The sequence below is a fragment of the Symphalangus syndactylus genome, chromosome 2 (genome assembly GCF_028878055.3).
Source record: "Symphalangus syndactylus isolate Jambi chromosome 2, NHGRI_mSymSyn1-v2.1_pri, whole genome shotgun sequence".
Classification (NCBI taxonomy): Eukaryota; Metazoa; Chordata; class Mammalia; order Primates; family Hylobatidae; genus Symphalangus; species Symphalangus syndactylus.
The window spans coordinates 81,607,235-81,679,323 of record NC_072424.2 but is presented as its reverse complement, the minus strand read 5'-3'; positions in this window follow the sequence as shown (position 1 = coordinate 81,679,323).

The following is a 72,089-nucleotide window of genomic DNA, read 5'->3' as shown; positions in this document are numbered from 1 at the left end:
TATCTGAAAAACACTTGATTCACAAGTGTTTATTTTTGTTCCTTGGTTAATGTTGTAGAATTAGAAGCTTTTAAAATAAAGTGATGGCATGAAGACAGGGGACTCAGGAGTACCTTGATTATGCTTTCTGGAGGAACATCTTCTCCTCCCACACTTCTCATGGGAAAGTTATAAACTGGGAGCAAGTAGCAATTTATTGTTAACTGGGGTTATGATCTGAATCAGTTCTGAATTTCAGAATTTGCCGTGACAAAGAACTAACCACCAGCAAACAAAAACAAAACACCTGCATGGGGAAAATTGTACGAAAGAAATGATAGCAAGATGCCTTAGCAACTCCAGGCAACTTTACTACCTTTATACTACCTTACGGCTTGCTTCCAGATCCCAGCTATGACCACCTCAACTTCTGTTCAACTACTTGCTCCCATGGGCCACACTCCAGCTCCTCTGATCAATTGAAATGACTTCTCCACCAAAGTAGTGCATTCACAGAACTGCTCTCTGAAGACAACCTCCTCTAGTTTCCATGGTTTCCCTGTTTCACTCTGTACACTTGGCTTTCAATGTCAATCTTCCGGTGCTTAAATCTTCCCTTTTCTCCTGACTTTAGCTGTCTTCTATCTTCATTTTCTTCATTCAGATCCAATATCACCATCTATCACTTCAGACCTTTGGCGATTATCTTCAGCTTCCTCAAACTTTCTCATATCCAATGATGTGACTTTCTCATGTAAACAATTTTATGACTCTTCTTGCCTTAAGATGAAGTTTCAACCCCTATACAGGTTTCAGAAGGCCCTTCTGATCTGGTCCTTTCTACTTCCCTCCTCTTCTCTTAATATTCCCTTTGTCACACAAACTCTTCCAGCCAAAATGACCCCATTTTATCCCCATATCCTCTATAGTGTCCTTCCCAGGAGGTAAGAACCTCTCGGCTTTTTTTTGTTTGTTTTTTGAGATGGAGTCTCGCTCTGTCACCCAGGCTGGAGTGCAGTGGTGCGATCTCGGCTCACTGCAAGCTCCGTCTCCCGGGTTCACACCATTCTCCTGCCTCAGCCTCCTGAGTAGCTGGGACTACAGGCGCCCGCCACCACACCTGGCTAATTTTTTTGTATTTTTAGTAGAGACAGGGTTTCACCGTGTTAGCCAGGATGGTCTCGATCTCCTGAACTCGTGATCCGCCAGCCTCAGCCTCCCAAAGTGCTGGGATTATAGACATGAGCCACCGCGCCTGGCTTGAACCTCTTGGCTTTTATGAAAGTTCTTCCTCTGCCAACATTATTGTTGGTTTCTGTCCTTCCCTCATGTATCTAACTTCTACATACCACCTGTTCAGTTCTAGGAGGCATTTCCTGACTTCCACCTCTCCAGTACAGTTAGGTGCTTTCCTACAGTACCCATTATTTATCTTATACTGGTATTTAGTAAGCTACATTGTAATTGACTCTTATGTTGACTGTCTCCCTCAATAACAGTAAACACTGTGGTACACCACTGTGTTCTCTGAGCTTAGCACCATGGCCTACACATAGTGGGCACCCAATAAATATAGTTGAATATATCAATACATTTCAGATCTCAACAGGTTATGTAATTGGTCCAACATCATTCTTCTATACTGGACTGACACACACTTTTTAAATTTAGTCCTCAAGTCAACCCTTGGAAACCATCATTATTCTTTGGTTATAGCTGACGCAAACAGACATTTTCAAAAACCAACTAAATTACACAGTGTTCTAACTCCAGTTCTTCTGAATACCAAAGTACAATCTTACATTTCATAACACTTTATATTAATTGTATTATATAAAAATCAAATTTCTCCATAATTAAAAGAAATACAACGTGAAGAAGATAAACTATTTATTCATGGGGATATAAGGATTTTTTGCCCTCTGTATAAAACAGAAAGATGAAAATGCAGTGTTTCCTTTTTATAATGCTACTTTGAGGAAATCACATGATACAATTAATCTGAAACAGCAGAAGAGCATGAGGCTTGTACTGACACTTCTAGGAGACTTACCAAACTTGTTTGGTACTTTCAAGGTCAGAAAATATGACTTATTTTGTGTTTGCCTCCTACACAGAAGAGACAGTTTGCTTCATTAATTTTAATGAAGGGGAAATGAGCATAAATGCCACAGATTAACAATAGTCTGTAAATTTGCTCTGATGAACAGTGTATTTACTATACAATATAATTTCCATATATTTTTATTTTTCCACTTGCCTTAAATATGTTGAAGAAGTATGTGACTACTTTTCCTTATGAAAACTTTCACGGTAACATTTCAGTAATTACAGGTACTGGGCCTGTTAAACGACTCTAGGAAAGTCAAGCCTTTCCCTTTATGTTTGTAGTATTTTGAGACCTAAGTGTTCCAAGTAAAATAATTCCAACTAACAAAAGCCTGTATTTCTATTAGATTGTTTACAAGATATTTTCCATATATATATATATTTCCCTATATATAGACAAATATATATTTTTTATTTATCATATATATTCTTATATATATTTATATCTTATTTATATATATTTATTCATACACATATACTCATATATTTATATATTATTTATATATATATATTATTACATATATATTTATTTTACCCACTACCTTGCATTATAGCTATGCTTCCAAACAGATACATGTAAGTCTAGTCACAGGAATGAATTGCTTAAGTTCAGGTAGAAGTTTCTGCAGTTGGTGAAAAATATTGGTACCTAAGCCATTTGCAGAAATTTTCAGTGCTTTATCAAAGTGTTATGCAATAACAACTATATCTTTGTCTTCCTCTATGTCTATATCTGTATCTACATTTGTACGTATACCATCTATCTCTCTATCTCTATGTTTCTTTCGACATCTTTATCCTGCTAAGAGTGGCAGATCTGCTAAAAGCATGCCTTCATATGGGGGAATGTGATCTTGTTTGTTCTGATGATACCACTATGTGTTTTTTGAGCCCTCTCTTCCTCTAGACACCAATGCCTTTCTAGTCAGTGGATCTTATAAATAAGTCTCCCAATTCAACCTCCAAAATGTTTCTTGATCCATCTTTCACCTTAATCCCTCTAAACTTAGGTGAGACTTATCTTTTACCATGATTACTACAAAAGCCTTTAAACTAAAGTCCCTTTTCTGAATAGCACACGTAAATAATAACGTTCCACATTCCTCTGGGAGTTATTTTTCTAAAACATAGGTATGATGGTATTATTCCTGTCTTTTAGAACCTTTAATGCCTTCTCCTTGCCTCAGGAATGTGAAATCATCACCCTACTAGGGACTTGAACAAGTTGGCTTCAGTCCAACTATTTAGCATTAAGTGCAGCCAGCATTTCTTTAATGAGTATGCACTTTCCATGATTGTAACTGTATTTATACAATTACCTCCACTTTAAGCCCTAGAGCAAATTTAACCTCCTCAGTGATGTCTTCTTCAGTCTCTCAAAGTAGAATTCGGCATTCTCTTTTCTACTTTGTGATTGCGTTGTGTTCAAAGTTTATTTATAGTATTCATTCTGTTGTACTATGCTTGTTAGTTTGCCTATATTTTGTATCCACTTGTCCTCACAATTCGATTGCAATTTCCTTTTCATCTTTCCAATTTCTAGAACAGAGCCTATTTTTCATATACTATGTGAGGGCTGAATTGAACATAATAAAATATCGTGTATTTTTGTCTAACATTTTTCTGCATTATGTATTATCTTAAAAAGAATTACAATGAAAAAATAAATCCCTTAAGAAATTATTATAACCTCTGCCTTATTTTAAAAAGAAACAAATCATGAACCAGAAGCAATAGAGTGACAGTAAGGGAGAGGGACGTCATAATCACATAGGGTTATCAAGCAGCTTATGCACATGTGCTTGGAGAAGCTTGGGAAACAGGAGGACGCAGAAGTGGAAGCATTTGGAAGTAGGTGTATTAGGGGTGTTCTTATTATTTCAAGTAAGAGAAACTGGCTTATTTAAGGTAAATGTTATAGGTGTTACATGAAAACCAAGAGCAAGAATACACCCAGATCTCAGAAAAAATTAGTGAGAAATAAAAATAAAATCTGAAGTTTCCTAACTGACTGCACAAACCCTCTCTTGGCCAAGGGACCCCAGAGAAACCTGAAGACTGAGTTCCCAGCCTCACAGGTCGAGAGGTTAACACACCTCATCATACTCTGTCCCTTGCTCACCACCATCAGGCTTTCTTGCCTAAGGGTTAAAAACACAGTCCTTTTGAAATACTCACGCTACCGCTGATTTCAGCCAACTGCCAGATTGCTGCACCCCATTTTTGTCTCCATAGAGCAACTGACCAGCGTTCCTGACAAGAGACCGCGAACGACAGAGTGCTTCTGGCCAGTCTGTAGAGGATGCACAGTTGCGCACTGAGGGTTTTCATGTCCTCTGCTTCACCTTTCAACATTAGTGTGCCCCAAACTCTGCCCTTAGATTATGCTAACGCTGCCATTTTTTGAACATGCCACCCATGAAAAGGCATGAATCTCAGTTGTACGTGTGCATGTTTCTCCTTTTATAAATATTCATGATTTCTCCTATAACCTATTAAATATGTATATTTGGCCACCATGCTCAGCATAAGTTCTCATTCCCTTTACCCCTTCCTTCAGGTGTTTAATCTCAGCTTCTGCCAGATGCTATGATTCCCAGCCTATGAAATGGCCAGGCCGCAGGTTGCAACCCTTTATGAGAAACAAAGCTTTCCATTTCAAATTGATGAACCTTGTGATTCTTCATTTGACATTAGATAAATATCTGGAATGCCTTCTCCATCTACTCATCTCTGTGTCTACTTTATTCTTTCTCAACACAGATCAAATTTTCCTGCTGTAATATGGTGACTAACACCTCCCTTTGAAGATTAGAACCAGATTAAGTCTGACATCAAGTTTTAATTTTCAGTTTTTATGGGGAGCAAACTTCATCCAGCTTGAAGAAGACACCAACCCTTGAACCGATTATGTCCAAGAGTGAAGAATGGGTCATGTTTGGCTTAGTGATGGCTAAGGCTCCCTCTCTAATATGTGGCATTGCTGGGTGGCTACAAACTGAGCTTAAGAGAGGTTATGGACAAAAGACTGGCTCATTAAGATTAAAATAAAGCCTTACTTTTTTTCAAAACAGGTTAATAAGCCCCATGTCTTTGTTTTAGGGTTAAATCAATTAACAAAATATATGAGTCACTAAAATGTAATCAAACCAAGGGGACTAATTGCTGCTCTGGTTTAAAAATACACACATCCCTCTAACCCTCTCTTGCTTCTTAAGAAGTGTTAGGGCTGGGCGCAGTGATGCACTCCTATAATCCCAGCACTTTGGGAGGCCGAGGCAGGTGGATCTCGAGGTCAAGAGATCGAGACCAGCCTGGCCAACATGGTGAAACCCCATCTCTATTAAAAGTACACAAATTAGCTGGGCATGGTGGCAGGCGCCTGTAGTCCCATCTACCAAGGAAGCTGAGGCAGAAGCATCCCTTGAACCCAGGAGGCAGAGGTTGCAGTGAGCCAAGATTGTGCCACTACACTCCAGCCTGGGCAACAGAGTGAGGCTCCAAAAAAAAAAAAAAAAAAAGACGTGTTAGAACTCTTCTACTCTTTCGTCCTATTTCCATGAAAGAATTTTCACTAACCTTTCCAGGAGAGAAGGGGATATTGAGAAAGTAATCTGACTTCTTTACTCTTCTCTTGGGCAAATGAATAATTTGCTCATTTAATTGATATTGAGAGAAAGGCACTGCTCTCCCATTTATCCACATGTACAAGGCAGTAACCTTCTTTTGCTCCTGTTCTGATGGGCTGTAATCAGTGACCCTAGGGGAATGTTCCAGGGCCATGTAGAGGCAGAGTAGGAGCGTAGCTTTTTTTTTTGTTCCAGCTCTTGATGCTCAACAGATATGAGGAAGATTCTGCCTCCAGTGGATTTGGGAAGAGGTGTGTGTGTGTGTTAGAAATCCTATTTTCCCTATTAATCTAGGTTGCATTTTCTATTCCGGCTTTGTCATATCAGTATTAAAAATTATTGTTTCCCATTTGATTTCAAATCATATATCTGAATAGAGGTCTGATTTATTAGCATCTATAAAACCCAGAAGAAGGTGCATGAGCTAGATAGCCTTTTGAAATGGACCCAAGCATTCACTTAGCAACTAAACTAAAAAGTTTAATGCATTTGATTTAGATCAACTTTTTCCAGTTACAGAAGTGGAAGCCATTGTTCACTGGTGATGGATTTATTTTTCGTTCAGCACAGGCCTGTGTGCCATGAATGGGGCTTTGCTGCTGACTGAAGGAAGCAGCATGGCACATATACACCATGGAATACTATGCAGCCATAAAAAATGATGAGTTCGTGTCCTTTGTAGGGACATGGATGAAACTGGAAACCATCATTCTCAGTAAACTATCTCAAGGACAAAAATCAAACACCGCATGTTCTCACTCATAGGTGGGAATTGAACAAGGAGAACTCATGGACACAGGAAGGGGAACATCACGCTCCGGGGACTGTTGTGGGGTGGGGGGAGGGGGGAGGGACAGCATTAGGAGATACACCTAATGCTAAATGACGAGTTAATGGGTGCAGGAAATCAACATGGCACATGGATACATATGTAACAAACCTGCACATTGTGCACATGTACCCTAAAACCCTAAAGTATAATAAAAAAAAAAAAAAAAAAAAAGAAAGGGAAAGCTCTTAGTTCCAGTAAAGCCTCGTGTCACTAAAAGCATAGCTTCTGCTTTTGTTTGTTTTGCTTTAAAAGAAAGGCTCTCAAGTTTTGTTAGGTAAACCATTTTGGCTCCCTCTAATGCAGTATTTCTGGTGTGGTTCCCAGCCCAAAATGTCACCATCCTCACGGGACTTGTTCAAAATGCAAATTTTGTGGCTCAGTCCTCAGAGGTTTCAATTCAGTAGGTCTAAAGCGATGGGGCTCACGAATTTGGGGAAAATTGTGTCTTTTTTTATTTTTATTTTTATTTTTTGAGACTGAGTCTCATTCTGTTGCCCAGGCTGAAGTGCAGTGGTATGATCTCAACTCACTGCAACCTCCGCCTCCCAGGTTCAAACAATTCTCCTGCCTCAGCCTCTCCAGTAGCTGCAATTACAGGCACCTGCCTCCACACCCGCCTAATTTTCATATTTTTAGTAGTGACGGGATTTCACCATGTTGGCCAGGCTGGTCTCGAACTCCTGACCTCAGGTGATCTGACTTCCTCGGCCTCCCAAAGTGCTGGGATTACAGGCATGAGCCACCATGCCTGGCTGGAAGTTCCTTTATCTTTAATGTTAACTTTGTAATTCAGAATTTACTTTGATCTTTATGAGGAAAAGTGAGTTAATCTTTGGATTTTAATTTTTCCCTAAAAATTAAAGGATGGAAGTTAATATTGAAATTTGGGACATATTGCTATTACTATTATTGTATTTGTGGATATTATTACTATTGTATCTTTATGATAATATATAGACTCAATACATTACCTTGGGTGAGCTGTGTTTGCAAAGTGGCTGAGTCTAATTTAAGACGAAGAATGAGTTGGGGAGGAGGCTGAGCCTCTCACACGGTTGGACCTATTTGATTTGTGAACTGCTCTGGTCTGGTTCCAGAAGCATGTTGAGGCAAAGGGCAATGCTCACCAGCAGTGCCAGAGTATATAACAGGGCAGTAGGTTGGTGCTGGAGGCGGCCCTCAAGGTGCCTATCTCACTGTTTGCGTCCTCCCCTGAAAGACCAGTAACATCAGTGAATTGTTGGACCCGTCAGTCCAGAACCCTGTTCTCCTAAGCCTTATATTTCTAAATTGTTTCCATTTCACTCCCCAAGTGGTAACAGTATTGGGAAGATAAGTTCTGCCCCTCTCCCAAGCCCTGTTGACCTGTTCATTTGCAGAGCAGAAGTGAAGCATGTATTCAGTAGAGGATATTTTGTTGAGCATGTGTGGTTCTACCTTGTCCCTAGCTCTCTTGGGCCTGCCCACAATCTATATAAAAGGTTTGCTGGGCTCCCACTGCTAGGGAAGAAGCATGACTCTATATGAAATGTGATTTGTCTTCCTCGTTAATATAGTGGTGAGTATCCCCACCTGTCAAAACACAGTTGGTGGATGAGCGTCAATATTATCATCTGTAAGTTTCTTAGAAATCAGAATATCAGGGCGCTGGGCATAGTGGCTCATGCCTGCAATCCCAAACAACTGAGGAGACTGAGGCAGAAGGATCACTTGAGCTCACGAGTTTGAGACCAGCCTGTGCAACATATTGTGACTGCAATTACAGGAAAAGAAGAAATCAGAATATCAGGGCTAATCCTAGACCTATTGAATCAGGACCTGCTTTTTAACAAAACCCTGAGGTGGTTCATATACCATTAACATTTCAGAAGCATCAATTTATTCTTTCCAAACTCCCAAGATAATAACAATGATCTGGAGTGATTTTTAAAATGCAGATTTTCAAGACCCATCTGGCTGTTTCAGAATCTCCAAGGAAGAGTCCTGAGAATATTTGGGAAACACTGGAAGCCCATCTCTCACCATCTGGAGCAGCACTTCTCACACTTCAATGTATATTCGTATCCCCCATGGAATTTGCTGACACACAGGCTCTGATTCAGTAGGTCTTGGTTGGGGTCAGAAGTTGATGTTCATGCTGCTTAATGACAGGCAACATTTAGTAGCAAGGCTACAATATCAGGGCTAGTGGTGATGAAGCATTGAATAATTTTGCAAATGTATCTTATCTATCTATCTTTTGAACTCTCTTGGATATGGTGTCCTAAGGTCTAGATTTATAGACAGCATGTTAGTAAGTCTGTTTTTGAACACAGCTATGATGTTCTCCAACTCAGCTTTATAAATAATAAAGCTGCTATTTTGATCTCCATATGTTTGACTCCTATGTCTATTCCTGATAGAGATTGTGTGTGTGTGTGTGTGTGTGTTGGTGTGTTCTGTGTGTGTCTGTGTCTGTGTCAGTTTAAGCCCAAGCAAGGTGTAATAGTCACAATGTTTCTGTATGAGAATAGTTTCAAAATCTCATCCCCTACTCCAACATCTCTTCCCAATTCAGGGTTTAAAAATAAAGATATAGCCGGGCGCGGTGGCTCACGCCTGTAATCCCAGCACTTTGGGAGGCTGAGGTGGGCGGATCACGAGGTCAGGAGATCGAGACCACGGTGAAACCCCGTCTCTACTAAAAATACAAAAAAACATTAGCCGGGCATGGTGGCGGGCGCCTGTAGTCCCAGCTACTCGGAGAGGCTGAGGCATGAGAATGGCGTGAACCCGGGAGGCGGAGCTTGCAGTGAGCTGAGATTGCACCACTGCACTCCAGCCTGGGGGACAGAGCAAGACTCCGTCTCAAAAAAAAAAAAATAAAAATAAAAATAAAAATAAAAATAAAAATAAAGATATATCCACAGAAGCTAATATTTGTGCTAGATGCTTCTGAGGCCAGCTTTAATGTCATCAATGTCTTTCTCTGCTTGAATCAGAGGAGATAAACGTTTGATAAAATTTTATAATTCCTTTAAGGTATGAGAGGTTTCATCAAAAGAGAAATTGTGTAGCACTTAGAAGGGGAGGCATGTGTGTTACTAAGCCATGGATTTCCAGGGCTCAATTCATCTGTGCTAGTGGCACAGACTGGGGGAATCCTAATATACAAGGAAAAACCAGAGAACTTTGGTGAGATTTTTGTTTATAAGAATTTGCTGGGCACTGGCATGGTCTGTACCTGAATGCTCAAGGAAAGTAGATACTTTGGAGGAAAGCAGACTTTTTTTTTTTTTTTTTTTTTTTTTTTTGGAACAAAGAGAAAGTGTATTCTCTCCCTTTTTCAGAGAGGAACTTATTTGAAATAAACATTTGGATGAAGGGTAGAGCTTTCTACAATTATCTCCACCTTTCAGAAAATTCTATGAGAGGAAAGGTCTTAGAGACAAATTGAGTCATGACCTATGGGGATTTAAATTGTACAATACAGTCTTTTTTTAAAAAGCAACATTTATATTTGGGAGGACTTATCAAGGATAAATATTCCTCCGTTGCCTTCCAAAATAATTTTTATTGTTTTTGTCTTTGTTTTATTCAGGTGTCTTTTTGTCTTGACAGTTAGGAGACGTATAGAGACTGAAACTCAAAAACAATTACTAAAGTATGACCTTTGCAGAAAACAAATAATTCAAATAAAACATAGGAAAGAGAAGATTCAATAGTAACAGGAGGGTTACAGAGTATTTAAGCAGTTGGTAATAGAGCAAGGTAGAGAATTAAGTGACTAAGAAAGCAAAAATGAGTGTAACCAAGAGTTGAGAAACTTTCTGAGCTAGGTCCTTGCATGAAATAAAGTCAGTATTCATACTCTTAGACTTGGGCTAAGTTTCATAAAAGTTGTTTTACATTTTGCATCTAGAAATTTTTATTTTTTACTAAACAAAAATGTGAGTGTCATGTCATATATGTTAAAATCCAATGTTATCAAAATTATTAAATGCATGATTCTTATGAAGTCACAAAAGGAGATATAGAAAACAAATATTTGTTGGGCATTGCTAAGGCGATTTGACATTTTTTAGTTGTGCAGAATCCATTATCTCTTCCTGAATGTATTGAGAGGTGAAGCCAGCTAGACTTCCTGGGTCAAGTGGGGACTTGAAGAACTTTTATGTCTAGCTAGAGGATTGTAAATGCAGCAATCAATGCTCTGTGTATAGCTAAAGGATTGTAAATGCACCAATCAGCATTCTGTAAAAATGTACCAATCAGCGTTCTGTGTCTAGCTAAAGGATTGTAAACGCAACAATCAGCGCTCTGTAAAATGGACCAATCAGCAGGACATGCATGGGGCCAAATAAGGGAATAAAAGCCGGCCACCCAAGCCAGCAGCAGCAACCCGCTTGGGTCCCCTTCCATGCTGTGGAAGATTTGTTCTTTCGCTCTTCATAATAAATCTTGCTGCTGCTCACTCTTTGGGTCCACACCACCTTTAAGAGCTGTAACAGTAACTGTGAGGTCCGCGGCTTCATTCTTGAAGTCAGCAAGACCAAGAACCCACCAGAAGGAATAAATTCCGGACACAGTATCTCATTTCCTAGTGGGTAATTAACTATTCCTTACTGTGTGTAGACTTTCTAGGATGGTAATTCGACAGGCGGTCTTCCATCATGGAAGATTAATCTGGAGCTCTTTTCCAGGTATTTGGATCTCAAGCAGTTGCTGCAAGTCTGAGAATGATTGGTTGGCAATTGTCCCCCTCCCCTTCCTCCAAATTCCCCTCTAGGCTTTCAGACAGGGAGGCACTGCTGGGATTCTTAATGCCTATATGTGTCTTAGATGCCCAGTCCTGCTTAGTTCCAAGCCTGATCCTCCAGTTTTCTGGCAATTCAGTGTCTTGTCTCTAGAACCTCTCTGCCCCAAATATTTTTCCAACAAATTCCCGTTTGCATAAATTATCCAGTTTATACTGCTTGTTAATAAGAACTTGTTTTGTATAACACAAGATGAAATAAAACCCTCCTTTTATCATATCCATAAAAAATGCATTTTAGATCCCCAAAGATTAAATAAATCATGTTCTACAGAAATTGTATAGTAAATCATTTTGGAACATTAAGTATGATTTATATGTTTGCAATATATTTATTGTGCTTCACATTATCTCCTAATAGAAAAAACTCGAAAGTAAAGAATCAACTGAAATTTATGAAAGATGAGTCACAAGATAATAATGGTATTTAGCTCAGTGCAAATGTGAGATATCAGATAACTCATGCTCTTTCCTGTACATATATATATAATTACTTACCATTTCATAATGTGTGTGTATTATTCATATAACCAGAAAAATAAGCTATTTTGTTGAAAAAAGTGTAAATTATCAAAAGTAATTTTACTAATATACAAGTTAGATATTAGTTTCCTGATGTAAAATTATGTATCTGCCAAGATTTACTCTACATTGTTATACAGAGATTATAATTCTTACCTCTATTTTTCATTAGTTCTCACCTCTATTCCTTGTTCTCTCAGTTTGTTTAAAGCATACTACAATAAACTATTGGGTTGTGATAACTACAATTATTAGAAAACAAATGCCAATAAAACTGTTACGCAGAAGATTGAAACTGGCCTTCTTCCTTACATAATACACAAAAATTAAGTCAAGACGGAGAAAGACAAAATATAAGACATAAAGCTATAAAAAGTCTAGAAGAAAACCTAGGAAATACCATTCTGGATATTGGCCTTGGTAAATAACTTATGTAAGTCCCTGAAAGCAATTGAAACAAAAACAAAAATTTATAAATGTGACTTAATTAAACTGAAGAGCTTCTACACAGCAAAAGAAACTATTAAAAGAGTAAATAGGCAACCTATAGAATGGGAAAAATTTTGCAAACTATGTATCTCACAAAGATCTAATATCTGCAATCTATAGGGAACTTTCATAGTTCAACAAAGAAGAAAACAACCCTATTAAAAAATGGGCAAACGACATGAACAGACACTTCTCAAAAGACATATATATGGCCAACAAATGTATGAAAAAATGCTCAACATTGCAAATCATTAGATAAATGCAAATCAAAGCCACAATAAGATATTGTTGCAGAATTTTACTCCTTAGTTCAGCTAAAACCTAGGTTCTTGTCACATGACCAGGAAAACTTAGGCACATCGACATATTGAAGGGTGAGTAGAGCAGGGTTTTAATGGGTGAACAGATAGAAAAACTCTCAGTAAAGCAAGAAGGTTTCCTGCTAACAGGCCCCCAACCTCACATATTGAATCCCAGGCCGCCACACAGGAACAGAAGAGAGCAGGTGACTCTCCTGCATAAGGTGCAAATTCCCCATGGCTACACCCACTTCCCCCAGTGCACAAGTCAGGCTCCAGTCTGCTGTGGGCATGACCAGACGAGCCCTGGGCAGCTTCCCTCACCTGCACAAAAGCATCTGATGTAAACACTTGTGGGGTGGGTCAGAGATTCTCCAGGTACCCCTTTTTATCTGCCTAGGCATTTGGCCATCTCATTCGCAGCTCTAAAGAAGTACATCTTACTGCTGTTGATAAGGATAAGGATAAGGATAAGGATAAGGATAAGGATAAGGATAAGGACAAGGACAAAGACCAATCTTAACTGCTTCCTGCTGACAGGGGGCACTGTTTTGGGAAAATGGAAGTCAGATCTTCTTCAAGGGCCTAAGTGACCCCAGCAAAAGGTGCCATGGTCTGAGGCTCCGGTTGCATGAGCATTTAGAGTTTGATGGTCTGAAGGCAAGAAGAGACAACGCAGGTTATTAGAAGTCATGTATTAAAATGAAACAAGCAGGGAAAAGGACAGCTCAAAAATCCTGAGGCCTTTTACCAGTTTGCACAGGGAGAAGGAGGCCAAAAGCATGACTGGTAAAAAAAACTTTTACTCTTTTGCCGGCGTGCCGGTCTTCTGGCTTCCCTTCCCCTGAGCCCAATCCTAAGCCAACTAGTCTAAGGTTTGGGAAATTAACTTTTCCCAGTTTGGAGAATGCATCCAAGGGGAGTGTCCTGTAGTATGGAGACATGATTACCTATCAGTGAAGTGAGGAAAGTGGAGGAAAAAAGAAAAAAGAAGGCATTTTTTCAGAGGAATCCCAGGGGTTCAGAATACATTCTTAAGGGGTACAGGCTGAAGATGAATGGCTACTGATCTAGAAAGAGGGAAGCAGGTGCCCCTGGTTCCTTTCTCTTCCTAGCAAACACCCAGGGTAAGTAAGGGAGAGAAAGTGAGGCATTGCTCTATCTTCTGTCCTTGCATCCCCTAGTCCTGGTGACTGCGACAGAGTGCCACCCATGGGTGTCAAAGTGGTTTTCACCTGTGTTAACAGGGGGCCTAGAGGGTGGGAGTATCTGCTCTTACCCATGTACACCATATCTCCCCTGCTTTCAGTAGCCTTTGAATTCCCTAGACCTCATTTATTGCCATGGATACCAGTGTGATGTTTATCCATGAAATGGGAAGCTTGGCTTAATCAGCAGGAATTAGTTATGCTCACCTGCGCTGTGCCTTTTAATTTCCGTTATCATCTGCCTCTGGATCCCTCAGATCCAGTTTTCTTTCCTAAGGCTTTGACCTGAAGCTTGGAATTGAGTTTGGGACAAAACTGTGTCTTGCAGGGGTATTGTATGGACTCCTTATCATAAGCCAAATGCTAAGGCGAAGCTGTGGGATTGATTTGTCCTCCAAAAAGGCAGAGGAAAAGATGTCCTGTGACACACCCAAGACATCCTTGGTGGCATAACTTGGTAGCTATAGTTATGCTTGCTAAGATTTTGGTGATGAGGCTTGGCTCCATTGGTCTTACTTTCCCAAAGAGGAAACCTCCAGGTAATGGGCACCCTATTTATTCCCATCACCTGGCAGGATTTTCAGGATTTCAGGATTTCACTTCCCCCCAGTGCACATGTCTGGCACCAGTTTGCTCAGAACTAGAATACTGATCCAGATTTTTACATCACACATCCACTTTTATTCCTTCTGAGCTGCAGTTGGAGATTGCTGGTTGGTTCACAGGAACAAGCAGGGATAGTCTAAAATGTAGGCAAAAACTTAAAAACAACTAATGAGTGTAGATTCTAATGATGATAAGTTTTGAAACATAATTTCTGTCTAGTCCTCATTTCTGTTAAAAACAATTCATGATACGACTATATTTTTTGCAAAATAGACTTTATTCTTATACTTGGCCTGATTATTTGCATAAAGTGCAGCAAGAATAATTATTTTGATATAAGCCTTTTAGATCGGCATTGATGGAACTCTATTCCACAAAGAATCTCAAATAAGACCTTTTAAAGCTGAGCCCACCCAGAGATGCCAAAATATTGCAGAATTTTGCTCCTTAGTTTAGCTAAAACCTAGGTCCTTATCACACAACCAGGGAAATTTAGGCACACAGATACGTTGAAGGGTGAGTAGAGCAGCGTTTCATTGTGCAAAAAGGGGGGAAAAAAAGGAAAAACTCTCAGCAAAGTGAGAGGCTAACAGGCCTCCAACCTCACAGGTTGAATCCGAGGCCACCATACAGGAACAGAAGAGAGCAGGCGCCTCTCTTGCATAAAGTGTGAGTTCCCTGTGGCTGCACCCGTTTCCCCCAGTGCACATGTCTGGCACCAGTCTGCTGTGGGAATGGCTAGCTCTGGGCAGGTTCCCTCGTCTGCACAAAGCATCTGATTTAAACACTTGTGGGGTGTGTTGGAGATTCTCTGGGGACCCCTTTTTATCTGCCTAGGCATTTGGCTGTCTCATTACCATCTCAAACCAGTCAAAATAGATATTATTAAAAAGTCAAAAAATAACAGATATTGTTGAGGTTGCAGAGAAAGGGGAACACTGACATACTTCTGATGAGAATGTAAATTAGCTCAACCACTGTGGAAAACTGTACAGATTTTCAACGATCCTGAAACGGAACTACCATTCAACTCAGCAATCCCACTACTGGATATATACCCAAAGGAAAATAAAATGTTCTACCAAAAAGATACATGCACCTGTATGTTCATCGCAGCACTATTCACAATAGCAAAGACATGGAAACAACCTAGATACACATCAATGGTGAACTAGATAAAGAAAATGTGGTACATATACACCATGGAATACTACACAGCCATAAAAATGAATGAAATCATATCGTTTGCAGCAACATGGGTGCAGCTAGAGGCAATTATCCTAAGGGAATTAACACAGAAAGAGAAAACCAAATACCACATGTTCTAACTTACAAGGAGGAGCTAAATACTGAGTACATGGGGACACAAAGATGGCAACAGTGGACACTGGGACTACTTGACATGGGAGGGTGGGAGGCAGGGATGGGTTGAAAAACTACCTATCAGCTATTATGCTGATTACCTGGGTGACAAAATTATCTGTACACCAACCCCCATGACATGTAATTTACCCATGTAACAAACCTGCACATGTACCCCCTGAACCTAAAATAAGTTGGAAAAAAACCTTACTGTTGAAAAAAGATAATATTTACAGCTACAGATGTTAATGTAAGTTGAGAGTTCCTACTCTTTTAAGGATTTGCTACATTTAGAGTAGAATCATATGTATTATAAAAGCAAATGCAAATTTAAAATAAAAGGCTTAATTATCCCCAATAAAAATAAGGGAAGAGACCCTCACCACCTGCCCCAGCTTTTTCTTAAGGTATTTACTTCGGAATACTTGTAAACTCCTTCTTGTCACTTTGAAGTGCTTTTTGTATGTGTTTGAATGTCTTATAATGCTCTTTTGATAGCTAAATAAACCTCTTGCAAACTTTGAGATACAGGAATGTCTTTCTTAAGAACCTGGGAATCATCTCTTTGAAACATAATCTTCAAGGAGGATCGTGCCCCCATCTACCAGCTTCTGTGGGAGGGCAGGAGACTAACTTATGTGAGTGCCTTGCTCCAAGTTGCTAAATTACCTCCTGTCATAAAGACACAAGAAGACAAGAAGTTTCTTTTTCCTTTGGATAAAGCTATTTAGCTAACACAGATGATCATCCCAGCTACTGTAGGGATGAAGAGGAAAAGCTTTCCTTTCCCCCTCTAAAGGGTTCCTGAAAATGAACTTACAAAAGGCAGAATTAGTGGGAGAAAAAAGTATACAATTTTTTTTTTGTTTTTTTTTTTTTTTTTTTGAGACGGAGTCTTGCTCTGTCACCCAGGCTGGAGTGCAGTGGCGCGATCTCGGCTCACTGCAAGCTCCGCCTCCCGGGTTCACGCCATTCTCCTGCCTCAGCCTCTCCGAGTAGCTGGGACTACAGGCGCCCGCCACCACGCCCGGCTAATTTTTTTTTTGTATTTTTGGTAGAGACGGGGTTTCACCATGGTCTCGATCTCCTGACCTCGTGATCCGCCCGCCTCGGCCTCCCAAAGTGCTGGGATTACAAGCGTGAGCCACCGCGCCCGGCCAAAAAGTATACAGTTTTAAAAAATGTGTATAAGTGCAGGAGAATGATTATCCAATAACCCAATGAGGCCTAGATTTGTCTGTGCCCTTCTTCACAGGGGAAAGGGTGCTGGGGGTTGTAGGAGTAGCTGGTTTTCGGGGAAATGAGTGAGCCCAAAGAACAATGGCCTGTGGCAAAGTTCCTGTGAGCTCTGGTGAAGGGAAGCTGAGAGGTAGAACTTAACTATGAACAAAGTTTGTCTTATTATGCAGATAAAACCTATTTTGGAGCTGGCCTCAGAAGAATAAAGGAAACTCTCTGAGTATGGTGATAATTCTCCCAGTCTCTTCTCATCTCAGGTGGTTGATCTTTTCTGTTTTTTTGTTTTGTTTTGTTTTGTTTTGTTTTTACTTTTTTTCAGAGTCAGGTTGTGCTTTGTTGCCCAGGCTGAAGTACAGTGATATGATCATAGCTCACTGCAGACTTGAATTCCTGGCTCAAGAAATCCTTTGATTTTTTTCTAGAGACAGGATTTTATTATATGGTCCCTGCTGGTCTTGAGCTCCTGGCCTCAAAGGATCCTCCTCCTCAGCCTCCCAAAGTGCTGGAATTAAAGGTGTCAGTCACCATGCTGATTTCCCAGTTATTTTATGAGATTCCTAGGGAGAGGGTCTTAAGACCATTGCATTTGTTCTGGAAAGAAACTCTTAGTCAGATAAGGATATTTGGTGCTTCAGAAAAGAAACAGAATCCGAGAGACCGGGGGCCAAGGAAAGATAAGAGAGAGATCTTGGTTCTGAGGCTAATATCGGAGTCCATTCAATTTTCCTTAATTCAAAATGTTACTGGAAGGGGGTCCCAAGAGTGGATTCTTGGATCTCATGGAAGAAAGAATTCGGGACGAGTCCATAGAATAAAGCAAAAGCAAGTTTATTAGGAAAGCAAAAGGAATAAAGAACGGCTACTCCATAAGCAGAGCAGCAGTGTGGGCTGCTCAACTAATTATACTTATAGTTATTTCTTGATTATACACTAGACAAAAGGTGAATTATTCATGATTTTTCTGGGAAAGGGTGGGCAATTCCCAGAACTGAAAGTTCCTCCCCATTTTAGACCATGTAGGGTAACTTCCTGATGTTGCCATGGCCTTTGTAAACTGGCATGGCACTGGTGGGAGTGTCTTTTAGTATGCTAATGCCTTATAATTAGTGTATAAAAAGCATTGAGGATGACCAGAGGAGACCATCTTGGTTTTGTTGGGCTTTGGCCAGCTTCTTTACCGCATGCTGTTTTATAAGCAAGGTCTTTGTGACCTGTATCTTGTGCCAACCTCCTATCTCATCCTGTGACTTAGAATGCCTAGCCTCCTGAGGTTGCAGCCCAGTAGGTCCCAGCCTCATTTTCCCAACGCCTGTTCAAGATAGAGTCACTCTGGTTTGAGTGTCTCTGACAAAAACACTCAGTATGCCAAAATGACCTATTTTTGGCTATCATTTTCTGTGCCCCAGCCCTACTAAGTAAATTTAGGATGAACTATGTATGACAAATGGTGCTGTCAGGTCCTCTTACTTGAGGACTAGCAATTGCTTAATCTTGAAAACATATATGTTATGGATTGTATCTGCTTGGCTATTTAAAAGGGTGAGCTTTTTTTTTTTCTGTCTTTGCAAATCTCTTAGCAGATTGCTTGTGATACACATTAGGTTCTGGTTTAATATTTATTGAGTAACAAAATTACTTTCTTTTCTGTCTTTGTGGATAGGTTTTCTGTGTTGGGAGGTAATTTTTCTTTTAATTATATTTCTCCAACTATGTGAAATAGACAATCATATTTCTAAAGATTCAGGATATTGTTAATTCTATGGGATGTATTAAAAGAAAAAGAAATCCAAGAGGTTTCAAGATCATTTAAAAAAATTTCTTACCCAGGAGGCAGAGGTTGCAGTGAGCCGAGATCATGCCACCGCACTCCAGCCTAGCGACAGAGTGAGACTCTGTCTAAAAAAATAAAAGTTAACAGCTCCTTTTTAAAAATGAAATAATTTTGCTATAATGTATATTGTGTGTGTGTGTGTGTGTGTGTGTTCTGGTATGTACTATTAATTGCATGATCTCTGAGAAGAGGATCTGTGCTTAGACTTTAATAAATAGAGCTAGTACCTACAAGCTTGTTTATTCCACTTGGTACCCGAAAGCCTTCTTTGTGCATTGGGTATTTATAATCTAATAAATTCCAAGAACCATTTTCAGAATAGTCTAATTATTTTGGTGTTTATTGTTCGCTTACATACCTTGTTTGTATTTTTCTGGAGTAAATTTATGCTAAAAATAATCTTTAGAGTATATGCTGTAATTTAGCTCCAGGAACAGATGTGGTTTCTAAATTTGGGATGCAGCGTTCCTCAGGCTATCCCTCTGTGTGGTCTTTGAGACTTTAGTAGTAGCAATAATCATAGTTCATCTGACTCTGATAGATTTTGTGTTTTTATATAGTCCCAAATGTACATTACATGACCTATTTGATGGCAGGAATGTTTTCTACTTACTAATATGAATATGAAACAATGACAAAAAAAATTAACAGGAAATAAAAATTAAATAGTGGTAAGTTAACTTACTGAGGTTTTGTATTTATTCTTATTCTGAAAGAATGCAACTGTTTTTTCTCTAAAATAAATATAAATAAATCAAATCTCTTTGGCTTGATATTGTTACTATGGGGAAGCATTGATTAAGACTGGAATAATTTGAAATAAACTGTTCTGAAATTTATATTCAGGGACAACAGAAGTCAACAAAGGGAAGATAATGTGCAAGTACATGTATATATATGGGATCCAAATTAAATATAATAACTGTTCTCTATGAGACCATTAACTAATATTTAGTCCTTATAGTAAACAACAGTGAATATTATATTTACAAGGTAAAAATAAATAACAGTGAATTAATAAATTTAAACAAAATTAAAGGAAGCAACTTATTTTAATGTATTGTAGAGGTGAGCTCCTTGATTTGTCTGGATTAATTTCTGAAGTTTTAGTGGCCTCTGTACTGTCCAGGGGGTTGTAATGATTTCCTTCCTCAGGCAAAATTTCATAAAAACAAAGGCATTTCTAACCAGCTGCCTGATTTTGGACTGCTGCTGACCAATATTAGGAAAGAGCTGTTGTTCCTAATCAGAACAGACATTGGTCTCTTTCTCATGCAAATTTTTACTTCTAACAGCACTTTGAGTCATAATTCAGCCAAGTATTGGTCCCGATTGTATGGGGTTGCTAGGAAACACCCTTCTGTGAATGTAGGTTTAAAGATACTTTTTCACAGTGCAATTTTTTTTTACAATGATGGATATTAAATTTAAGATGATGTGTGAATTAAACAGTTTCATAAAATTGAAGATAAAACATTTTGGTTCCTCAGAAAATATAGTTATATAAATAATTTCTGGCTTAATTTTTAATCTAAAATTTCTACACTTCAGTATTGAAGAAATGAAATTTCCTCTATATGGCAGTGTTTTGCTGTGTATCCACAAGCATGAAAGGATATTAATTAGCATGTTGTTAGAGTGTAAGGGACTTTAATAGCCTAACTGGAAGGGCGCCCACATGTCCCTGGAAAATTGCAAGCTGCAACTCACAAACTATAACTGATAACCAGATGGATAAGTATGGAGTTAATGTTATTTCTTCTGGGACCAGAATGTCAAAGTGAGTATCTAATTAGTCTACTGAATAACTTTAGGAACACACAACAAAAATAAATCAAGGAGCAGTTTTAAGAACAATAAGAATAGGCTAAAGCTATCTTAATATTAAAATAAAAATCAAAGTAGTGAAGCTTTGGAATTATTGAATATAGAGCAAATATAATATTGACTACTATACTTATTTAAATAGATTAGGTGAAATTTATTTAACTCTCATTCGATTTTTAAAGCTGATTTATAAATTGGTGAAATAGCATGGCCACAAATTATATAAAGATAGAAGTATCTTTAGAGAAGCTAGAACAATTGGCTAAGCAGAAAGTCATTTTTGTTTTAGAAAAATATACTTTTGATGTTTCTTTGAATTCTATAAAGAAAAGCATTTATTTGAAATTATATCAATAAATATTTATTACTTGCTGTAGGGATAGAGGTGAACAAACTCTCTCTGTGCTCTAAAATCATAAAAAGTATTGTTGATAGTTGGAGTAAATTGTAGAATTAATGTCTAGAGGCCTCTAATTTTGTACGATAATTTTAGGAATTTCAAGTGCATGTGTGTGTATGTTCATAAAATAAGCATATTATTGTTTTTTAAGAGATTTATTTTTTATTCACTTCTTGATTTTAATTGTCTTTGAGGCTAAAGATAAAATTGGTCAATAACGCAAATGTCTGTTACCAGTTATAACTAACCAATTGAAGAATCTCAAGACAACAAACAAGTATGTTTTCTCATTTCAATGCACAATTTATACCATCATTTCTTGTTTAATGGAGAGCTTCTGGTACAGACACACAAATATACACCTAGATAGGTAGATGTTTTTTAAATGGATAATAATCTCCAAAAAGGAATTTTTCAGATGAGAAAGAGGATAATGAGATTTTACTTGAGACTTCCAAATGAGATAGTCTGAACATTTGGTTGAAAGCCAGTACACTATTGTGGCTAATGGCTTGGACTTTAGAATTATTCAAAACTGGGTTTAAATCCATCATCCACTAATTAATGTTGTTACGCCTTTGTGAAAATACTTATCTCTCAAATAATCAGTTTCCTCATCAGCAAATTGGGTAAATAGTATCTCTGCCATAGAGATCCCATAAAAGTTAAATGAAAAATGAACATAAATTACTTAGGAAATTGTTTATTTCCTGGTAAGCATGCCATGACTGCCAATTATTATGATCTGGCTTACATAAGTATGAGCTAAAGCTGAAAATATCCAGGAAGTTGGGTAATCTGCATTGCTGCCATGGCATGCTTTCTTCAAAGCATTATTGTTTCCTTACTCTTTATAATCTGTACTTTGGTTCTTTTTACTTCTGTTGTCTTTCTGTCAGTTTCTTGTTCATATCCTTAAATATTAAGTTGGCCTTACTGTGGAAAATAACTAGCTGCAAAAACTGAGCATTGCTGCTTTGAAAGCCATATCTGAAGCAAGCTAGAATCCAGGTGGGTGGGAAGAGCTTCAGAGAGAGATGCTGTTCTCAGAGGGGCTCAGCCAAGCTGAAGAGAAATTCCAAGAAAAGTTTATGTTAGAGGAGGTTCACATTGGGTTGGCTGGGAATGGCCCGATTCTGAAAGCACTGCCATGCTCAGTTGTCCTCTAACAGCAACCCAGAGGAAGTGTGGCCTGACAAAACCTGAGAGTTGAAGGCTCTCAGCAGCAGGTGAAGGGTGATCTGAGTCTTGGTAAACCACTATGAGAAGCCTTCTACTTAAAGTCTTCCCAGCTTTCATCGCAGAATACCAATAACAAACCAATAATATATACTTCAGCATTCCTGACCAGTTTCGATAGGGAAGCAAAACTTCAAACTCACCACAAGTCATTTTTATACCAAGACTCCAAGTGATAGGAATTTTCTCAAGTATTTGCAGTTGATCCCTTTCTCTGGATCAATATTTAAAAAGCATACATGGCTTTATGCCAGAACTCTCCCTTTATGGCTGATATAGTAAATGATCATTTCTTTTTCTTTTTGGTAAATCTAGATATGACTCTTGAGTTCTTCTCAATATAGGACATCCGTTAGATTAGATTACCAGTTGGATCTGTTGTATGAGACGAAACCTATCAGCTATTGTCACACAAGATACTCTAAAATACATTCCTTAAATCAAACAAGTGGAGAGCTGTACACCTGACCCTTACACTTTTATTGATAGATTGCTGCATGAATGGGTGGGTGGATTGATGGATGGATAGATGAATTTATATATTGATGATAAAAATTTGTACGAATATAGTAACTCACAGTTTAGCAGAGAATAAAGACTAGCAAACTGGTCAGGGCAATACAGGGTGAAAGATACCATACTATGCCAGTAAAACAGAATCTGTAAATATATAAAAGAGGCAACTAACTCAAATTGTGGCACCTGGGGAGATTTCCAGGAGAAAAATGACATCTAAAATAAATATTAAAGTGAAGTTTAGTCAGACAAAGCTATAGGTGGGGTCAGGGATATTTCAAGCAGAAGAAACTTCAAGTGTGAGTGACTAAAGTGAAAATGAGTAAGACAGACTACTGCTTGTTTATTGGAAGGAAATATTTTTGAAAGCCTTATTATACTCTGTGTTAACAGATATCATGCATAATTGAATCATTACCACAAGAAAAACATCATATAGCAAAAAGTACAGAAATTTTTTTATTCAAATATTTTAAAATTCATAGAATGACTGATAAAATGGCAAAAACTGCAGTAGTGGAGTTAGAGTCCTCTGTGGAACTCCGTTTTAATATAAGAGAGCAAGAGTTGAGGTTAAAAACCTAGACTTGGGCTGGGCATGGTAGCTCACGCCTATAATCCCAGCACTTTGGGAGGCCAAGCTGGGTGGATCACTTGAGGTCAGGAGTTGGAGACCAGCCTGACCAATATAGTGGAATGAAACCCTGTCTCTACTAAAAATACAAAATTCAGCCAGGTGTGGTGGCATGCACCTGTAGTCCCAACTATTTGGGAGGCTGAGACAGGAGAATTGCTTGAACCCAGGAGGTGGAAGTTGCAGTGAACCAAGATTGCGCCACTGTACTCCAACCTGGGCGGAAACCAACCAACCAACCAACCAACCAACTTACCAACCTAGATTTGCCTCTCAGCTCTGCTGCTTATTGAGTACCAGATCACTCAGTCTCTCTGAACCTCTGCTTTCTCACTGATTATCTCACCCTGTTACTAAGAAACATAAGAAAACCCCATAGGGGAAAGCCTGTCACCTTGAAGGCAGGCAGGAGGGAGCCAGGAACCAGCTTGTGCCCAGAAAGGGTTAAGCTGCTGTCCCTGAAGGGACAGCCAGCCATGCAGCTGTGCAGGGGAGCGGCTGGAGCGAGCAGCCAAGACAGAGCAAACAGTGTGAGAGAGCTGCTGATGAGAGAGCTGCTGAATAAAACCATATTCACCTGCCTATGGCCCAATGAGTGTTCTTTCAGCTATCCATCGCCTATCCACCCACTCCCCTCAGACCACAGCTGGGGCTCAAACCTGACCCTGGGTATGACATTTGGTGTAGTGGTGAACCTGACAATAGCCATGGAGTAAAATTTATAAATCTTAGAGAAGGTGAGATGTTATATAACTAAAGAAGCATGCTGAAGCTAAAAGACTTTAACACCGATTAATAGTATTGAGACTGATATGGTTCGGTTCTGTGTCCCCAACCAAATCTCATTTTGAATTGTAATCCCCACCTGTTGAGGGAGGGACCTATAATCCCCCACCATGTGTGGAGGGAGGGAGGTGATTGGATCATGGGGTAGTTCCCCCCATGCTATTCTTGTGACAGTGAGTGAGTTCTCACAAGATCTGATGGTTTTATGTGTTTGAAAGATACTACTTCACACACTCTCTCTCCAGCTGCCTTGTGAAGAAAGTGCCTGCTTCCCCTTCTGCCATGATTGTAAGTTTCCTGAGGCCTCTCTAGGCATGTGGAACTATGAGTCAATTAAGCCTTTTTCCTTTATAAATTACACAGTCTCAGATGTGTCTTTATAGCAGTGTGAAAACAGACTAATACAGAGACTTTGGCTCAAAGGCTCCTTTTATTTCCCTGTTCACATCTAGAATATATTCTATTGAAGTACCCTTCCAGGCTTGGCAAATATGCATTACATTAACAGTTAGCATTGTTAATTAACGCTCTTCAGCTGAGTTCTCCTTGGATTCAGCATACACTATCTTTACCCCATCTGATCTAACTCCGTATATCTCAGGTATTGGCTTACCTAAGTTTAGTTTTCCTAAATACTGTCATAATTCACTTGGCACAGGGAGACTTAGTATTTATTTCATTACCCATAGAAAAGACTTGGAGGTAACCAAGTTCTGAGCAAATGCCTTTTCCATTTGGGCAACTATGGTGAAGAAAGTGGTGGTCCCATTGCAGAGGCTGCACAGACCCACGGATATTTCCATGACAGCAAGAGCCGAAGTGAGATCTCCTCATCTAGGGAACCACACTGAATGCTCACCAGGCTGAGGCTGAGCACAAGCCACACCAGCAAGATTGGCAGTGCCTAGGAAGACAAAGGATATTGCAGTGGATACCAGAAGAACCAAACATCATATGTTCTCACTCATAAGTGGGAGCTAAGTTATGAAGATGCAAAGCCATAAGAATGATACAGTGGACTTTGGGGACTCAGGGGAAAGGGTGGCAGAGGAGTGAGGGATAAAAGACTACAAATTTGATTCAGTTTATACTGTTCGGGTGATGAGTGCACCAAAATCTCACAAATCACCATTAAAGAACTTACTTGTAACCAGATAGCACTTGTTTCTCAAAAACCTATAGAAATAATTTTTTTAAAGAAGAATCTTTCATATGTCAACATCCTTGTTCATAGAGACACTATGTTGAGAAAGAAAAGAATAGAAGGGAAAATATTTTAGATCTTAAGAATTATAGCAGCAATATTGTTTGAATTTTGGAATCAGTTACTGGGTTAGGCTAAGTCTGTTTTTCTTTTTCCCTCTCCTGTTTCTATACTGTGATGGAGGCTGAGAAGCAGATCAGAGCAGTTTTGATGAATACAGAAAGTACATTTTCTCAAATGACATTTGACTTCATTTTCATTATGAATAATTTCACAGTCTTTCCATACTAATCTGAAAAAGCTTATACTGTGGTGGCTAAGAATGGTGTACTCATTTTTTTTTTTTTTTTTTAAGATGGAGGAGTCTTACTCTGTCGCCCAGGCTGGAGTGCAGTGGCGCGATCTCTCGGCTCACTGCAAGCTCCGCCTCACGGATTCACGCCATTCTCCTGCCTCAGTCTCCCAAGTAGCTGGGACTACAGGCGCCCGCCACCACGCCCGGCTAATTTTTTTGTATTTTTAGTAGAGACGGGGTTTCACCATGTTAGCGAGGATGGTCTTGATCTCCTGACCTCGTTATCCACCCGCCTTAGCCTCCCAAAGTGCTGGGATTAGAGGCGTGAGCCACTGCGCCCAGCCGGTGTACTCACTTTTGAAACCTGATAGTCATAAAGTTAGAATGTACTTGAAGTCTAGACTTATATTGTAATTTAAGAAATCATCATGTGAAGAGCAGAGCAGAAAACTATACTCTCTAATTCTCTATTTAAAGGACTCACTATCTTCTGTATAATTCTGAGGATATTATAGTTTTTTTAAGAATTTCATTTTCTTCAAAGAAAGAAAAAACATAGATATCAGTCATTGTTAAAATGACAGCCATTAAAAATCTTAAAAACAGATTATATACATTAAAATTTAGGGTTATATTAACAAATTGGAATATATAACAATTATAGAAGCATTAGAACAGAAAACATTGTTACATAATTAAGATCTTTCCTTCTCATACAAAGAAAAGATAAACTCTAATCAATTAAAGAAGAAAAAAGACTGTTAGGTCAAAATTAAGCTAAAAAATTACAAAGTAACTAAAATATTTGAATAGAAAATTACTGGCAAAAATACATCTGAAAAAAATGCAAATAACTACAAAGGCTGATTTATAATCATGCAGACAAGAGTTAACAGGCCTGACTACTGCCTTCTGCAAGGGCTGCTTAACAAGTTTGGTCCTTGGCTGGCATTTGGAAGTTGGATTTTAAGAGGGCTCCTGCCGTTCCCGATAAATTGTCTCATTATAACTAAACTGTTTGTACAAACAATGTGGTTTATGCTGAATACCTGTTTTCCTTTTGGGAGTCTGAGTTTTGGTCCATGCCAGGCAGAGAGTGAACTCTGGACTCTGGACCAGAAGACCCTGAACTCTGAGTCTCTAATGAGCTTCCCTGGTTGGCAACATTTCACATCTGTTGTCCCAATTTGTTGCTGGGGGAATGAAGTGTGTCTTGTGTGACTCTGTAAGCTTGCTTGTGCCTGGTTTTCCCTAGACTTTGTCCTATGTGCCTTTTCCCTTTGATGATTTTACTTTGTACCCTTATTCTATAATAAAGAATGGCTGTGAATATGACTGAGTTCTCTGAGTCCTCCTAGCAAGTTGTTGAACCCTGGGTATGGTCTTCAGGACCTCTGCCTCAATAGTAATATATGAAATTTAATACATTTGTTCACATAAGAAAAACATGGATATATGAAAAAAGATGGCATCTAAAATATTGTGTGCCAAATAATGTAGCCTTAATATATAAAAAAGATATAAATATATAAAAATATATAATATATTAAAAATAAGGTAATAGGTGAGAAAATTAATACAAAAGAATATAAAAGAAGGCAAATAAAATATGCTATTTTTATTGTAATAGTTAATATTCTTATTGTTAGAATTTTTTTATGTATTTTGGATTCAATGCTTTGTGATTTCTTTACGTTGCAAATATCTTATTTTTTATATATTTTATAAAAAATACGTAAAAAAGATATAAAGCAGAAACTGTAGGACCCACAAAAAGACATAAATAAAATATAACTCTAAAGGATGATTTTAATTAATCTCTTTCAGGTCATGAAATCAAGCAAATTAAAAGGAAATATATAAAAGATTTAATTAATAAGAATAAAAGAAATTGCAGATTTCAAAGTTTTATCATATTCCAAACTATTTTATATACATAGTTTGTCTCTGTTATACAGAGTTTGTCATATATACATCAGTTTGTCTATCCTTGTGCGGTTATCACACTTTTTAAATTACTATGAACTTTATAATCTTTTCATGTTACATTTTTCTTCTTACAATGATCTTTGTTATTTTTGACTGTGTGCTCTTCTGTATTAATTGAGAATCACTTTGCCAGTTTCCATGAAAATTCTGGTTGGTTGTTTTATCAGAATATAATAAAAAGTATAAATTAAGTTTGACATCTTTATGATATGAAAACTTTCTCTCTGTGAACATGGTTTATATCTCTGTGTATTTAGATGTAAATTATGCCTTTAAAATTTTTTTAAAAACAATATTGATTTTTGTAGGCTGATCTTTTAAAAAATTAATTTAGAAATACACTGCACAAGCAGAAAAATGCTAAAAATTAAGTGACTTGACAGGTAAATGATTTATTATAAATCAAGTACCCACTGAACCTAAAACCAGGTCAAGAAATAGAACATTAGCATACCCCACAAGCTCCACTGTGCCAACTCCCAATTACTTCCCAAATGAAACCACCCTCCTTATTTTTACAGCAATCATTCCCTTGCTTTTCCTTATAAAATAACCACTAAAGCATACATCATTAATCACTATATTTTAGTCTTGAAAGGATATGCTGTTTTTTATTGTAATAGTCATTATTTTTCTTACTTATTGTTAGAAATTTTTTATGTATTTTGGATTCAATGCTTTGCAATTTCTTTACATTGCAAATATCTTATTCTGTCATTTATCTTTTCTCTCATTCAGTGTGAAGGCTTTAATAAACCCATGGTAATAATTTTAATTTAATCCAAGTTATAAATTTATTCTTTTAAATTTAGTGCTATTATATCCCATTTAACGAGTATTTCCCTACTCAGAGGTCATGAAGCTATTCTCTGATACTGTCTTCTAGAAGCATTATTATTTTTATTTATCCAGCTAGATTATCTCTTTATTTGAAAGAAACATTAGTCCATTACACTTAATGTGTATTGCTAATATATTTGGGTTTAAATCTGCTATGTTTCTAAGTGTTTTTTATTTGGCCTCCTTTTGATATTACTTTATCTCTTTTTGCCTTCTTTTATATTGCTTCTTTTGTATTAATTTTCCCACCTATTACCTTAGAAATTATTCAGTATTTTATTACCCTTATTGTTGTTACACTTGACCAATGAATGATTAAACATGCATTCTTGACATTAAAAGAGCTAATGTTAATTGGACCTTTTACACCTTTCCAGACAGTGGAAGGCATTTGATATTGCTCACAACACAATACACAGGTTCCAGATATTTTCAGTCTCTATTAATAGACAAAAGGCACTGCTGTGAGGTGGGTGTTTTCACTCAGTAAGCCATGCTCTGATACCATGTTCTCATTACACTCCTGGCTAGAAACTGTTTCCCGTCACAACCAAGAACTTGTGGTTTTTGAAATATTTGAATATATATTTGAAATCTATTTTATATATACATATATTTATGTATGTATTCTAAGTGAAGTAATGATAGGGAGTGCTTATAGAAATTCTATTTGAGTTAACCCACCATCTTGCCCAGAATCCCAGGGAATTTATTCTTGATTTTTTGTTATCTGAGGTAATTCTTCAAAATATCAAGTTTTATAACCCAAAATCATATAGTGTTTGGAAAAGTAATTACTTAGTTACATAACATGAAGCTTAAAAAATTCAAGAAATGACTGACATATAGAATTGCATTTTAAGAAGCTTAGGCTAATTTAATAAGAAAATAATAGCGAGAAAATGTAAAAAATGCCTTTTATAAAACAGTAAATATTTGAAACTATAGCAGACAATATGGAACTATACTTTCGACGATGAATACTTCTGGGGTTTGTGCATTTTATATGTGACATATTTACACATATTTCATTATGTGCTGTTCTTTATTCTGAGAGGGAGACCATTAATAGTATTGAACACAACATTATTTCAAGCTCCAATTAAAAAATATTGCATTCTTTGCCATCAAAAGTGTAATATTAACTTTATGAATAAAATATTACTATTTTTATAAGAACCAAACTAGCTATTTTATTTCTCTGCCTTTCATTTATTTTTAAATGATCATTTCTTGGAAGAAAGTGAATTTTTTTACACTAAATCTTTTATTCAACCGTTGATGAACAAAAAAGATGCAGCTTTAAATAGAACATTTAGCCATTTATCAGAACTTTTTAAAAATCAGCTGCCATTTATGGGTTATAGCTTATAACTCATAAACAATAGCCTCTTTTACTTCATAGTTTACCTCTCTTATTCTTTGGTCTTTAATTTCATGTTTCATTTTGGTTAGATTAACTTGGTATTTTTTCCTAAGTTCATATTGTTGTAAACAAAAGACATGACTGGAGTAAATCTTGGTTCTTCTTCTGAGAGCCAATTTTCAGAGATGCTGCTCTCCAAATGCTGTTGATTTGGCTGTCACAATTGTACACCAAAAAAGAATTGCTAAGATATGTGTTTGATCCGTTGTATTATTCTGCACAGTGATCAATTGCCTGTCCAACTTGCGCTTATTATTTTCATGGAAATTTATTTCTTGGCTATTTTTGGGTATGCTCTACTTCCTTTTGCCTCCACCTATCCATACTTTGTATGCATTTTAAGAGTTTAATAAATTAAACTCCAACACACACATTAGCTACTGAAAACATTAATATACTAACAGTCACAATCAAAACCATTCCTGTAAACCCTATTAGGAAATGCTGATTGCAGGGAACTTAATGGAAGTGTCCTACTTTCTGGAGTCATTTGTTTTGATGAGAGCCTGAGTGTAAATCCTGCGCAAAACACAGACAGCTATTATGCAGTTAATTATGCACAAAGTAAACATGTACAACTGCAAACGGCAAAATGCCACCTAATAATGGATAACTCCAGATTTATGGTATGCATGCCCAATCTGTAAAGGCTTCTACTCATGAATCTAAAATGAATGGAACATTACCTAAATGATCCAGAATGAAGGATTTAATACATTGGTATACCCTTATTGCTACTTATTTCTTGTCAGCAGATTTTTCGTTTTGACTTAATTTATTGTACATAAATACTATGCAAATGTTTGGGTCATATTTAAAAACATATGGCTTGTTCTTATGATTACTAGTTAGGCATTTTATTACAGATTACTTGTTAGGCAAATCATTTTCTTAATTATACAGGTCAACATGTAATCACTGTTCCCACATGCACTTGTTATACAAAGCTCCACTAAGTAAACATACTGTGCATAATTTAGGGAATATGCTTATGTATTGTCCCTAACATGTGTGTCATTGCCTTCTGATTATTTTTATCAATGCAAATCCATTTCTTTTATAATGAGCACTTTAAATTTTGTATTTCTGTTAGTAATGAGATTTTTTTTCTGGAGTTTCATACTAAATAAAATGTACCACTTGATAGTTTTATCTGTTCCCCAAATGAAAATGATAATTGAAGAGCTACTAGGTAAATTCAAATATAATTAGATTTTTATCAATTTATATAATTCATTTGTTTTTATACCCTTTGGTTCCAAAAATTTAAAATGACTTAAAAAAATACCAAAAATGCAGCAGTTTAAGGATGAAGTAAAGGAATATCTCAGGGCAGAACAAAAAAAGGTGGGAGAAATAAGATGTAGCAGGAATGAAGTTAATTTACAAAATATATGCTGAGAAACTTTTCAGATCTGGACAACTTAGCTTCAAATATTTTATTAGTCAAAACAGACACAGAAAAATAAATGGTTAATGATATGCTATGGCAATCCAATCCACTGCTTCAGAGAAGCACATTTATTCTTAGTTCTGAAATTACAGAAATCTATCCTGTACATCCTTTCAGATAGAATGCTCTTTTAAAAAAATTCCAGTGTATCAATATAGATTGACTTATTGTAACAAATGTATCTCTCTGGTACAGGATGCTCATTAATGGGGAGGTTATGGGTGTGTGGAACAGGGTATACTTAGAAGTCTGTATTTTCTCTTCAATTTGGCTTCAAACCTAAAACTTCTCTAAAATACATTTGTTTATTAATGTTAAAAATCCCCAATAATCTCATAATTAGTTCTCATAACAGGTTGTGGGCTGTTCCACGTTCAATTCTTCTATATAAAAGGATAGCATAATATCAGGCACAATTGAGTAAAAGCTGTCTCCTGATAGTGATAGGGAAGGTGATGGGTATATAGTGGTTCAAAACAATGCAGTTTTGTTATGAAGCATTAGAGAATGCCTCTTTTAAATGATTTCAGTAAATTGATATATATTCCAGATTTGAGGTACCCTTGTGGAGTATTGACCTGTGTCTTCACTCAGACCACCCATACATAAAGAATGATTTTACAATAGAAAAAATGGCTTGAGAATCTTTCTTTGAGAGTAACTTGTAGGTAAAGCATGCACAGATAGATGAGATAAAAAGAAATAACACAGTAAGCAATGATGGGGGAGGGGCCCGTTTGATGACAGAAAACAGACTGCTTTACTTGGCTAGCATACATTCTTGTGCACAGGGCATTTGTGGAACTGCAGTAAACCCAGGGCTAAGTGCTTCATTTACTTTTGAGAAAAATATTTAGGCACTTGGAAATTTCAGCTCACTATGTTTTAGAACAAATTATTTAAGCTGTAGCTGTATATCACCTTTATTTCTTTTTAAAAAGTTCACATGATCATTTTGCAAGGAGGAAAAAAATCTAAGCATATCTAAGTTCCTGTTTAAATTACTATTGTCATTTTTGTTTTGTTATTTTGTGTTATGAAACTGGAATAGATGGAATGCCAATGCATGGGAGGTCAAAATATGAAATCAATTCCCACATTTGTGTAGTTCCAATTTCTATGCAAAGCATGTGGCTTTCCCCTTTTTCTTGCTTAGATAATTACTCCCTTGCCATTTCCCTGTGCTATTACTATCAGCTTTCTCTTCATACCATTCTCTTTTGTGGGATGCAGAGGGATGTCATATTATCTACTATTAAAATATTCTTCTGGCTGGATTGCACTGCATATCTGCTTATTTTAAAAATCAATAAGTGTTTTCCAAAAGGGAGTGTGATCACAGAGTGAAAAATATGAGAAATGTGCCAGAAACTTAACACAAAGATGACTACACGCTCTATTTACTGTATTCAATTAAACAAAAAAGAATCTCACTATTGGTTAAAATTGCAGGATTTTCAGTATAGAAAAAAGGAAGAAAGTGATTAAAATTATAAAACTTTTAATAGCTGAAAAATTCAAAAGAATAAATCAAGATTATCTCTCCAGATTATTTACATTGTAGAAAAACATCAAATTTTCTGTGGTGATCATGTAAATACTTTCATAGGAGTTATCTCTTATAAAAATTTGCAATTCATAGTATGTTCTTTGAATATAAACCATGGCGTATGCCTTCATAGGGGTGATCTAAACTTGACAGTGCTCATTTATGAAAAAGTGATCCTGTATATCTTTGTGTAGAATATGCAGTTGCAATAAAAATTTGGTTATATTGTTCTAATAGGAAATTCCACTTTCCATTCAATATGATTATTTTCATATTCCTAAATGCATTTTAATTACATTTTATCTGATTTTAATTCACAGGAGACATGACTTTAGTGTCATAAAAATATGTAGGTAACTTTCTAAAATTACAGAGGGATGTGGGTATATTAATCATCATAGTTCTCCACCTGGTAAAGTAATTCTAATAACAGCTAGTAAAGCAGTTAAAGAAGTACCTTTCAGGATCTTTCCTCTCCTTAGTACAAATCAATAGAAAGCAACATTCAGAAAAAAAAATTATTGAAATTAATAGAGACAGAAGAAAATAATGCAAATAATAAATCAGAATATTGATGACATAATGAACTTCTCAAGACCCTAAGAAACAGAAAAGCAAATGGATGATAAAGGAGGCAAGAAAAATTTGAAGGTTATTAGAAAGGTTATTACTAGCTGCTGAATGAAGAAATTCAAATACAATAAAGAAGAATTTCAATAGTGTGAAAAACATCTGACTTATTTACCCACATATAAACCATTTTTTTGGTAATGTTATATGCATTCTATTGCTGGTGCTCTGCAGTTCTTTTTTTAGATACATATTTCCATCTGAGATTTTCTTCTGCCTGAAGGACTTCCTTAAGTATTTTTTGTAGTGTGCATGTACCGGTGACGAAAACTTTCAGCTCTTTTATGTCTGAAAAAGTTGTAATTTAGCTTTGGTTTTGCAAGATATTTTTATTAGAAATAGAATTCTAGGTTGACACATTTTTTTTTCTTCCAGTACTTTAAGACATTGATTCCACTGTCTTCTAGTTTACGTTGCTGTTGCTGAGAGCCCCATTGTCATTTTTACTTTTGTCTTTCTGGATGTCACATGCTTTTCTATCTGTTTTTGATATTTTCTCTTTATTATTAATTTTGATGTGTGTAAGTGCCTTTTGTTTTCATGTTATTTATGGTTAGAGAACCTCAAATTTGAATTCAATTTCACTAATCTTTTCTTTTTCAATATTTAATTTGCCATTACCCTCACTAAATATATTTCCTTCTTAGAAATTATAATTTTCATCTCTAGCAGTTTCATTTGGTCTTTATGTAACTTCAATGTCTCAACTTTGGAACATATAGAGTACAGCTATAATAACTGTTTTAGGGTCCTTACCTGCTCATTTCAACATCTGTATCAGTTCATGGTTAGTTTTGATTGATTGATTTTTCTCCACATATGGGTTATTATTATCATGCCTCTTTCCATATCTGGTAATTTTTTACTGATGCCAGACAACGTGATTTTATCTTGTTCTGTGCTGTCTATCTCCATAAATATTCTTGACCTTTCTCATGGCATACAGTATGCAACTGAAAAATAGTTTGATACTTTCATGTCTTGCTTTTTAAGATTTGTTAGATGAGCAGGACCCTTCTAGGTACTGCACCCCTTGCTTTATGAATTTTGAATTTGTCCAGTTTTGCTGAATTGAACAGGTTCCATTCCATGCCCTAAGAGGGTAAACTACCATCCCTCTAATGCTTTCGGGTGATTCTTTCCTTAGGAAGTTTCCTTAATGTGTGTGCTCACCAGATTCTGCTAAAGTTCTGATTATTATTCTGAATAGTAGAAAAAGATTGTCCACAGATACCTGGGCTTCTCTGTGCAGCTCTCTCCTCTCTAATATTCGGTCTGCAAATTCTAGCTGCCATGGCATCCATGGATACTCAGCTTTATTATCTTGATTTAAGGACTGTATCTGGATTCTAGCTTCTTGCAATATGGCCTGGGCATTTTCTCAAGGCAGTAAGCTGCTGGGGGAGGTGGGGGGGATCATTGATTTAATCCTGTTTTGTTTTTCTATTCTCTCAGGAAACACTATATTTTGTTAGGTCCAATGCCTTGAAGATGATTGTTTCATGGTTTTTTTTTCTGCCTTTTTCCTTTTTTGGATGTTTGTCTAGTGGTGAGAAAATAAATGAAATTAAATCGGTCCCTGTTACTTCAAACATGTCAGGGAAGAAATAAATATATGCAGTTTTATTTTTATATGATAGGTACTCAAAATGGTTTGAAGGATAAATGTATTTTTTGTTTTCATAAATATTGGCATATTTTGTCTAAAAATGTAGCAAATTACACTTTTATAAACATATATGACAGTACATTTTTCTGTATTACCTCAAAAAAATGTTATTTTTAAATGTTTCCAGTCTGGTGAAAAGTTATCAGTCATTTTCAATTTAAAAATTTGAATTTCCTATTACTGAATTTAAGCATAATTTTATATGCCTATTTGTCTTCTGAACTTGCTCTTCTGGGCATTGCTGAGTTGCATATTTTTATAACTTTTTTCTTTTGTGCTGCTGTACATTCACTTATCAATTTGTAAAAGCATACTGCGTCTTTGAAAAAATAAATCTTGTATGTCATCTATTGTTAATATTTTCCTCAAATATTATGTGTATTTTCTGATTAATATTTGCCTATTGGTTTCATCTTATATTTGATTTTTAATTTTTAACATTTCCATTTTAATTAATTGATTTAAAATAGCAGTGTTTGTTTTAAGACATCAATGTTGTATAGTATCTTGGTTAAGGACATTCTTTTTCTTGGATTGCACAAGTAGTGTTCTGGTATTCCTCGAAAGGGCCCAGGGTCACCTGGGTAGTAGACAAAGGAACTGAAACCAGAATATCTATTCCCATACCTTTTCCATTTTATTATATTTCTATTACTTTAATAATTATAAGCTAATAATTAAAATAGACTTTCAGTTGTCAAGGAATAAAGGAAGAGAGACACTGGAGAGATGGAAACAAAATAAAGAACTTTATTTTATTTTATTTTATTTTTGAGACAGAGTCTCACTCTGTTGCCCAGGCTGGAGTGCAGTGGCGTGATCTCGGCTCACTGCAACCTCCCCCTTCTGGGTTCAAGCTATTCTCCTGCCTCAGCCTCCTGAGTAGCTGGGATCATAGGTGCCCACTACCACACTCCACTAATTTTTGTATTTTTAGTAGAGACAGTTTCACCATGTTGGGCAGGCTGGTCTCAAACTCCTGACCTGAGGTGATCCACTTGCTTCAGCATCCCAAAGTACTGGGATTACAGGTGTGAGCCACTGCACCCAGCCTAGAAAATAGAGAACATTAAAACATGAACTTTTTAAAAAATTAAAAATATATGTATCTGCTACATCTAGATTATCTTGAGAAACAAGTCATGTTGTTATCCCTCATGAGCAGACCCATCAAATGAGATTCAACACATTTCAGACTTCTGCTGTATTAAGGAAATTTTCTAAACCAACTAGTACAGGTGGTAGTGATAAAAGAAAATGTAAGATTATATAGTACAAGATGTCATCGTCTCTTTTAATAGCACCCTCTCATAAATTTCATGGATGATACAAGATTGTAGGGGATTTATGTGAAGCAAGTTCTGAGTCCATGATGTCTACCTATAAGTTTGTCCACTTTCAACTGAATGATAACTTGCATTTCAGAGATGAATTTTATAATAATAGCTCTCTTGCATCTTTAATTGAGCAATCATAGAGTTGTTCATGATAAGACCTTGTATTTTATTTTATCTCTAATGCCTAAATAATTTGAAACCTTAAATGATTCATTTTATTTAATTGTACCTTTGGAGCTGTCCACATTTCACTCGGTGGTAGTCATTCCTTCCCATCATAAAGAATCCAAGGAGGAAAATAGACATCCAATTAACCACTCACCTGACACCACAGCTTTCCCTTCAGAATGTTATTTTAGCTTTGAGATACACTGAAGCTTGACTCTCTCATGACATTTTGCTATCAAACATTCAGGTGAATTGCATTAAGGACATTAATTTTCCTGACAGTCTTTCAAAACAGTGCTTCAAAAATGTCCCATAATATGGCAAATACTGTAAGAAGACTTGAATCTATTGTTGTAACATATGTTATTCAGTCTACCTCTACTGTCTTATCCTACAGCCCTATATAATTGTAATATTTTTATATTTATATGTGATATATTTTTTGTAAAGATATATCATATTTTTTAAAAGAAAAAAGAAATATATAAGGGCAGTTAGACTCTATTAAAGCACACAGTGTTTTCAGATATCACCAAGTGAAATATTTTTATCCAGGATAAATGTTAAGAGTGTTTAGTAGTTTGTTTATGAAAAAAGCATAGAATTTTTCAAATTTGCTGATTATTCCATATAACTCATTCAAAGTCTCTCCTTTTTATTCTAATTTCATTAATAGTCACAACAATTTTGTGAGTTTAATCTTATTTCTTCAAATATAGTATAAGTTCTTTAAGACTTACTTTGATATTTATATTTCTCTTGCATCCCCTGTAACTCGTATTCAGCTGTATATATAGCCATCACTCAAAAATATTTATTAGTTTGTATTCAACAATTTAGAAATATATATATGTTAAATATCCTCCAGGTGACACAAATATTAGTAAAATAAATGAATACATACCCTAAAAGAACATATATTCAGCAAGGAGGATAAGACGAAGGCATACAATCTACCCCCACACATATATTCACACAAAAACAATAGAAATTAGTAGGAACAAGCCATCAAATGGTAAAAACAAAAAACAAAGGAAAACACCCAAATTGTTAGGACAGTTTAGAAAACAGCTTAGGAGAGTTTAGAAAACAGCTTACAACTGATGGAGTAAAATTTTAAAAAGCTCCATGAGGAAGTGTAACTTACTATGGTTGATGAACAAGTTTTACAAATGGACAGAGGAGAAGGCCATTTCACATGCAGAAAAAAACACATTCAAATGTTTGAAGGTGCCAGTTATTTTCCTGTCACAATTTTCATCAAAACATAAAGACCATTCACAGGAATAGACTAGTATCTGAAGGGTATAGTATCTGAGGAACAATTATAAAGGTACGATTAATAGTAAGCTGAGGAATTTATGCTTAAAAGTTGTTTTTAAGTAGGTAGAGTGACAAGAGCAACAACTACAAAAGCACCAACAGGCATATTTTCAGCAAAATTAGAAGACCAAGAAAACCCCCAAATCAAATCATGTGATTACTTCAAGATGCAATAAATCTGGAGAGAGAGGCATAATTTTAGAAGATCTCAGAAATCCCTAGGAATAGTTCATTACCTTAAGGAATGGAACTCTCACACCTAGTACAGACAGTAGTGATAAAAGCAATTATGATTATATAGTATAAAATGCTGTACTCTTTTAATACAGCCTCAAGGCTGTTGATGAAGGCTAAGAATAGGCAACTCTTGAATGTCAGGTAAGCAAACCGAGAGGCAATATGGAAAGATCAGTGTGATCCAGAAATGGAAACTCAGAAGGTAAAAGCAAAATGTCTCGTGTAAATATTAAGTGAATTGCCATAAAGTCCAGACTGTGTCTCATTCCAGCCAACAGCTTGTGAAGAAACTTGAAACTCAGATCTGTTATTAAAAACCTTTGAACCAAGTTTGGGTAGGAAAAGTACAGAAGACATGGCAACAATCATTAGCAACAGCAGCAACACAAGAGGGAGTTCATGAGCAGAAAAGTCTGGGAAGCACCCTGGCCCACTCATCCCTTCCAGAGCAAGTGCTCACAAAGAGTTGATTAGCAAAATGCAGCCATTCGGATAACCACAAAATAAAAATATACCACATTCATACAAAAATATTACAGATAACAAGATAAAAATAGTACAATTTTGTTACAGGTTATTAAACTTACCAGAAAGATATTGCCACAAAGTAAACATTCCAACATGAATTAAAAATAAAATGAAAGAAGCAATCACTTTCATGAAAGATGACCAGAAAGAACATATGCACAATTTCTGAGACAATATGGCCAAACCATAGGATGTAACAAAAACATGCAGAATTCAGGAAATAAACAGAAGAAAAAGACAAAATCATTTGAAAACTGAAGACTAAGGTACATGGAGCACAAAAGAGAACAGACCTTACATAAAGCCAGTAACAGACACAGACGATAGAATTAAGAAAACTTAATAAAGATATTATTTAAAAGAGTAGAGAAAAAATGATAGATATAGAAGACAGTCAATGGGTATTCATTGAATTTCCAAGTAAGAAAGGCCAAAGAAATAGAATAATAAGATACAACAATAAAATGTTACATTGAAATGAATATATAATAATGTATTACCTTAAATGGCATTACATTCAGATTCTTAATTTCAATTTAACTTTTAATCATTAACATCAATTCACTTGATCAATCTCCAACCCGATTTTACATATGTCTATATTGATCGTATCACTTTGTCAAAATTGTGCCCATCTTGAATGTTTGAATATGTAGTGAAATATTATATTTCTCAGTAATTTCCAGCATTTTTAATAATCACCTGCCAAATAAAATGGTCACTTGCTGGCTTAAATTTCAAACAACTTTGAGTCTTATGACAGTTTTTCTAGTTTGAGTTTGCCTTTAATTTATTTAATATTTGTTATTCATATGTTTTATTATAATAACAGACAGACTTTATATGCCTTTCTGATGTAGCAGAGCAATGTGGCATACACTGTTTAATATTCAGTACTTTGAATATGCTGTTGAATATGGTACATGGTAAATATTTGCTGATATACTGAATAATGTATAAATATTGATAAGTTAGTTAAATAGTTTTTTATAGACTGAATCCAGCTTATTACTTTTATCACTTATCTATGCACTGCATACACTATGCTACTCTCTTGCAAATTTTTGTAATTTGAGCCACAGTAAACTATATTTACATATATATTTCTGATAAATTAAATACATGACTTTTAAATGTCCACTCTAACTTGGGATATATCTTTTTTAGCATCTCCAGATTAAATTTCTGCCAGAATTCCAGCTATACATGTTTACTTATTTCAGAGACTTCTCTACACACTAAACCTATGTCATCAATTTTTACCCACTCCGTTGTTTATTTGCTAACAGATTCCAGTTAGAATCTTTCACTTTTTGGTTTTATCTGCCATTTGATAAAGCCAGGTTGAATAAAAGAAGACAGTGATTATAGTTTTTATATTAAATAATATGGGCTCATTATTTTCTGCCTCCAGACTGTCAGGTACAAAATTTGTTCATGTGCCTCTGTAACTTTTAAACTGCTTTGCATTTTGCTTCCTGTCCAGCAGCATCATCTACAACTTCTCTATTGTAGGGTAAAACTTGAGTGATACTGAAATATTTCTAATTCTTTCAATATGCTTTCTCACTCTCCATTGCCCTTTCTCATAATGTTCTTTCTGCTTGGAATGCCTTCCACCATTACTCACTTGCAGTCTTCATTCTTCAGCTGCTGGTTCTGAATGTCTTTCCTTTGTGGGAAAAACATATTGGTTCATTTTTTTCTCTGCTCTCTTCATGCTACTTATAGCCATCCATCATAGGCTTATCAGGTCGAGTTACAACTGCTTTTTAATATACATCTTTCCCACTGGATTTTACACTCTTCAATGATGTGAATTTTTTAAAATCTTTATAAGCCCATTATTTTAGACAGTGCTTAGGAAATAGTTGGTGCTTAGTAATGGGAGTTAATTTTTTAAATTTATGTTTTACTCACTTGAAGTTAGCTTTATATTTGCTCACCAATGAAGCTCCGGTAAAGTTGTTTTTAAAATTGCTGAAGTCTGTATTAGGGTTCTCCAGAGAGATAGAATCAATAGGAGATAGCTGGAGAGATAGAGATAGAGAGAGAGAGAGAGAGAGATGATAGATAGATGATAGATAGATAGATAGATAGATAGATAGATAGATAGATAGATAGATAGTAACTTATTAGGGGAATATATTAGGGAACTAGATTATGGAACAGAAGTTTCATGACAGGCCATCTTGCAAGCTGAAGACCCTGCAATGCTGGTTGCATAGCTCAATCCCAGTCTGGAGGCCTCAAAACTAGAGAAGCCAGTGATGTAATTTGCAGTCCAAGGTTGAAGGCCTGAGAACCAGAGGTCTGCTGGTGTAAGATCTAAAGTCCCAAGGCAGAAGAGCCTGGAGTACTAATGTCCCAGGGCAGAAGAGTTTTTCGGCTCTAGGAGAGAAAGAGAAAAAAAAATCAACTTTTCTCTCCTCTTTTGTTGTACTGGGCCTCCAGCCAATTGAATGGTGCCTGCTCACGTTGAAGGTGGATCTTCCCTATTCAGTGCAACTCCTTCACCAGTCTCCTCTGGAAACACCCCTAGCAGACACGCCCAGAAGTAATGTTTTGCCATATCTCTAGGTATGTCTTAATCTACTCAAGTTGACATCTAAAATTAACCATCACAGTCTTTCAAGCATGTAGCATTATAATCTATATCCCTCTGTGAACCCTTGGTTTAATTACCTTTCCATTATGATAGATCTCCAGGTAATGTGCTTTGTTTTACTTTTTAAAAATTTATTTCCTAGCCCTGTTTCTGGACAGTCTGGAAGAAGCTACTTCATCTCACTGTATTTCAGTTTTGGCCCCTATAAAATAGGGATAGTAACAGCATCTACATTGTAGCATTGTTGTGAGGATTAAGTCAATTTATACACATAAAGTACTTAAAACAGGACCTGGCATGTGTATAAATGCCCCTAAAATGCTTTCTAGAATTATTATTATTCTTTCTAGCTGCTTTGTAATCTATTCTCTTTATTCACCCTTGGTGTTGTCTCTATAGTACCCAAATAGGAAAAAGACCTTGCAATAGCTCTCCAGAAGGCCAGCCTATCATGTCTGTGGCAGTTCCTAGCAGTGACCACCTCCCAGATACTGACAGTTTTTCAGTCTGACTACAACAGACATGGTTTTCTTAAAAATTATGTGCTGCCAATGATCAGGGACATTTCTCTGAAGCAAAATGGATCCTGAATGTTCTAGAAAAATTTATAGGTAATGACAGTTTGCATCTACTTGTAAGTAACAAGAATATCTAAATTAAAAGGGAAAATAAGCCAGGAATTATGAAATTATTATTAATAGGTAATCCACATCTGTATTATGGACACACCTGTGTTCCAGGAACAAAACTTCATGTGGATTTGACTAATATTATTATTTGACAAAGTAAACACCTCTGTTTCTGCTGGGAAATAGGTATTTATAGTCAAGAGGGTAAAGTTGAGATGAAGAAGGGGTGATCTGGCTTGTCTATAAAATATTCCTGCTTGTATGAGGTATGATAATGCCTGCCTGTTGAGATTAAATAGGATTAACAAGTACCTACTGCAGTGTTTGACAGTTATTATTAAAACACATAGATCTTTGAAAAACTGTTGTAAATGCATATATACAATATTTATAAATCACATTCTGAAATATGTATATGAAATCTGAAAATTTATTTTTACCCAGTGTTTTGGTGACTGATTCTTATGTGTTAGGCCTATATAAAAATTGAATTTATTGTCTAGTATGCTTAGATGCATTTTCCCCTTTGATTCATTACAATCCTTGATAATTATATTCTATCATTTACTCATACTCTTTTGACTTTTAGTCTTCAATTACAAATGGATCTTAATGACCTCCTTCACTTGCATCTGCTTCTTTGCTTTTTCATAACAGGTCTTTTCCTCAAAATACTGTACTCTCAAATTGCATGTCAGGCTGCACCCCCAGGCTTTTCTAATGAGTATACTTGTCACTTGGACAGTGAAAAACATAGGACACTTTAAAAAACGAGTTTATTTGAAATTCCCAAAACATCAGATTTTACCAGTGATTATTGAAATTTTTGACCCCAACTTTTTGCCTACTCTCTTTTTTACAGTGTAGAATGAATGCTTCATGATAATAGTGAATTTATCTCCTCACTGCCACATCTGGTTTCTATAACAGTGTCGGTAACATAGTAGGTACTCAATGGATATTTGTCACAATGTGTCGAGTAAGAATGTATATAAATGAAATGTCCAACTAGTAAATGTATATAGAGAATTTGTATAAAACAATTATCTGAAATTGGGAAGAGTCTATTCTGTTCTTCCAGGCACAACAATGGTCTATTTGTTATAAAAGATTGTTGGGTAGTTTTTCAGTTATATATTTTGGTATGAATTCTAAGCTTAGTTGCTCCTAATCATTTTATAGTCTGGCTTCTTTAAAAAAAAAACTTTTAAACATTATACGCAAACAACCTCATCAGAACAATCAATCTACTTTTAAGAGAATTTTATAAAAACTTGGAGTTTTCTTTCACTTTGTGGTATTACCCAGAATTAAATCAATTTGAGGATATGATAGTATATTTTACAAGAAGTTGTTTTACTGTATTACAAAAGTAATTACTGGCACAATTTTTAAAATGCATTTTTTCTAAGTAGGCTGAATAATCTTATTTCTTTAAATCAGGCTTTCTCAATATTTCATGAACTTCATTTTAACAGGGAAATTATATAATGAATATAGTTTGATCGAAATGCTGCTTCACCAATTAATTGTTTTTCATAATATGCATTGACTTGATTATGGCCAAACAAGTGGAAGCCACAGCAAATATTCAATAAAAACTGAAAGCAAAAACTATGGAAAATTCCATGTGGAGCTTGAGTTCTATATAGTCTTGGATAGTATGTCATTCATTGTTTTGAGTCCAGTGTACTGCACATGGTGGTTACTCAATGAATCTTTTTTTAACAAACAAAAAATAGTTCTTTGTTGGTAGTTCCAATATTTTTTAATTGGCATCTTTTATAATAGCATCCTATTAGACAATCAAATCTTACAATATAAATTTCTAGGGAAAGATTCTTGCTTTAATTTCTGGTGTTAGAAGCAGATCGTTGAATCTGTATGAAAGATATTATGTCACAGTCTAAGACCAAATAACCAAGCCCTATTATTTTATAGCTAAGAAACAACACGTAGAGTGAGACTATGTGTTTTCAGTAGAAAAGAAAACAAAAACAAACATATATGTTCCTGAGCATTGTTAGACATTTTTCAATCCTCTTAATTAATTAATGTTCTTAACTAAGTTTATATTTCAGGAGAAAGTAGAGATATCTGTATTCTCAAAAAACTTAAGCCAAATATCATTAGACATTAATTTATGTTTTAAAACACTTTGAGGAGGCATCAATATTGAAGAACAAAAATTAATTATTATAAAGAATGATTTGAATGACATTGATTCTACTGATATCTAAACTTAATAGCCCTCTTTTAAATTATAATTTGCCAAGATAACTGGTGGTTGCTTCTTTGCCATTCTTTCCCAAACACCTCTTTCTGTTTTGATTTTAACTTTAGTTTTGGAATTTCTAAACATAAGCTTATTGACAATACCAGTTTTTAAAAATAGTTATTGTCAAGCATTATGACACTTGTCTGTATGCCATTTCCAGTAGTCCAGCATTTTTTCCTCATATTGAATCTTTGAAAGAAGTGATCCCATAACTAAGTGAAATGCTGATTCAGTGGACTTAAAATGCCTGTCCCAAAGTGACAGGTCTGTCACATTAGCACAAGCATTGGCTAATAGGAGATAGGGAGTGGTTTTTTGAAAGAATTGTTTCTAGGTTATTTAATTACGTTGTGCTGTCAATTTACTATTGCTAGAAAGAAATTATCAGGGAGTTCCCCATTAACCAAAATTCTATAAAGAGATACAATAGAGTCGAAAATATCAAGTTTTAACTGGTTTCCAGAGCAAGATTTTTTAGAAAACTGTCAAAAAAAAAGCTACACTGACAGATTTTATTATAGTACATGACTGTGCCAATCACATGTGATGGAGACTAACATTATGTATCTGGTAAAATATAATGGTTAGCAGTTTATACTCTTGAAAATTTTAGTGTAATAAAAATATATTTTTCTTAAAACTGTGTTGAAAATTAGTGTTTCATTTGAAATTTTATGTTTGTAAACAAAACCTGAGCTTTCATTACAAGAATTGGTTTGGAATGTTCCAAATAAGTTTTAAAATATACCATTTTTATTTGTAGTTTGTAATTATCAAAGGAAGAAAGACACTCCTTTTGATCTTGGATAAATGGTAAACAAGAATTATCTGTAAAAGTTGCCCAAAGGTTTCAAGATCTTCATTAATACATTTAACTTAAAGAAAAATCATTGAGGTAGAAGAATGTGTTAAACAACAGTAGATTGGAATCAGAGTACTTTTCAATTCATCATCTGTGTGGCTAAGAGTGAATAAATTATATGAACATTAAACAGGGAGTTGAACTAGATAAATTGCTAAAATCCTCTATCTTTAACCTTCTATGATTATCAAAAGATCAAGCCATAAATAGAAGTACCAGTAAGACCATTTGTTTCCTCAAGTTAATCCATTCTTGCCATATTAAATTATTCTTTGAGAATATCAGTTTACACAAATGGTATCATAAAGCTAGTCTTGAGCTGCAAAAAAATATTATCTTCCATTTACTGGTAGATTAAATGTTATATTTCCATTTCTAACCAGAATGGTAAAAATAAAAACCTAGTTTCTTCTCTGTAATAATTAAAACTTAAATTTTATAATGTGTGGTATTTTGTTTTAATTGCTCTCCATTTTTAGCTCCTTCACTTCTACTCTTACCTGATGCTAACATTTCCCTCCCTCCCTCCCTCCTTCCTCTGTCTCTCCCTAGCTCCCTCCTGCCTTTATTCCTTCTTCTTTTCTTTCTAGGAACTGGGGCCAGGCACTCACCATTTGCCAACTATTTGTTTAGCGTCTTTTCTACTTTTATTAATTCAAGTTCAAGCTAGTCTTCATGTTCACATGCTCCCTTTTCTTTCTTTCACAGTCTTACTCATTTGGGAAGGCTAAGCAGCTGGCTAATGTTGGACTGGATTTGGCCTCATCAAGCTCAGTGTTCATACCAAGTTTTTTTGTTTTGTTTTGTTTTTCTTTTCGTTTTTTTAGACAAAGTCTCACTCTGTGGCCAGGCTAGAGTGCAGTGGCGGGATCTCTGCTCACTTCAACCTCTGCCTCCAGGGTTCAAGCGATTCTCCTGCCCTGAGTAGCTGGGACTACAGGCGTGCGCCACCACGCCCAGCTAATTTTTGTATTTTTAGTAGAGACGGGGTTTCACCATGTTGGCCAGGATGGCCTCGATTTCTTGACCTCATGATCCACCCACTTCAGCCTCCCGAAGTGCTGGGATTACAGGCATGAGCCACTGCACCTCGCCCACACTAAGTTTTTTAGAACACTGTGAACTGGGTTCTAACCCAGTCAAAGATAAAATGATCAATGCCTTTTTGGGGTATCTCACAGGGAATTCCTTGTCTTTGTTAAGGCAAAATCTCACTATTCCAGTGTATTCACCCCCAAATTCTAACATACTGCCAGAGTGGACGATCACTTTAATAATAGCATCAAAAACCCACCATTACATATAAAACTCCATTGTGTGATTAATGTATTCCCAAGTACGGAGTAATAGTTTAATAAACTTATATTTAAATCACTTTGTACAATATTGTGATCTGTTTTATTTTACTCTGGATTTTGGCTTCTCTACAGATTTATCATCACTATTATTCTAGTTCATCAAGTTGTATTTGACATTTTGATGTATTCATAATGAAATATTAATAATAATGTTTTTCAGATGTTGTGAATCCTGAAGTATTTTATTAATTTTCCTAAGAAAGTTTAAGTGGCATTTAGCATAATTTTAGTGGTACTGAAGGCATATTATATATCTAATAACATTTATTTTAAAAAGAAATAGTATTCTTCATACTTGTTATTATTTTATTAACTATGCTAACTTCTCTGATGTTCCAATAAAGAAAATTAACTTTATTGCAAATTAAAGGGAGAAAATTCTGAATATGAGAATAAAATGAATACTATCTAAACTTTGTAACTAAAAATATGAAAATTTTGTTCCAATACAGCATCTTTAATGTAAAAATGAGATAATTAGGGGATAAAAGAATAACCAAAAGCAAATTTTTAATAAGTTTTCTTATTGATAAACCTAGTAGCATTACATACTATCCATTTTCAAGTCAAGTGGCTCAGATTAGTTTCCAATCCTAATTCCCATAAAAAGGCTCGATGAAATTAATTAACCTATTTATTTTAATGGGAATACATTACACTCATAATGACTCCGTGAAGTCATTATGGATGAACGACTGACATCTCATTCTGTTCACTTCTTTCACTTCTACTAATACAATAAATATCTTGTACTCACGGAGTAGATTATAAGACAAAATAATATAAAATATATCTTTTTCTCATATAAGTGGATTGAACTTTCAACAGCTTTGATTTCTATGAGCATGTTATAGATGCAATAAAACATATTCTTTTGAGTACTTCTAGAATATTTCACTTATAGTAATGCCATCTTAGAGTTATATGGAATCCATATACATACTACTATTTTTAGTAAATCTTGGAATACAGTATAGCACCATGATATTATATTATGACCACTATATCATTGTACATGTATACTATATCACTGTACCATGACCACTATAGAAAGCTTTCTCCAAGGAAAGAGCACATACCATGTATAGGATATAATAGGATATAGGAATAATATAGATATTATTGAGTGAAAGAGTAGTATGGCTGAATCAAATCTACTGTTTCTTGTCTACCATGGTAGCATCCTGGATATGGCTCTGGTCAATAAATGTGTATAAAAGCAATCCATGCTAATAAAGGATTTCAGTTTGGGGAGGAGAAGAAGGTTTTAAAATTTCTCAAAGTTTCAGAATATGGTGAGAATTATTTTGCTTGTGCCTCCAAGTTCCCTTAGGATTTACACAATTTTTCTACAGAACTTTTTAGAAAAGAAGAAAAATGTACCAGCTCAAAATCCACATGAGAGTAAACAAACTAGATACTTTAGGACATAGTATGGATAAAGGAATTTGATACTAAACTTCCTGAGAAATAGACTGGTAATAGCAATGAAACATTTTGTTGTCTTAAATATTGGGAATTCAGACTTATAGCTGCCCTTTCGAGACATTTGTTCTTCTATGTAAATTTGCAAGCTTGAGTAACACAATGAGCATATAAATAATTGGCATCATTATTAAAATGCAATAGAGTAGTATTATATTTAGATATAATGGTATTATATGTAGTATATCTATAAATATATATATAATACCACACAATAGTATTATAATTAAGTATTTTTCTGTAGAATTTCTAATACTGAATGGGATGTGTTAACATTCTTCACATGATTTACCTTCAAAACAAGATAGTTTCAGAGCAGTCCCTCTGGTAATCAGTATTTGTAGTTTAGGTATGTTTTCCTATGAATATAATTAGAAGAGATAGAAGATAAGAGACACATGCACAGTGGCCATGCTCAGTGATAGCTCAAATGTGTAAAACTACCCTTTTTGCATCTTAATAACATGTAAAACAATACCAATTATAGACAACAGAAGAACTTTCTTCCTAAGCCTTTGAAGGACATGGCCCTAGGGAATTTTTATGCAGTTGTTATGTTTGTAAAGAAAGAATAAATATAAATCAATAAGTGTACTTGGGAAGGCATGGTTTCGTGTGTGCATGTGTGTATGTGTGTGCATGCATTAGTCTTCATAAAATATTGCATTATATAATAAAGGGATAACTTCATTGCAAGCCTATGCACTTGGATTTTCACAAATTTGATCAGAGTATAATGTAAAACGTCTTTTGAGATGGAATTATTAAAACTCGGTGATAAAAATACTTCAAAAATTTTGCAATATAAGAGGAGCCATGAGTGAATGGGCATACATTTAAAGTTTTATTTAGGTGCTTCATCATGTCTTCAGCTTTTTCTTTAGATAATGTCCTTTGCTGTGAGGTTCCAGGTAAAATAGCATGTATTCTGTGCTGTCTCCTCTGAGAAGGTCACAGATGGGTTAAATAGAGAATTTTCAAAGAATGTAAGAAAGTTTTATGATTCATTTAAAGGAGAAGGTACTTAGCCCTTTGAAACGTAATTTTTACCCTTTTGAGAATAGAATGGAGGTTAGAGATTGTTTCATATTTTAATTTCTGCTATGTAAACTTCTTCAACAAATTGTGAATGTGATTTTGTTTTTGTTGCTATTGTGGTTTATCTGTTTGGGAATAGTGATAACTCTCACCTGACCCCCCTATCTTGCTGTCTGCAGTGCAGATATAATTGGAGTATATCACTTACAGTGCAGAGGCACCTGGAAGCCATCATTCTGTGATGGACTCCGAACTGGACAGGAAACTTCCTCTCACCCTCCCTATACTTACACAACTACAGTGCAGGTACTGCAGCCCATCAGCAGCACTCAGGGGTTCTGAGGCTTTGCTAACATGGGACAAAGACAACCAGCACTCTTGTCTTTGTAAGACCTACCTCATTTCTCCTTCCTAGAAATTCCTTCCTCAGGGCTTACTTAACACATTGCCAGTAGGGTTCTCCACAAAGCACTCCATCTTTTAGTGTCTAAGGAGAGAGAAAGAGAAACAGCTGTAAAAACTTCTAATGGAAAAATGAACTCACATGGAGATAGGACTCCTTAGCTGAAGTGACCAGGAAAACAGTCTCCTGGGAATTCGAAGATGCCTGTGGCTCTCGTGGGGTTTTCTCATGGCTATACGGTTGAATATGGAGCTCATCTTTTCGACTCCTGAGATGCAGTGCTACTCTGGCAGACAGCTACAATTACAATGAACAATTACTTCCAATAATATGAAAATTTGCCTTTTTTAATCTTTGGAGTTTACCTTTCTGAAATTTAAATTTCATATCGTTTGAAAATGAAACTCATAGAGGAGAGAAACATAAGCTTCTGCAGGAAAGGCATGCCTGACTTCCAAGTATATGAAGTATCTTATGAAGACAGGAGCGCCTTCTGGCACTTTCCCCTTCCATTTTATTTAAGGATTTATGGAAAAATTGGGTGAGATTATTTACCATATAGTAGGTAACTAGAAGAATGTGAGAAAATAGGACACTTCATAGAACGGTCCAGGCTTTTAAAGTTTAAGTTTAGTGACGTCACTAACACGATTACCATTACCTTCCTTTTATCTGGGAGACCTGCAACTCATGAGGTGTTTGTGATGTGCTATTCTTTTCAACAATGTGTGGCCATTAGGATCCTGTTGGGGTGATGTAGGGAAAATCTTTCCAGAGTTGCTCTGCTTTATACACCAGTGGTCTTCTTCTCTATACTCTCTGTCAGTGAGAAGCAGCAAGATAAGAATCAACTACAAAGGGAATCTGATCATAAATTTTGAATTGATTGAGTGATAATATCTGATCAACAGAGATACTCTTTATAGAGGATCTGGGCACAATGTGTAGCTGATAGTCTCCCTCTGGGTTAAAGCCAGAGGCAAGAAATCCAATATCTTTGCATTTTATAGATTTCTCCTGAAGAACTTCTATATAAATGATGCCCTGAATGTACTACGTTTGCTTACATGAGACTCATTTAAGCTTTAGATTTCAATAGTGATGATCTTTTATTACTGATCAAGGATAAAAACAGGAGCAGGAAATGGTCTAGCAGGAGGCGTTCTGTATTTCTGGTCAGCTGGCATGCCAAATAGAATGAAACCACTTTCTCTCTCAAATGCTGATTTAGGAGAACTGAAGGTGGTTTCCCAGGGCGTATATTTTTTTAGGAACTCTCAGGGATATATCTATGCCTGGAACACAAACCTATAGCCAAAATTTCTCCTAAAATTTATATAGGATTTTACAGCCTGGGCAACATGGCAAAATCCTGTCTCTGCACAAAATAAAACATTAGCTGGGTGTGGTGGCTCATGTCTGTGGTTTCAGCTACTTGGAAGCTGAGATGGGAGGATCGCCTGAGCCCAGAGAGGTCAGGGCTGCAGTGATCTGTGATTCTCCCATCTCAGACTTCCAAGTAGCTCCAATCACAGGCGTGAGCACTGTAAGACAGTGTACACTCCATCTCTCTCTCTCTCTAAATATATATGCATATATACACATCTATCTATGTGTATATATATATATATATATATATACTATATATGCATATTTCTCTATGTAGAGAGAGACACAGAGAAATCAATGGTAAATTTGGGTAAAATTCGTCTCTGTAGCTTCTAGAAAAACAGAATATTTTTAGAAGAGTTCTTCATGTCACTTTTAGGGAAATTGAAAAGGCAACTGGATATGTGTAAAGTTTGTCTTTGGTGAAAAAAAATTAGTACTGATAGGTTTTCATTAATGTAAATGTGAAGTATACTTCTTCACGGGAAGGACTTAGTCCTGGACAAGGTAAATAGAAAGCAGTAATTGAATCTAACTGGAACTATTTGCAAGTGAGAACTATCTTAAAAGTTGGGTAAATCTGGTAAATCACCTGTTGCTGGAACTCTGGAACCTCCTTGAAGAGTTTAGATGTTGGCCAGAACAGGAGGGAAACTCAGCCTTACCTGTGGGTATCGAGAAAGTCCAGAGAAAAGTACCAGATGTGGCTGAGCAAAGAGCAGGATTAGTGCTCTGATTCTTAGTCTTTTAAAATGTGAAGGACACTTGTTAACAGGAAAAAACAAAACAAAACAAAACATGAGAATCCTTATAGGCTGTTGTGCTTAGTATCTGCAAATAGAAAAAAAAATACTATGAATTCAATGATGCATTTAAATGAATTTTTATTCGTCATAATATTATTTGTACATATTCATGAAATAGGAGTGTAATCTTATAATCTAATCCCTCCAAGTCTGAAAACTCTATAGTTACAAATGAGGTTACATAAAAAGTATGAAGTTGTGCTTCTTTGACTTACTCTGATTTATTCTTCATATCCCACAATCTCATTTCATCCTCTCACTCAACCTTTTTCTAATTCAGGTGTTTCAGAGAATTTTGGTGATTTTCTTACATTCAGGCATAAGCAGCCCTCCCATGTTCTTCCACTCTAGCGCCCTCATTAATGTCTGCTACTGATAAAGAAGCCATTTGGCAGTGACTGCCTGGTGCAATCCCTGCAATAACTTCTAGACTCAGAGGGATCCGTAACTTATTGATTAGGGATCACCAAAGAAGATGATGAATGTGCTCACCACTGTGTAGCTGAGTAGATCAATGGCCAGCAGATAGATGCCTAGTTCTAAATGAAACCTGGTCTTTATTGGAAGCATTTGGCTCGGGAAGCCTTTTCAGGGGTGCAAGTGTTATTCTCTCATGCCACAGGAATGGCATCCCCCTCAATTCCTAGTAGCACTTTCTAGAAGGCTAACCAAATTGTTGGCCTTCTTCCCAGAAGCTGTGTGTGTGTGTGTGTGTGTGTGTGGGTGTGTGTGTTTGTACGATTATATGGTTTAAACAAATATTACCATTGCTGTGTAAGTACAATGCATTTTTGTTTGTTTGATGATTTTTGTTTTTGTCGTGAGTAGGTTTGACTATCCAACTATATAACTTAGCCTAGTTTCAGTTTCAGTATGTGGCATCCATTGATTTTCTATATTGTCTAATTTTATACACTGCACATTATATAGTACCTGGGGAAAATGTGATGAGGACTATTTGCAAGATAGGATGGACAAGAAGCCAAAAGGTAGAAACAACCAAAATGTCCACCAATGTATGAATAAACACAATGTTGTATATCTAGAAGATGAAATATTATTCAGGCATGAAAGAGTAGAAGTACTGATACATGCTAAAGGTGAATGAATCTCAAAAGCATAATGCTAAATGCAGGTAACATATTACATGATTTTATGTATATAAAAATATCCAGAATAGGTAAATCCACAGAAACAGAAAGCAGATTGCTATTTTTGGGGGACCAGGGAAAGAGAGGTTGGAGCATAAATGACTACTTAATGGGTACAGAGTTTTCTATTGGGGTGATTTGAAACATGATAGAGGAGGTGGTGGCAAAATATTGTGAATTTATAAGTGCCACTGAATGGTATACTGTAAAATGATTAGTTTTATGTTACATAAATTTTAACTTAATAAAGAATTAAATCAGAAAAAGATTGATAGAATATTCCATTTTTTAAAAAAGTAATAGGTTAGTTGTTCTAAAGTTATTCCTGTAGTAAATTTTATACTACAATAATTGTGGTGTAAGAATCCCAGTTAAATTTGCATTTTTTAGTTTATCTATAAAGATAATAAGTAAGATATTCTTATAGAAGCCAGTCTTTTCAGCATCCAAAATCTGAAAATTCAAAATCCCAAATGCTGTAATGAGCATTTTTTGACTTTGTGAGTCATGTTAGCCCTCAGTTTCAGATTTTGGCACATTTTGAATCTCAGATTTTTGGAATAGGGATATTCAACTCGTAACACCAAATAGCACTAACAACTACTATAGTGAATAAGCATAATATTCTGGGTTTTCAATTAGATCAACCTTTCTTTAAACATACTTTAAAACCATTTGTTGCTTACGTTTGTTGTTAAAAGCCCTGCATCATTGAGATTCCTGCTTGTACTGTCAACTGCTTTGCTTCTTAAACTTCATTCAAATCATATCTTTGGCTGCACATGTGAAAGGATACGTTAACAATAGTTAAATGGAGAGATTGAAATTTGGAACATGGAACAATTACAAAAAACAAAATTCCCCCGTTGTCTGAGAATTAGATTCAGTTGGCCGCTCTATTAAGCATGGTAGTCCTTTGCAACAGGATTGTCTACCACCCTGACCTCACTGTCATATCTTGCAGAAATAAATAATTCCTACTTGGTACTTGATTAATGATAATTTATACCAGTTATGGCATCTTATACTTCAACCTCAGCTGAATACTTTAAAAAAACCACTGTAAAAGTATGTGTCCTCAGTTGAATCAGATGTAAAATTTATACCTTAATCAATATTTGATAGCACTCGAAGACAGTGTACACTCCATCTCTATTATTCTCTTGTGTTCTCAAGCAGGGCACTCCCTTCTGTTAATTGAAGGCTTTGGGATTTGACATATAATTTTGGCCCACATCAGAGTTACTATAATGCTCATGTTAAAGACCCATAATGCTACTTAGTTTGACTTTGCATTCCTTTTTAAATTAATTTTACTTCACCTCCACTTCCTCTCAGCAACTACTCCCAAACCAGACATAGCATCCATCACTTCCCATTTCCTTGATACACCAATCCTTCTTTCATGTTTGCATAGTTTTTTGTGCTTATCATAATCTTGAGGGATTCTCTGTTTTATTTCTAAACTTAACCAAAAATAAACATTCAATTATAATGGTGAAATAAAATTTGGAGATTCCAGAAGAGTTATGTCAGCACAGCACAGTGCAGCGGACTGGAGGGGCAGGCTATGGAGACTTCTCAAGTCAAAAGAGTCTGAAATGGGTTCAAAGCATGACTCACCATGAGATATTCAGAGGTAGGATGTTTTATAAAACATATTATGGGCAATTTAACATTTATCTCTCTATAAAAATATTATTTATAATAACCTCATGCTTGAACATAAAGTGTTGGCACTAGATATGGTTGTGATTCTAGCTGAGTCCAGAAGATGAATTTTCTTAAGTTTAAATGAATTATAAAAACACTGAAGCAAAATCTAACTTCTTTTGCCACAGATGTCTCTGGTATGATGAGAACACTAGAAAAAGGTCAATGCAGTATGGTAGAAAGAACTCTGAATTCATAGTGAGAAAAACTGAATTGAACTTGGGTAATCTTTCAGACTTTCTAAATTTTTAGGTGCTGATTTTTCTAAAATGGTGATAATGATGAACTGTATTATTGTACTTCACAAAATGTTCTTAAAATTTAATTGGGCAAACCAGCTGGAAGTACATAGGACACCATAAAGGCTTACAGAGACATAAGAGAGTACGAGTCACATGCAATGATTTATATGGCATGTACATTTATGGATGTTATACATTTGTATATGTTAAATCTATAAATTATTTCAATTAATTAAATTATAATTAATTTTAAATGGGAAACATTTTATAACTTTCAGCATAACTTCACTAATCTCTTCCTTTGCTCCTAAATTTTTCTCATCTTTTAACAGCTCACAACCTCTTGCTTACCAAAATCTCAAAGATTTTCCAAAACTTCAGCCAAGAGTATCTTTGTGCTCCTCACATGTCTCCATTGTTAGATTGTTATTAGGTGGATTTAACCAATAACACTGGTCAAATCTCCTACCTTCTTCCTGTCTCTAAATAATTCTTATTTCCTATCACAAATAACTGGGTTACTGAGTGGCAAAGAGGAAGAATAATAAAAATAATGAGTTCCACAATGGTTGAACTAGTTTACAGTCCCACCAACAGTGTAAAAGTGTTCCTATTTCTCCACATCCTCTCCAGCACCTGTTGTTTCCTGACTTTTTAATGATGGCCATTCTAACTGGTGTGAGATGGTATCTCACTGTGGTTTTGATTTGCATTTCTCTGATGGCCAGTGATGATGAGCATTTTTTCATGTGTTTTTTGGCTGCATAAATGTCTTCTTTTGAGAAGTGTCTGTTCATGTCCTTTGCCCACTTTTTGATGGGGTTGTTTGTTTTTTTCTTGTAAATTTGTTTGAGTTCATTGCAGATTCTGGATATTAGCCCTTTGTCAGATGAGTAGGTTGCAAAAATTTTCTCCCATTCTGTAGGTTGCCTGTTCACTCTGATGGTAGTTTCTTTTGCTGTGCAGAAGCTCTGATTCCTCAGGGATCTAGAACTAGAAATACCATTTGACCCAGCCATCCCATTACTGGGTATATACCCAAAGGACTATAAATCATGCTGCTATAAAGACACATGCACACGTATGTTTATTGCAGCACTATTCACAATAGCAAAGACTTGGAACCAACCCAAATGTCCAACAACGATAGACTGGATTAAGAAAATGTGGCACATATACACCATGGAATACTATGCAGCCATAAAAAATGATGAGTTCATGTCCTTTGTAGGGCCATGGATGAAACTGGAAACCATCATTCTCAGTAAACTATCGCAAGGACAAAAAACCAAACACTGCATGTTCTCACTCATAGGTGGGAATTGAACAATGAGAACTCATGGACACAGGAAAGGGAACATCACACTCCAGGGACTGTTGTGGGGTGGGGGGAGCGGGGAGGGACAGCATTAGGAGATATACCTAATGCTAAATGATGAGTTAATGGGTGCAGCAAAACAACATGGCACATGGATACATATGTAACAAACCTGCACACTGTGTACATGTACCCTAAAACCTAAAGTATAATAATAAAAAATAAAAAAAAGAAAAATAATAAGAAGAGAAGAAACATTCTCATGTTAATTATGCTGCAATCAAACTTAAAATCATCAAGTTTAAAATCACTTAAAATGCAAAATGATAATGATTATAAAGAAAATCCAAAAAGCTACAAAAATCATCAGTATTAATTAGAGCTCTTGGTTATTAAAGATACAAGAAATTAAGGTCTAAATACCTTTGGCAAAATGAGAAACTCATGGGATGATTCTAATATGTCTCATTTAATACTAGGAATGATAAAGTCATGTGGAGAGCCAAGATTCAATGGATTTCCAATGCAATGTTTGTTTCTCATAATCTCTCTCTTTCACGCCCCCCATCTCAACCCAACCCCCAGCTAACCATCTATGCTTTTTCCTGTCTGTATGTGGACTATATTTTATGGTTGCAAAGTGTATTACTCTATCAACCAAAAAATATTGTTTTCAACATCCTGTATGTTTCAATTTTTGCAATTCTCAATACCAAATAAGAGGAACTTACTGGTGTGTGTGCTTCCAGTGTCCAAAGTTAAAAAAAAGAGAGAGAGAAAAAAAAGCTTTGTTTAGCCAAGTTTGAACCAGATCCATACTCCACTATACATCAATAGTGGTAAGAGGGGAAGAGAACTAAAAATATCACAGCACTCTTGTATAAACTCATGGATGAACTAAAGAGAGTAGCAATTCCCAGATTAAGGGAAAATATTTCTATCATTATGTTCCCAATCAAACCGAAATGAAAAACAGCACATGCGCAAACATATTAAAATGTGAGTTTTAAGTTGCTATTTTATATTTTCAGAAATGAATAGGAACAGCATGTTCTATTTTTATGGTATAATTAATATTTGGAATTCTCATTCCCAAGATACTGAAAGAAGTCACTCGGATTAAAGAAATGTATAATGACCAATTATTTGTTTGCTAATTGTACTTTAGGGCATACATTGTATTAGATGGTTCAGTACAGTGATTGTTCCTCAGTTAATAAAACTACCTTAAAAAATTAATTGTTATCATATTTTATTTTCTACCCTCTTTTTGGTTTAACTCATTTAATGAAGGATTTTAAGGGAAACAATTCCTATAATCCTACAGGAGATTCTATTGCTATGGTTTAAGGTCCTTATTTATTACAGTTGTCACTAAATTTGTATAGATATATTGAAAGTTTCACACAGGATAATCAAAATATATAAAAAATTATTTCCCCACCAGATTTATTCTAAAATTGAATACATTTCAAATGAAAATTTTTTGGCTAAATATTAAAAAATATTCTTAAAGTTGGGACAGATCAAGTAATGTTATGGAGAAAAGATATCACTGCAATACTTTGATAGTACCCCTTCAGCAACAACAACACAGGGCATGAGGTTCTAATTGTTCTCCAGTGAGGATCTAATGATTATTCCTAGCTGATTATGCACATTAGATAGAGAATAGATCAACATAATACCAAATAATTTATAATTTTAAGTACCCAATCTTTCATATATATTTCTTCTTTTAAGTTCGTGAGTTTTTACGTATCAAAAGATAACTCTTCTTATGCTTAATTAATCTGGCTCTTTTTCAAGAAAAATATTAGAGTATTCCCAGTGGTAGCCTCACGTCATCATCAGTAGGGTATATTTTACAATTTCAGCCAGTGGCTTTGAGAAACAGACTAAGGTTAGTGGAGCAAAACCTGGTCTGATTATAATTTTGTCTATTGCATTAGCCAATAATTCTGAACAACTACAGTATAATAACTGATGTTCAAAATTATGATATTCATGCACTATAGAAATCTAAAGTGCATGTGAATTATCAATGATTAAAGTATATTTAATATAGAGGTAAAATAAAATGTATTTTATTGTTTTTTTTTAGTTTTCTCATTTCCCTCTCTGTCTGCCTCTTCTCTAATTTTACTATTTCTCTATTCAAATCAATCTGTGTTGGGGGGAAGTGGTAGCCTCTAATAATAAGAATGTTGTTAGAAACTTTTTGTTGAATTAGACCTTTATGTCACATCATATAGAAAACACAAATCAAAGTAGATTAAATGTACAACCAAAATCTATAGAACTACTAGAAGAAAACATAGGGGAAGTCTCCATGGCAGTGATACTGGACAATTATTTCTTTTGGATGTGATCCTAAAAGCAGAAGCAACAATATTAAAAAATAGGCAAATAAAAAAATAGACAAATTTGATGACATCAAACTAAAAAGCTTCTGCAAAGCAAAGAAAACAAATGAGTGAAGAGACAACCTATTGGTTGGGAGAAAATATTTGCAAACCAGACATCTGATAAGGAGTTAATATCCAACATAAAGAACTCAAACAACTCACTCTTAAGAAAACAAACCATTAAAAAATGATCAAAGGATCTGAACAGACATTTTTCAAAAGAAGACATACAAATAGACAACAGGTAGGGGAAAAATGCTAAAAATTACTAATCATTGGAGAAATGCAAATAAAAATCACAGTGAGTATCACCTCACACCTATTTAGAATAACTACATCATAGCGATGAAACATAAGTGTTGGTGAGGATGTGGGGAAAAGGGAACTCCTGTACACTGCTGGGAGTGTAAATTAGTACAGCCATTATGGAAAACAGTATGGAGGGTCCTCAAAAAATTGAAAATAGAGACTTCAAATGATCTAGCAACCCCACTACTAGATATATAGCCAAAGGACATTAATTCAGTATATATCTGCACTTCTATAGTTATTGAAACATTATTCACAATAGCCAAGATATGGAATTAACCTAAGTATCAATAGATGTATAAATGGATAAAGAAAATATGGTACATATACACAACTGTTCAGCCTTAAAAAAGGAAGGAATTCCTGCCACTTGAAACAACATAGATTATCCTAGAGGACATTATGTTAAGTGAGGTAAGTCAGACACAGCAAGACAAATACCACATGTTTTCACTCATATGTGGAATATAAAAAAGTTGAACTCATAGAGAAATGAATGGTGATTACCAGGGGCTAGGAAGCAGGGAAAGGAGGGACTGGGGAGATGATGGTCAAAGAATATAAAATGTTAGATAAGAGGAGTAAGCTAAAGAGATGTGCTGTATGATGTGTTGACTGTAGTTAGTAACAATGTGTTTTATTCTTGAAATTACTGGAAGAGAAGCTATTAAATTTTCTTATCACAAAAAATGACAATATGAGAAAATGCACATATGAATTATCTCAATTTAGCCATTCAACAATTTATATATATTTCAAAACAACATGTACATGATACATATATACAATGTTTATCAATTTTTAAAGCAGCCCCTTTTTTATTTATTATACTTTAAGTTCTGGGATACATGTGCAAATTGTGCAGGTTTGTTACATAGATAGATATACATGTGCCATGGTGGTTTGCTGCACTCATCAAACCATCATACAGGTTTTAAGCCCCGCATGCATTAGGTATTTGTCCTAATGCTCTCCCTTCCCTTACTCCCCACCCCCTGATAGGCCCTGGTGTGTGATGTTCCCCTCCCTGTGTCCATGTTTTCTCATTGTGCATCTCCCACTGATTATTGAGAACATGCAGTGTTTGCTTTTCTGTTCCTGTGCTAGTTTGCTGAGAATGATAGTTTTCAGCTTCATCCACGTCCCTGTGAAGGACACGAATTCATTCTTTTTTGTGCCTGCATAGTATCCCATGGTGTATATGTGCTACGTTTTCTTTATCCAGTCTATCATTGATGGGCATTTGGGTTGGTTCCTGGTCTTTGCTATTGTGAATACTGCTGCAATAAACACACGTGTGCATGTGTCTTTATAGTAGAATGAATTATAATCCTTTGGGAATATACCAAGTGATGAGATTGTTGGGACAATTGATATTTCTTGCTCTAGATTCTTGAGGAATTGCCACACTGTCTTCCACAATGGTTGAACTAATTTACACTCCCACCAACAGTGTAAAAGTGGAAAGATTTTACACTGTAAAAATGGAAAGATTGCAAAAATTTTCTCCCATTCTTCTGTAGGTTGTCTGTTCACTGTGATGATAGTTTCTTTTGCTATGCAGAAGCTCGTTAGTTTAATTAGATCTCATTTGTCAATTACTGCTTTTGTTGCAATTGCTTTTGGTGTTTTAGTCATGAAGTCATTGCCCATGCCTATGTCCTGAATGGTATTGCCTAGGTTTCCTTCTAGGGCTTTTATGGTTTTCGATTTTATGTTTAAGTCCTTCTTTTTTTTTTTTTTTGAGACAGATTCTTGTTCTGTTGCCCAGGCTGGAGTGCAGTGGCATGATCTCGGCTCACTGCAACCTTCGCCTCCCAGGTTCCCACCATTCTCCTGCCTCAGCCTCCCAAGTAGCTGGGACTACAGGTGCCTGCCACCATGCCTGGCTAATTTTTTGTATTTTTAGTAGAGATGGGTTTTTACTGTGTTAGCCAGGATGGTTTCGATCTCCTGATCTTGTGATCCACCCGCCTCGTCCTCCCAAAGTGCTGGGATTACAGGCATGAGCCACTGCACCTAGCCCCATGTTTAAGTCTTTAATCCATCTTGAGTTAATTTTTGTATAAGGTTTCAGTTTCAGTTTTCTGCATATGTCTAGCCAGTTTTCCCAGCACCATTTATTAAATAGGGAATCCTTTCCCCATTGCTTGCTTTTGTCAGGTCTGTCAAAGAGCAGATGGTTGTAAATGCACGGTGTTATTTCTGAGGGATCTGTTCTGTTCCACTGGTCTATATATCTGTTTTGGTACCAGTACCATGCTGTTTTGGTTACTGTAGCATTGTAGTGTAGTTTGAAGTCAGGTAGCATGATGCCACCAGCTTTGTTCTATTTGCTTAGGATTGTCTGGGCTATACAAAAAGCAGCTCTTTTTCTTTAAATCAGCAATTAAATAGGAAATTTAATAAAATACCATTCCACCCTTCATTATATGTAATTAGAAATCTTGTATATTCATCATAAATCCATCTTGCACTTTCCAGGTAAGTATAATAGCATCTTCATTTAAAATGCATAAGGCGTGGCTTTGACTACAGAAGGGCAGGAAACAGTGGGAGGAAATGGTCATAATTCTTGGGGGTTATAAAGGCTGTTTTTTTTTTTCTAAGTTCTCTAAAGATGGAGAGAAGAATCAAGCAAGAGTTGTGTTTAATCTGAAATAAGGCAGTTTTCCAGAAGGATATAATAACTTCTGGGGAGTGCATATATATTTAAAAATTGCTGCATTAGCTTTACCAACATTATCAGCATCACTGATTTTCTTGCCAAAATGCATTTATTGCCATCTGTTATTTACTTCTAAAATAGATTTAGAGTAGATTTAGATTCACCACAAAAAGTTTTCATACATGCCTTCCCTCCACTCCAACCAGGCTCTCCCAGTATCAACATCCCTCACCAATGTTGCACATGTGTTACAATAGGTGAACTTACATTGCCACATCATGATCACCCAATTCATTGATTACATTAGGATTTATGGGTTTTGATAAATGTGTAATGACATGTGTCTACCATTATAGTAACATACAAAATGGTTTCACTACCCTAAAAATCTGCTAGGCATGGCCTATTTATTCCTTTCTTTTTCAAGCTGTGACAACCACTGATCTTTCTTCTCTCTTAAGTTTTGCTTCTTCAGAAATGTCATATAATTGGAATCATACTGTATGTTGGCTTTTCAGATTGGCTTCTTTCATTTAATAATGGGCACTTAAGATTCCTCCATGGCTTGATAGCTCATGTATTTTTAGCACTGAATAATATTACATTGTCTGGATGTACCACCATTTATTTATCCATTCACCTACAAAAGGGCATCTTGGTTATTTCTAAGTTTTGGAAATTATGAATAAAGTTTCTATAAACACCACATTTTTATGTGAAAATAAGTTTTCAACACCTTTGAATAAACACCAGAAAGTAAGATTTCTGGGTTGTGTAGTAAGAATATGTTTAGTTTTGTAAGAAACTTCCACATTTTCTTCCAAAATGGCTGTACCATTTTGCATTCCCAGCATTGAATGAGAATTCCTGTTGCTCCATATCCTTGCCAGCATTTGGTGTTGTCAGTGTTTTGGATTTTGGCCATTATAGTAGTTCCGTAGTGGTATCTTCTGTTAGTATTTATATTCTTATTACTAAGAATATAATGTAATGTAAAATACAATATATAGTGTAATATAATAATTCTTATTACTAAGAATATTCTTATTATTAAAGAACTTTCAGTAGCATAGCTATGCCAAGTTGTAAATGAAAGTTGACTCCCAAAACACAGCCAGAACATACAATTAGAAACCCAAGACATCGAAAAAAGTGTATTAAGATAAGGTTATTTACTTTATGCCTGAACTATTTGTGAGCATTTAAAAATATTTGGTAAAATAGTAGATTTACTTAAAACTCTGTAGTAAAATTATACTAAAGAAGAGACCAAACTGAAATGATTTCTGAAACTAAAAAAAGAAATTTGTGAATCTTCTGCATGTTGAGGACTGTGGGTACTAGAAGGCAAGTCATTGCTTCAAGGTATTTTAATTCAATATTTTCCCCATTAACAAAAATTTTAAAACAACAAAAGAAGTAGGCAAATCTGTTGACACTATACCAGATAGAGAAAAAAAGTATGAGAACATAAGAAAATTATGCTTTACACAACAGGGATGTATTGACATGGCTTGCTTTTTTTTTAAGTTAGAGATGCTTGAAGGACACATCATATTTACACACATTCATGTGTCCTGTGTTTTTTAAATTATAATTTTACCCTCTGCTCTACAAAACAAAACCTATACATGGCTTTCTAAGCATTAATATATGAAGTCTAGATTTCTACAGCATGGTCCCCCTGCCCCCCATCTCGCAATGCATCATATTGTTATTTTCTTTCATATTTACTCGTTTATTTTCTCTACGTTTCTTTTGCCTTTTACTGTCTATAAACTTATGTTTTAAATGAAAAATTACTTATTCTTAACTACCAGTATCACAAACCTCATCATGAGAAGGCAGTTTCAAATTCTCTGGAAACAACTCAAATAAGTTTGTAAAGCAATTTCAAAATAATGTCAAGAATATGGGTTGTGAAACTTTTAGACTAACATAATTTATAGGAAATTTTGATTTGATGTTTTATGGTCATATTCAAAGAATATATGACAAAATATACATAAATTCTAAAAGTCATAAATAGTATACTTACTTCAGCAAGTAAGAAAATGGCATTAATAACATACAAGGTATCAAGAATTTATATTTGCTATCATTTAAATAATTTAATATTAGCAGTAACTTTGTGAAAGATGTATTATTTTTCCTACTTTCTAATGAGAAACTGAGGCAGGCAGCTTTATAAATTGGGGATTTCAGTTTATATATTCATGAATTGGGTAATAATCAACAAACATCTGATTGCTTAGCAATTATATGCTCTAATGTTTTATCGTAAAGGAATAATAGTTATACATTTTATATTTTTGAATTAATAATAGCAAAAATAAAATTTCTGATTAAAGCTTTTCATATACTATACCAGCATTTTAGATGTTACTGAGTTTGGATAATTTAAAATTATTTTTATTAAATAGAAGTTTCCCTAATAAACACGCTTTCTATATAAACATAGTTGGAGACTCTCTTCTAAAAAGCGAATTTCCAAATTACTTCTCTATGTCCTCTATTAAAATAGATATCCTTTAAAACAGACAAATCAAGCTTTTCTCAATTTGTCAGCCGTAAGGGAGTTACATTGTTCAGAAAGAAATAAGATGGATATTCTAAATAGAATGTTTTTGGATGCCTTTCATGAGACATCAGTGGCCCTTAAAAGAGAGTTTATTGATTCTTCAGGCAGTACCCGAGGCAGCCCAAGATCTATTGCTCTGTCACTTTAAAAGCAGCAGCAGACGTGTTGCTTTTCCTAGGAGATCATTCTCTTAAGACCTGAAAATTTCTACAAACCAATTGCATCTGTCATCCCCTGCTTGATCCACTGAGTCCCAGAGGCCATGTCTGAATGGTTAAAAGCTATATTTTTGCTCAAGATGCTTGTTGGAACAAATTCATTTTTAGGGCAGAGACTGTAAATGAAAACGAAGCATTCAGACCTGTAAACATCAATGAGAGGAGCTATGACCAGGAAGGAGGCAGACTTAGTGGGATTCTACGAAAGACAAACTAGAATCATGGCCCTAGATCACCTGGTACAGCATCTCAGAGACACAATCAGTGTCTTTGTGAATACTTTCTAGGAAAGGGAAGTTCATTATTCCTTAAGAAAATAGATTTCATTTGGAAATAGAAACACTTTTAATGGATGATTTTTATGTTATTCCAGAATCTGGCTTCCTCTAAATTGAATTTACTGTGACTAGTTCAGTACTTTGAAAACTGCTATCTGGGTGATGTAGACATAACGCATTCCCCATCATCTTTAAATTTACAGCATAGTCATTTACTCTCCTTGTCTGTTTCATTGGGAAGCACTGGATTTTACAGGACTTTTTAGTTGCCAATTGAAATAAATTACAAAACTCTAAGTATAAAGAAAGGGTGGGTAAAACTTTTAAGTAGTTTTGGATCAATGTCTAAAATAATCAGAAGGACTCACAGATCCTTTTCATCTAGATTTCAGCTTAAAATTTTGTTGTTCATTGTATCAAGAATTTCTGAAAAATAAAGACTGTCATTTTTCTTTCTCAAGGGGAAAGCATTGTAAATATGTTTAGGTGTAGATACTAAAGATGTTTTAGATTATATGATACTTTTTTGAGTATATGTTAGAGATGAGCATGTGTTTACTCTCAGATGCTAATCTTAAAAATTATTACATGTTAGAATTACTTTTGGAGTTAGCTTTACTAACTAATCTAATTGTGTCAGTTAAAATATGTATCTTTGCTTTTAATGAACAGGTGTTCATATTCCTATGAATGCACCAATTAGGAATCAAGCTCCATTTCTGAAGCTGTAATTTTGGAGAAATGGTGCAGTGCAACAAGCATGAGCTCTGGAGTCAAACTATTTGATTTGCTTCCTTCTTTCTCAATTCACCTCAAACGAATATGTTTCTCTTTCAAGAGTGTGTTTGTTATGTTTGCTTAATATGATTTGCTCATATACTAGACTAACCAAGATGAACTACTAAACTTCCTTTCTTTGCACCTGGTGCCAGATATAATCATTGGTAATGTAAGAAAATAGATAAATGGAGTGGAACCCAATGATATTCACTGTTCATTATTAGTGCAGAAGACTCAGTACTGAAATTGGGACTATAGCTCAGAAACATGGCATATAAAAAAATGTCCTCTGTACCTACTGTGGTATGACCTCAGTTTTAGGAGAAACACTACCCAAGCTTTGATTTGACTTCATGTCTCTCTTTCTAAGGACTATATCTTTCAGTTTGTCAATAAAATAATTCTACTCTGGCACAAACGACAGTGTGATAATCTCCAACGGCTTCCTGGTATAAAACCACCTAAAATATTAGAAAATATTTAAAACTAGCCTTCCAATAGCAAGATATTAAGGAAATCCTCAGAAGCTTAAATCTAGAGAAGTTGCCAAGCATTTTAGACAGGTGTTGCCCTCAGGGCCCTGACAGTTGACTCTTATTGCCCGCAGAGTTTCAGTTTCAAGGGCCAAATGTGGGTGATGAATGTTAGAACTTGTATAGTGAACAGGTGGATTAGAGATTCAGAATTAAGCCAGAATCCTTATAGAATGACACACTCTGTGGCTGAAGTGAGAAAACCTATCATTTAGTTGGGAAATATTAAGGGATCTTTGCCTTTGGATGGATAGAGAAAACAGAAAAACAACAAAATAAAACAAAACAGAAAACCTCTCTTGAGAATTCATAACCACTTTTCCTGGGTTGGGAAATAGAATAACATTAATTGGTCCTGAAACCCCAAACCAGAAAACTTATTTTAAATGGATCCTCAAATCCAGATGAAAGTATATGCAAATCACTGGAGAGAAAACATGCTCAATATTATCCTCAAGGTAATCCCAAAACAAAATTCTAAGGAACGTGATTTCTCAAAAACAACAAAAATTCATAAGACACATGAGGAAAGAAATACGCTTCTGTAAGGGTCAACAAAATCACAAACTACAGAATGAGAAAACTGCAGATATCAGAATTGTCATCACAGAGTATTAAATAAGCTTGCTAAATATGTTTAAAGAAATAAAAAAATATCAAAATTATGACTAAGTGATAAGACTCAACCAAAATTATCAAGTAGAACTGAATAAAAGAATATTATAGAACTTTTAGAAAAAATAATACATATGTATAAAACACAAAGTTTAGGCTAAACCCAAAATCAGATGCAATGAAGAGAAAATTAATGCAATAAAAATAAATGAGAAGAGATATATCCAGAATGCAAAACAGAAAGATAAAGATTATAAAACTATGTAAGACAGGTTAGGAGACATGCACATTGAAAAGTTCTAACATTCACGCATTCATCAAATTGAATTAAAAAATATTAAGAGAGATTAAGAATAAGTAACAGAAGCTTCTTTTTTTTTTGAGACAAAGTCTTGCTTCATCACCCAGGCTGGAGTGAAGTGGAATGATCATAGTTCACTGCAATCTGTAACTTCAAGGCTCAAGTGATTCTCCTGCTTCAGCCTTGGAGTAGCTGGGACTATAGGCACACCACCATGCCTGGCTAATTTTTTTTTTTTTTTTTTTTTTTTTTGGAGAGCCAAGGTCTTGTTGTCTTGGCCCACTCTGGTCTGGAACTTCAGGCATCAAGCAATTAGACATTTTCAGAAACAAAAGAAATGAAAGTCCCAACATAGAATAAATGAATCTTAAAATTTCCAAAGCAAGATAAATAAAGAAAAGTTTATGCCTACACACATGAACGTGCAGAACAGCAAAGAAAATTTTCAAAGCTGCCAGGAATACGACAAAACAGCTTACATTCATAGGAAGAATAACTAACAATGTACACGAAATATTGTTGACTGTAATCACCCTGTTGTGCTATCAAATACTAGATCTTATTCATTCTATCCAACTATATTTTTGTGGTCATTAACCATCCCCACTTCCCTTTGTCCCCTACTACCCTTTCCAGACTCTGATAACCATCATTCTATTCTCTATCTCCAAGGGTTCAATTGTTTTAATTTTTAGCTCCAACACATGTATGAGAACATGTGAAATTTGTCTTTCTGTGCCTGGCTTATTTCACTTAACATAATTGCTTCCAGTTCCATCCATGTTGTTGCAAATGACAAGATCTCATTGTTTTTTATAGCAGAAAACTGCTCCATTGTGTATAACAACCACGTTTTCTTTATACATTCATCTATCGATGGACACTTAGGTTGCTTCCAAATTTTAGCTACTGTGAACAGTGCTGCAAGAAATATGAGAGAGCAGATACCTCTTCCATATACTGATTTCTTTTCTTTTGGGTATATACCCAGCAGCAGGATTGCTGGATCATATGGTAGCTATATTTTTAGTTTTTTGAGGAACTTCCAAACTGTTCTCTATAGGGGTTATATTAATTTACATTCTCAGTGTACAAGGGTTCCCTTTTCCCCACACCCTCGCCAGCATTTGTTATCTCCTGTCTTCTGGATATAAGCCATTTTAACTGGGGTGGGATGATTTTTCATTGTGGTTTTGATTTGCATTTCTCTGATGAACAATGATGTTGAGCACCTTTTCATATGCCTGCTTACTATTTGCATATCTTCCTTCGAGAAATGTCTATTCAAATCATTTGCCCATTTTTTGATTGAAATATTAGGTATTTTCCTATAGAGTTGTTTGAGCTCTTTATATATTCTGATTATTAATCACTGGTCAGATGAATAGTTTGAAAATATTTTCTCTCATTCTGTGGGTTGTCTCTTCATTTTGTTGATTGTTTCCTTTGCTGTGCAGAAGCATTTTAACTTGATGTGATCCCATTTGTCAATTTTTGCCTTGGTTGAGTGTGCTTGTGGGTTATCACTCAAAATATATTTGTCCAGACAAATGTTCTGGAGTTTCCTCAATGTTTTATTGTAATAGTTTCAGAGTTTAGGGTCTTATATTTAAGTCTTTAATTGATTTTGATTTGATTTTTGTATACGGTGAGAGATAGGGATCTAGTTTCATTATTCTGCATAAGGAAATCCAGTTTTCCTAGCACCATCTATTGAAGAGATTGTCCTTTCCCCAGTGTATATTCTCGGCGTCTGTATTAAAAATGAGTTCCCTGCAGATGTATGAATTTCTATCTGGCTTCTCTATTCTTTTCCATTGGTCTATGTGGGTTTTTTGGGGGGGAGCTGTTTGTTTGATTTTTGTTTTTGTTTTGCCAGTACTGTTTTGGTTACTATAGCTCTGCAGTATCTGTAGTGTAATTTGAAGTCAGGTAATGTTATTCCTCTGGTTTTTTTCTTTTTGCTCAGGATGGCTTTGACTATTCTGGTTTCTTTTTTGTTCCTTAGAAATTTTAGGATTTTTTCTATTTCTTTGAAGAACGTCATTGGTATTTTGTAGGGATGCACTGAATCTGTAGATTGTTTTGGGTAGTATGGACATTTTAACAATATTGTTTATTCTAATTCATAAACGTGGAATATCTTTTCATTTTTTTCATGTCTTCAATTTTTTGCATCGATAGTTTATGGTTGTCATTGTAGAGATCTTCTTCTTTGGTTAAGTTTATTCCTAGGTATTTTATTTTATTTGTAGCTATTGTAAATGAGATTATTTTATTGATTTCTTTTTCAGATACTTCCCTCTTGGCATGTATAAATGCTACTGATTTTTGAATTTTGATTTTGTATTCTGTAACTTTATTGAATCTGTTTATCAATTACAATAGCTTTTGGTGGAGTCTTCAGGTTTTTCCAAATATAAGATGATATTATTGGCAACCAAGGATAATTTGAATTCTTTCTTTCCAATTTGGATGCTCTTTATTTCTTTCTCTTTTCTGATTGCCCTAGCTAAGACTTCCAGGAATATATTGAATAATGGCGGTGAAAGTGGAAATTCTTATCTTTTCCCTGAACAGAGGAAAGACTTTCAACTTTTTCCCACTCCGTACAACACTAGCTGTGGGTCTGTCATACATGGCTTTTCTTGAGTCGAAGTATGTTCCTTCTAACCCCAATTTTTTGAGGGCTTTTATCATGAAGGAATATTGAATTTCATCAAATGATTTTTCAGCATCAATTGAAAAGGATCATATGTTTTTTTCTCTTTATTCTGTTGATATGAAGTATCACATTGATTTATTTGCATATGCTAAACCATACATGCATCACTGAGATAAATCCTACTTGGTCTTGATGAATGATCTTTTTAATGTGTTGTTGAATTTGGTTTGATAGTATTTTGTTGGAGATTTTTGCATCACTATTCATCATGGATATTGGTGGGTAGTTTTCTTTTTTGGTATGTCTGTCTAGTTTTGATATCAGGGTAATACTGAACTCATTGAATGAGTTTGGAAGTATTGTCTCCTCCTCTAATTTTTGGAATAGTTGGAGTGGGATTGGTTTTAGTTCCCTAAATGCTCATTAAAATTCAGCTGTAAAGCCATTGGTTGCTAGGCTTTTCTTTGCTGGCAGGCTTATTATGGTTTCAACCTCATTACTTCTTATTTGTCTCTCCAGGTTTTGAATTTCTTAGTGGTTCATTCTTTGTAGGCTGTATATGTTTAGGAATTTATCCATTTCTTCTAAGTTTTCCCATTTATTGGCATATAGTTGCCCATGATAGTCTCTAATGATCCTTTGATTTTCTGCAGTATCAATTGTAATGTCTCATTTTTCATCTCTGATTTTATTTGTTTATTTCTTCTCTATTTTTGTAGGTATTCTGGATCAAGGTTTGTCAATTTTGTTTCTTTTCAAAAAACCAATTTTCATTCCATTGTGTTTTTCATTTGAATTTCATTTATTTCTGCTGTTATCTTTACTATTTCTTTTCTTCTACTAATTTTTGGTTTGGTTTGCTTTTACTTATCAAATTCTTTAAAATGCATTATTAGGTTGTTTATTTAAAGTTTTTCTATTTTTTTGTTGTACGTGCATATTACTATAAACTTACATCTCAGTACTTGCTTTCATTGTATCTCACAGGTTTTGGTATGTTGTATTTCCATTATCATTTATTTTAAGAAAATTTTCACTTTTCTTTTTAATTTCTTCATTGACCCACTGGTCATGCAGGAGCATACTGTTTATTTCCCATGTGTTTGTATAGTTTCCAAAATTCCTTTTTATTGATTTCTAGTTTTAGTCCATGTTGGTTGGTCAGAGAAGATAACTGATAGGATTTAAATGTTTTTGAATTTTTTGAGACTTGTTTTGTGACCTAACATATGATCTATCCTTGAGAATAATCTATGTGCTGAAGAGACGAATATGTGTTCTGTAGCCATTGGAGGAAATGTTCTATAAATACCTATTGGGTCAATTTGGTCCACAGTGCAGATTAAGTCTGATATTTGTTGGTTCAATGGTTCAATTTTTTGTTTGGAAGATCTGTCCAATGCTGAAGTCTCCAGCTATTATTGTATTGGAGTCTATCTCTCTCTTTAGCGCTAATAATATTTGCTTTATGTATCTGGGTGCTCCAGTGTTGGGTGCATATGTAATAACAATTTGTATATTCTCTTGCTGAATTGACTCCTCTATTACTATATAATGACATTTTGTCTCTTTTTATAGGTTTTGTCTTGAAATATATTATGTCTGATATAAGTATAGTTACTTCCACTATTTTGGTTTCCATTTGCATGGAATATCTTTTTTCTATCTCTTCATTTTAGTTCATTTACAGTCAGTGTTATTGATAGGTAAGGAGTTACTCCTGTCATTTTGTTATTTTCTCTTTCTTTCCTTCCTTCTTTCCTTCTTTCCTTCCTTCCTTCTGTCCTTCTTCCTATCTTCCATTTTGTGATGGTGATTTTCTCTGGTTTTAATTTGTATAGTTTCCAAAATTCCAAAATTTAATGTTTTAACTTCTTGCTTTTATTCTTTGTGTGTCTGTTGTAGTTTTTTTGATTTGAGGTTACCATGAGGCTTGCAAATAACATCTTATAACCCATCGTTTTAAACTGATGACAACTTAACACTGATTTCAAAAACAAACACAGAGAAAACTAATAAAAACTTTATACTTTAACTTCATCCCTCCTGCTTTTTATCTTTTTGTTGTTACTATTTATGTCTTATACTGTCTATGTAGTGAAAAGTAGTTGTAGTTATTGTTTTTTATAGGTTCATTTTTCAGTCTTTCTACTGAAGTTATGAGCAGTTTACATACCACAATTACGGTGCTATAATATTCTGTGGTTTTCTGTGTACTTACTATTATCAATGAATTTTGTTCAGTCAGATGACTTATCCTTGTTCATTAACATTTTTCCTTTCAGATTGAAGAACTTCCTTTAGCATTTCTTGTAGGACAGATCTGATGCTAATGAAATCCCCCAGCTTTTACTTGATTGGGAAAGTATTTTATGTTTGAAGAATATTTTTACTGGATATACTATTCTAGGATAAAAGTATGCTTTTTTTTCTTCAGCACTTTAAATATGTCATGTCACTCTCTCCTGGCTTCAGAAGACTGAGAAGTCTTCTGTCAGATGTG